This window comes from Urocitellus parryii, chromosome 5 (genome assembly GCF_045843805.1).
Source record: "Urocitellus parryii isolate mUroPar1 chromosome 5, mUroPar1.hap1, whole genome shotgun sequence".
Classification (NCBI taxonomy): Eukaryota; Metazoa; Chordata; class Mammalia; order Rodentia; family Sciuridae; genus Urocitellus; species Urocitellus parryii.
Window position 1 is genome coordinate 179,242,412 of NC_135535.1, and position 72,089 is coordinate 179,314,500.

The 72,089-nt window shown below is 35.4% G+C and overlaps 2 protein-coding genes across 4 annotated transcripts in view; one reads left to right on the forward strand and one right to left on the reverse strand.

The window, feature by feature from the left end:
- Positions 1-12,301: 12,301 nt before the first annotated feature.
- LOC144254908 (cytochrome P450 2C18-like) lies at positions 12,302-46,532 on the reverse strand. Of its 3 annotated transcripts, XM_077798762.1 has the most exons (10): positions 46,359-46,526; positions 39,138-39,300; positions 38,822-38,971; positions 35,433-35,593; positions 33,395-33,571; positions 31,253-31,330; positions 26,297-26,438; positions 23,339-23,526; positions 16,200-16,341; positions 12,302-14,349 (listed from the first exon to the last, which is right to left on the reverse strand). In XM_077798762.1, the coding sequence occupies exons 1-10, from the start codon at positions 46,524-46,526 to the stop codon at positions 14,168-14,170; spliced, it is 1,551 nt and encodes a 516-aa protein (XP_077654888.1). In that variant the 3' UTR covers positions 12,302-14,167. The 3 variants fall into 3 exon arrangements, with proteins under 3 accessions (XP_077654888.1, XP_077654890.1, XP_077654889.1); XM_077798764.1 differs by lacking the exon at positions 31,253-31,330 and having other exon boundaries at positions 46,359-46,532; XM_077798763.1 differs by lacking the exons at positions 31,253-31,330; positions 33,395-33,571.
- Positions 46,533-58,407: 11,875 nt separating this feature from the next.
- Positions 58,408-72,089, forward strand: part of LOC144254909 (cytochrome P450 2C19-like) — a 26,480-nt gene continuing 12,798 nt past the window's right edge. The window contains exons 1-5 of the mRNA XM_077798770.1: positions 58,408-58,486; positions 58,653-58,802; positions 62,037-62,197; positions 64,067-64,243; positions 71,208-71,349. Of these exons, the coding sequence (XP_077654896.1) occupies positions 58,688-58,802; positions 62,037-62,197; positions 64,067-64,243; positions 71,208-71,349 (595 nt within the window). The 5' untranslated portion in view covers positions 58,408-58,486; positions 58,653-58,687. The remainder of the gene's footprint in view (positions 58,487-58,652; positions 58,803-62,036; positions 62,198-64,066; positions 64,244-71,207; positions 71,350-72,089) is intronic.

A 72,089-nucleotide genomic window follows, 5' to 3' on the forward strand; every position in this document is an offset into this window, starting at 1 on the left:
AGAACAAGGATTGTCAATATGATTCAGCTCTTGAACTGTAAAAGTATTAAGAACACCATTAAAAATACAGATATATAAGGAATGTACAATCTATAAGAGACAGATTTATATCAAATACAGTTACATTAAATGTTAAAAAATGGATAATTCAGGCAGGGGATGTGGCTCAAGTGGCAGTGTGCTCACCTGGCATGCGTGGGGCACTGGGTTCGATCCTCAACATCACATAAAAATAAAAAAATAAAAACTAAGAAATAACTATTAAAACTAAACACCGAAAACTAAAAAATAACTATTAAAAAATACAGATTTCTCTCTCGCTCTCTCTCGCTCTCTCTCTCCTCTCTTAAAAAAGTGGATAATTTCCCACGCAATTAGTAACCAAATATGGGGATGGTATACTGATATCACACAATAGATATCAATAAAAATTTTCTTAGGGGATGGGGTTGTGGCTCAGCAGTAGAGTGTTCACCTAGCACATGCAAGGCCCTGGGTTCGATTCTCTGCACCACAAAAAAATAAATGAAATAAAGCTATTGTGTCCAACTACAACCAAAAATTAAATATAAAAAATTTTGCTGAAAGGCTGAATGTTCTTTCTGATATGAAGGTGCTAACATACATAAGATGAGAGGGGCAGGGAATAGAAGTTCATAGGATTAGGGAGAAGAGAATAAATGGAAGAGAGGTGGAATGGGAATAGGAAAAACAGTGCAATGAATCAGACATAACTTTCCTGTGTTTGTATATGAATACATGACCAGTGTAACTCCACATCATATACAACCACAAGCTTGGGATCCTAATTAGAATAAGTTTTATTCCATGAATATAGAATGTCAAAATACACTCTACTGTCATCTATATCTAAAAAGAACAAAGTTTGAAATGAAATTAGATTTTTATATTAGAAATGAGAGTATTTTATATTAGAAAAGAGGTGAATTTATGTACAACATACATTATAAGTGTATATGTAACAATCAAGAGATCCTAAAATTGTAAAAAGCAAGCGTTGATAATTGAAGAGACAAATAGTTGTAAGATAGAAGCGGGGCATTCCAACACTCAACTTTCAATAAGAAATTGAGCATCCGGACAAACACCAAAGAGAAAATGGAAGATTTAAGGAGCATCAGATATCAACTATAGCTAACAAACATATAACAGGACAATTTTCTTAACAATTATAGAATCCACATTCTACTCAGATACACAAAGAATGTTCTCCAGGATAAACCATGTGTAGATCATGCATAATTCTCAATTGATTTTAAAATATTAAAGTCATACCTACCAAGTATCTTCTCTGATCACAATGGAATGAAAATACAAATCAACAACAGCAGGAAATGTGGATGTTAAAGGACATACTCTTGGACAACCAATAGGTTAAAAAAGAAATCACTAGAAAAATTAGAAAATATTCAGAGATAAATGAAAATAAAACACAACATAAGAGAATAATATTATGTAGGAAAACCCAGTTCACAGAAGAACATTGAGAGCAGTCACTCTATATTAAAAAGGAAGAGAATGTGCAAATTATATCTCTAAGTATTTGAAAAACCTAGAAATTGGAAATGCTCTCTACAAAGATGATGTTACAGTTTTTAAAGGAACATAGCAATAAGAGTGTATACTTACACTTTCTCATCTTGCTAGGAAATTGAAGGTTTTTCAAGAATACGGCCATTCAAGGAATTGAGGCTTGAAGAAATCCTCATACTTGAGTCTATAAAAAATATAAGTAAATTTTTTTAAAAAAATAAAAAAAATAAAGAAAATTAGCTGAATTTTTAGTGACATCAGCTCTGTGAGACAATATTGCAATTTGTTGGTCAAGAGCAATGCACTTCATAGAGCTTCCTTGATCTTCTGTACAGCAAGTGCTGCTGTCAGACTACACCCTGGTTAGGATGGCCTTGCAGGTAATGCAGTGTCCTGGACCAGGCATTACATGGTTTAAGACATATTTGGCTTCACTGTTAATTTGTTATGTGACATGGAGCAAATAAATTCTCTTTCGTGTGTGTGCTTCCCTCTCCTCTATTATAAAACAAGGAGATTAGGTGAGGGATGGCTAATTATTTTTAAGTTCCATGACTCCTTTATAAACTAGTTCATCTGTTTCTCCTTCTATCAGGTAACAGACACAATGACATTCAAGACTTCTGTCCTGCATGATGATAGAGAGTTTCCCAGCCTAGAGAAGTTTGACCCTGATCACTTTCTGGATGAAAGTGACAACTTTAAGAAGAGTGACTACTTCATGGCTTTCTCAGAAGGCAAGCAAGCTCCATTTTCATCTGTGCATCTGGGGACAAGTGAGATGAGGATGGACTTTGTGTGGAGGCTACTCTGGGCTGAACATAGTGCCATTGCACTACTCCCAATGTTCAGGGTGTAAGGTGTTTTTCTTACTGGTTTGGAAGATCTACCCACCAATTCTGCTTCCTGACCCTGAAAAGATTCTCAGGAGCAACTAGAAGTCCAGTTCTACCAAGAATTTTCTCAATTCTCTGAAAAGCCAGTTCAATCAATGGCATTACTGAGCACCTTATGTGTAGCAATCCCACACTGAGATCCAGGGATACAAATGTGAATAAGAAACAGATCTGTCTCCTAAGAGAGAGGAAGAAGAATTCACAGGCAATAAAACTGCAGTGTGACCAATGCTATGATAGAGGCTGCTGTGCAAGCCCAATGAGAGGAGCTCCTGCCTGGTCTTACTGGGGTAGAAGAAGAGCAGTTAGAGGGTAAAGGAAAAAAATTTAAGGAAGTAACCTTTAAGTGTTTTCTCTTAATTTGTAAGGGTCTTTGAAAAAAACAGGTGGCACACACTCAAACATGTTAATTGAATATTTTAATGAGGAGGCTGTTTTTCAGAAGTGTACACAGGACAAGGGAAGTGGCAAAGTGTAGTAAAGGATTAGGGATTAGCATCAACAAGAAGATGTTACCATCCCAGGTTGAAAGGTGCAAGGGACAGTGGGTGTCATTAGAAACCAAATAGATATTTAGCCAAGATACAGTGGATGCCTAAAATGCAAAGATGTGTATTGGTATATGAATACAGTCACTGCTGCACTGCTGAAACTGTGGCCCAAGAGGTGGGACTGAAAGAATAATAAACTTTTTAATACCCAATTCTCTGAATTCAAAGGATCTGGTTCCTTGCTTAATGTAGTCCCTAGAAGTCAGTTTCCAGGAAAAAGGTAGACATTAGGAAGGAAGGAAACTAGATTCTATACATGAATACAATTCTATACATGAATGGTTAATCAGCCATTTATTAATATATTCATCAATTCCACCTTTCTTTAATCCTTCCCATGTGATAACTTGAAATAGAATTAAATGTATAATCAATTCATCTGTCATTTTTGTAAACAGAGATTGTGCGGGAGAGGACTAGTCCTGCATGGAGTTGTATTTAATCCTGATCAACAATTTACAGTATTTTACCTCGAAATCTCTGGTTGATCCAAAAGACACTGACATCACCCCACCTGCAGTTGGGCTAGGCTCTATACCACCCTTCTATGAGCTCTGTTTCATGCCAGTCTGAAGAAAGATTATCAGATTTCTGAAGGAGACCCTGCAGTCATCTGAACAAGTGCTTTTTGTTGTTGTTATCATCATTGTTGCTGGATTTTTCTTCTGACTAGTATGTCAATCATTCTGCACCCCTTAATGGCAAGAATTCCATCCATGAGCTCTTTGTCTATTAATTTTGCCCACAGTTTGAGACCCAGTTCAAATTTGTCTGCATGGAAGAAATCTTACTATTGTATATCGAATAAAATTCTTCTTGTAACATAGTCCTAAGGTCATAAACCACATATAACTTGCAGTGCCTACCAAACAGAAAGCATCTTATAAATTTAATATTTTGTTTTAGTCAAAATTAACAATCAGAGATTATTCTATGATTTTACAATTATTTAAAAAAAATATGAAATTTGCCCAACTTGAAGCAGGCCAGACAAGGCCAGACATGGAAGAAGAGCAGGAAGCAGATTTATTGTCCACACCCAGATTCAAAAGGGGGGCATTTTTGCCTCTATCAAATCATCCCTCTTAACCCCAAGTTCAGAGAGGTTCAGAACTTTATACCCAGTGTGTTGGGGGAGGAACTCAGAGACTCTCAATAGGTAGAAGTCTGCACAAAAGCAACTTTTTTTCAGAACAGTGGAACCCAGTCCTAGATATAAAATCAAGGACATTTCTCTGTTAGCTCCTCAGAATCTGATTATTTTTCTTTGAAATGAAAATGCCTCTGTGAAAGCCTTGGGTTACTTTCTTATAGCAATCTGGTGCTACAAGCATAAGCATACCCTCCCTCCTTCTGCCTGAAAACTCTGTTGCAGAAATTCTTGCTGATAGTCTAAGAACATTTATGGTGAGGTTCTCTAGAGAAGATTAATTAATATTTTCTGTGGAGGAGGGTATGCCACTACAAACTCATATGTAATTTTCCTGGGAAATAATCACTTGAGAGTCATATGTACTTTTTGTCTTTTCCAATGGTTATTAGAATATAATTGTGAATGTGACATGCATTTATGTATTTATATGTAAATGTGTGTATATGTGTATGCATACAGAGAAAAACATGGAAATATCATTCCAGCTAGAGGGAATAGCATGAGGTACAATCTGAATTTCCAATTTGTCCAAATATACCCTTTCTTTATACCTCTACTGGTTAGACTGCCCCAACCCCCCACATAGAGACAAATAAATCTAAGACAAGTCAGAAAAGAGGAGAAAATATACATATGGTGATATTTGAACACAGACAAACAGGAATAAATACATATGTGTGTATACAAAACATCTGTAGTTTGAAAATGACATTTGTATAATTACATGTCATAGATATTTTTACAAGTAGTATAAATTAATGTAATATATAATGCCCCATTGTTTGGCTATTTCATAATTGCCAAAAATACTTTCTTTTTTAATATAGGTATACCTCTTTGATGATATTTAGATTATTTTTGAATTGTTAATATAAAAAGATTATGTGCAGGGCTGGGGTTGTGGCTCAGGGGTAGTATACTCACCTAGCATGTATGAGGCCCTGGGTTTGATCTTCAGCACCACATATAAATAAATAAAATAAAGGTATTGTGTCCAACTACAACGAAAAAAAAAGAAAACTGATATATATATATATATATATATAAAAAAAAGAAAACTGATATATATATATATATATATTTTACTTATGGACTTCTTCAGATGTTTTTCTAGATATAGAATGGGTGCACTATAGTGTATATGTGCTTTTATTTTCAGAGACAATGAAACATAGCACATTAAATACTACATAAATGTTTACTTTTTAACTGTCAGTATAACTAAGGACAGTTTGTCCAAGCCTTTGTAAATACTGAGGATTAAAATTCATGGGTTGACTTTCATGGATTTCTCAAGTAAAAAATCTTATTATCTGCAAAGAGTATTTCATTACAATGATCACAAAATTTTTGAAAAAAAGGTGTTTAATCTATGTTACTGATTGTGTACTTCCATGTCTTGCTCTTTCAGTGACTCTCTCTCTCTTCTCTCTCTCTCTCTCTCTCTCTCTCTCTCTCTCTCTCTCTCTCACACACACACACACACACACACACACACACACACAAATGAATATTTATTTATGATCATGAAACAATGTCAAATGTGGGAATAAGAAAACAGAGTGATTGGGAAATTCACATTGGAAAGCCTGATATTTTATGAGATTTGAAATGATTGTGGATTTGAAATCAGGAGGTAAGAGGCTGAAAGACTGACCATTTCATTTAGGAGATTTAGAATTGAAAAAGCATTTTTGTCAGATTCTGAGCAATACAATAAAAATATGGAGTTGAGAGCCTATCAAATAGGAAAAAAACAAACTAAATACCTTGGTCTCAGTTGATGCCTAAAGGTCACCATGAAAGTCTATATCCAAAGATAAAGATAGGTATGAAGTTGAAGACAAGCCTTAAGGCCAGAGTCCTGGATTGAATAATTATATTCACTAATTACATTGATCTACCCTTAAACGTGCTTCCTGAACACGTACTTCTGGCTGGAGAAAGGTAAAGTCATCCTGAACCTCAGATTACCATTACACTAATTTAAAGTAAAATGTGTAGCAATAATTGAAGAACATCTGACAAACATGTGACCACCTCAATAAATGTCAAAAATACCCTTTAGGTAATGTTCAAAACCTAGTTAAATTAAAAACTCTCAATAAACTAAGAAAAAGAGGGATCTCCATATTCTAAAAGAGGATAATTTCAAAATCTTACAAAATATATTTTTATTAACTATGAAATATTTTTTTTATTGTTGGTTGTTCGAAACATTACATAGTTCTTGATATATCATATTTCACACTTTGATTCAAGCAGGTTATGAACTCCCATTTTACCCCGTATATAGCTTGCAGAATCCCATCAGTTACACTTCCATTGATTTACATATTGACATACTCATGTCTGTTGTATTCTGCTGCCTTTCCTATCCTCCACTATCCCCCCTCCCCTCCCCTCCCCTCCCCTCTTCTCTCTCTACCCCCACTACTGTAATTCATTCCTCCCCCTTGTATTATTTTTCCCTTTCCCCTCACTTCCTCTTGTATGTAACCTTGTATAACCCTGAGGGTCTCCTTCCATCTCCATGCAATTTCCCTTCTCTCTCCCCTTCCCTCCCAGCTCTCATCCTTGTTTAATGTTGGTCTTCTTCTCGTGCTCTTCTTCCCTAGTCTGTTCTTAGTTACTCTCCTTATATCAAAGAAGACATTTGGCATTTGTTTTTTAGGGCTTGGCTAGCTTCACTTAGCATAATCTGCTCTAATGCCATCCATTTCCCACCAAATTCTATGATTTTGTCATTTTTTAATGCAGAGTAATACTCCATTGTGTATAAATGCCACATTTTTTTTATCCATTCGTCTATTGAAGGGCATCTAGGTTGATTCCACAGTCTTGCTATTGTGAATTGTGCTGCTATGAACATCGATGTAGCAGTGTCCCTGTAGCATGCTCTTTTTAGGTCTTTAGGGAATAGACCAAGAAGGGGAATAGCTGGGTCAAATGGTGGTTCCATTCCCAGCTTTCCAAGAAATCTCCATACTGCTTTCCAAATTGGCTGCACCAATTTGCAGTCCCACCAGCAATGAACAAGTGTACCCTTTTCCCCACATCCTCGCCAACACTTATTGTTGTTTGACTTCATAATGGCTGCCAATCTTACTGGAGTGAGATGGTATCTTAGGGTGGTTTTGATTTGCATTTCTCTGACTGCTAGCGATGGTGAGCATTTTTTCATGTACTTGTTGATTGTTTGTATGTCCTCCTCTGAGAAGTGTCTGTTCAAGTCCTTGGCCCATTTGTTGATTGGGTTATTTGTTATCTTATTGTCTAATTTTATGAGTTCTTTATATACTCTGGATATTAGGGCTCTATCTGAAGTGTGAGGAGTAAAGATTTGTTCCCATGATGTAGGCTCCCTATTTACCTCTCTTATTGTTTCTTTTGATGAGAAAAAAACTTTTTAGTTTGAGTAAGTCCCATTTGTTGATTCTAGATGTTAACTCTTGTGCTATGGGTGTCCTATTGAGGAATTTGGAGCCCGACCCCACAGCATGTAGGTCCTAGAAAAAGAAGAGCAAAACAACAGCAAAAGAAGTAGAAGGCAAGAAATAATTAAAATCAGAGCTGAAATTAATGAAATCGAAACAAAAGAAACAATTGAAAAAATTGACAAAACTAAAAGTTGGTTCTTTGAAAAAATAAATAAAATTGACAGACCCTTAGCCATGCTAGCAAAGAGAAGAAGAGAGAGAACTCAAATTACTAGCATACGGGATGAAAAAGGCAAGATCACAACAGACACTTCAGAAATACAGAAGATAATCAGAAATTATTTTGAATCCTTATACTCCAATAAAATAGAAGATAGTGAAGGCATCGATAAATTTCTTAAGTCATATAATCTGCCCAGATTGAGTCAGGAGGATACAGACAACCTAAACAGAAGAATATCAATTGAGGAAATAGAAGAAACCATCAAAAGATTACCATCTAAGAAAAGCCCAGGACCGGATGGGTATACAGCAGAGTTTTACAAAACCTTTAAAGAGGAACTAATACCAATACTTTTCAAGCTATTTCAGGAAATAGAAAAAGAGGGAGAACTTCCAAATTCATTCTACGAGGCCAACATCACCCTGATTCCGAAACCAGATAACTGTGAAATATTGAACTCTTTCCCCATAAAATTGAGATAAATAAGGTTATCCACTCTATTACTTCTATGTAATAGTATACTGGAGGATGTCAGTAAAAAAATGATAAAGACTCCTGAAAATTCCCTTCAACATGAAACAATGAGAGCACAATAAATTGAACTTTCTTTCAGACTTCTGGAAATTAGCCAAAGTTTTCAGAAATATTTCAAGAGTTTATTTAACAAAAGTGCATATATCTTAGTGAGAATAGTGATATTGTCTTGTTCTCTTGTTGTCTTGTTCCCTCTCTACATCTCCACATGTAGTGGAGCACTGAAAAGAGATAGCCCATGGTGAAAGCAGAGGTCTGACACTGGAGGCAGCAGCATGGAGTTGGAGCTCCCTCAAAGCTCTGTTCCAGAAACTTGTCATAATTTGACTCATCTTGTGGATCTCTGGAAATCCCACATGTAGAGCTATTTGTATATTGCCAGGACTTTGAGCTTTCCTACTACCAAAGCCATATGTGGAAGACAATTGGAGGCAATTTTTGAGCATTGTGCATGACTGAAATCATGAATAACAGTTGAAGAAATTAATAGGTTAACTAAGAAGCTTAAAAGAAAAAGATGATGAATGAACTTGTTTTAGTCAGCATTTTCACTTCTGTGACTCAAAGAACAGAAAAGAGTAAAGTTAAAGGTGGAAAATTTTATTTGAAGGCTCATTATTTCAATGGTATCAGTCAATAGACAGCCAGTCCATTCCTTGAGTCTCAATGAAAAGTTGAACATCATGGCAGAAGAGTACGGTGGAGGGAAGAAGCTCACATGATTATCAGGAAGCAAAGAGAAATATCTACTTGCCAGATGCAAATATATACCCCAAAGGCAAACCCCAATGCCCTACTTCCTCCAGCCATAGCTACCTGCCTTCAGTTACAACTAAGTCAATCCATCAGGTGATTAATTCACTAGTTACAACTATTATAACTTAAACATTTTTACCTTTAAACCAACTTGCAGTGACCCACACATGAGCTATTGGGGGACACCTCACATACAAACCATAACAGAGCTGTTCATAAATGACATCAAGTATGTCTGACATACTCCTGGGGCATTAGAACACCATGAATGTTCACGATAGATCTAAGAAGGTCCTAAGTTTTCACCTTAGTCCAACTTCAGGTTTCTGTATAACGTGGATCAAAAATAAAAAATTAAGCAGAACTTACCAAATGATCTAGAACTCCATTTAAGGGTATTTGCCTAAAACAATTGAAAGCATGCACTGGAATAGATAGATATTTGTACATCCATGTTTACCCAAAATAGCTGAAGGTAAGAAAACTCCAAAATATGCATCAATGGAAGAATGGTTACACAAAATGTGGCCAATACAGTCAATAGAATATTTCCCAGCCTTAAGTTATAATGACACATTTTACCAAATGGTTGAAGCTTGAACACAACCAAACCAATAAGATCCTATTTTTGTGAGATACCTGGGGTAGTCAAATTCATGGACTGAAAGTAAAATGGTAGTTTTCGGGGGAAAATGAAATAGGAGATGTTGTTTAATTGGTATAGACTTTTAGTTTAGGAGAATAAAAAAAAATCTCTGGAGATGATTCTTGGTGCTAGTTGCACAATAATGCAAAAATACATGTCATTCAATTTACATGTTATACATATTTACTACAGCAAATAATATATGGTTTGTACATGTGTGTGTGTGTGTGTATGTGTATGAGAGAGAGACAGAGAGAGAGAGAGAGAGAGAGAGAGACTCTCCTGAATATGAACAAAATATACAAAATATACACCCTAAAGCCTCACCCTCAGGGCCCACCTCCTCCAGTCACACCCTACCTACCTACAGTTATCACCCAGTTGATCCTTATCATGGTATTAATTGGCTGATTGGGTTAAGACTTTCATTACCCAATCTTTACACCTCTAAAACCTCTTGCAATGTGTCACACACCTGGGGGCACATCTATTATCTAAATCCTAAGAGAGGGATTTAACTAAAATTCAATATTGGTCAGAGTGTCTTAGAGACTTATGAGTTTAGGTGCATAGAACTTCAAATTACAAAGAGTACTTTGGAGCTGAGTCACATTATACTGCCGCAGCAGAAGTCATCACAAAGGAGAGGGGTTACAGAAAGAGAATCACAGTGTGAATTGGCATGGAAAATCCTGGGGATCAGAAAAGTTGACTAAACTTTGTTGCTCCAGAATCTTCACAGCGAACAGGTGTTTGAAAAGCCGTCTGTATTTCTTAACTGGCCATAGAAAGCTGAGGCTGGGAGTCGCCCTGAAGAGGGCACACTGCAGCCCCCTGCTGCAGGAGCCTGGATGATCATGGCAAACATTGCCATACCGCTTCCACAAGTGCCTGGGTGTGGGCTACAGTGTACCTAGCAGAGCATGAGTGAAACAATCATAAGGATTTGCCCAAGGGGATTTAAGTCAGAAAAATAAAGGCAGATCTAACTCATATTCCCTTTGAATCTGGCAACTCACATGACCAGCTGGAGAGAGATGGGACACTGAACAGGAGGGTGCATTCACTCAGGGACTAAGCCTGACAAGTTCGCATTTGTGGGTAGCAGAGTGTGTGGACTGGCTCCTCTGCTGTCTGAGTAGAATTCTTGGGAGATCCCTGACATCCAGACTCTCAGTAGAACTCAGCATTTGCCAGGTCCTCAGGTGTGTTGGTCGAATCTCTCTCTCCAGAGCAGATACCATCCAACAAGACCCCTGAGGCCTTATTAGACTTAAGCCCCCACTGCTGGATTCCTCCTCATAAAACTCTGCAGCAGCTCCCCCCTGGAATGCCTCAATCTTGTCTGCCCAGACAAAACTTCAGTCTACAGTACTTCCCATTCCATCCTACCTTGTACTGGTGAGAAGGGAAGCTGAGAGCTACCTCAACCAGCTTCAGTTTTAGGCCACTCCAACTGACAGATCAGTGAGCAACACAAAAAGAGGAAGGGGTTAGCAACTTCCAGTCTTTTAACACTCTCTCTCTCTCTCTCTCTCTCTCTCTCTCTCTCTCTCTCTCTCTCTCTCTTTCTCTTATTGTTCTGGAACCCTAGAGCCCATCTCTTCTCTTAGGACTAACTTTTAAAACATCCTCTGAGATTTTCCCTTTGACCATCTTCTTGGACCTTCTGTTTTTGCATCCATCTTGTCTTTTGTTTTCTTTTGCTCTCATCTGGAAGAATATCCCTCCCCCTCACAAAAAGTGCATGAGAAATACAATGGTTAATTTTAGATATCCACTTGACTAGATTAAGTGATATTCCATAGCATAATTTTGGGGTGTTTTCAAGAGCATGACTCTGTCAATTCTCATGCCCTTAGACTCGTTCTCCAGGCTGCTGTCATCTATTTATCATCAATCTATCTATAAGTCTCATTTGATTCTCTCTCTTTCTCTGAAGACCTCTAATACAGGAATTCAATTTACTGATATATCTTTATTAATTAGTTGAAAATTGGCTGAACTTAGGTTTCTAGATTTTAAATAGTTTCTCTTAGAATCTTCAAGGCAGCGGGTGTACTGCTCCATGCCTGTAATCCCAACAACCTCCAATACCTTAAAAAAAAATCACCAAGGCCTATCTCTAAAAAATTCTAGTATACTGTGATGTTTTTGAGAAATTGCAATCCTTCCTGAATCTTGATCCTTGGTGTGAAATTGGGTTTTGTTTTGTTTTCTTTGAAATCTGAAAACTTCTTTGCACTTTTTATTTATTTTTATTTTTGAGAGAGAGAGAGAGAGAGAGAGAGAGAATTTTTTAATATTTATTTTTTAGTTTTTGGCAGACACACAACATCATTATTTTTTTTTAATGTGGTGCTGAGGATTGAACCCAGCACCCCGAGCATGCCAGGTGAGCATGTTACCGCTTGAGCCACATCCCCAGGCCCTGCACTTTTTATTTTTAAAATACCTTTCCATTAAATATTAACAATTATTAACTGTATATCAATTACCTACCAATAAAGACATAAAACTAAAAGATGCTGAGTCCAATAAGAATTAAAATCAACTGATTAGAAAATATTATTTTAAAGCCAGATTGTCCTGGGGTTCACCTCCTTGTTCTGATGTGTGAACCAGAACAAGATACTTAAGAAAGCCTTGTCTGAATTATCTTCATAGTTGTAGGATATAATATGATATCTTAGGCTTTGTTATAACCTCACACCCCCAAAATATCTACATCTTAATCCTTGAAACCTGTGAACCCATAAATTTCTTACTTTACATGATAAAAGGGACATTGTAGGTGTGATTATGTCAAGGGTCATGACATGGATAGATTCTACTGTATTATGTAGGTGTGTCCAATGCAATCATCAAGGTTTTTGTTTGTTTGCAGGGGGTTAGTTACCAGAGATTGAACTCAAATGTGCTTAACCACTGAACCACATCCCCAGCACTTTTTATGTATTATTTGATACAGGATCTCTCTAAGATGCTTGGGTACTCTCTAAATTTCTGAGGCTGGCTGTGAACTTGCAATCATTCCACATCAGACTCCCAAGCCAATAGGACCACAGGAGTGTACCACCACAACTAGGTTCAGCAAGATTTGTATAAAAGAAAAATGAGAGGATATAAGGAGAGAGCAGATGTGTTGACTGATGTTCAATTGATGTGACAAAGGACTCAGAAGCCAAGGGATGCTGGCAGAATGTACAGGAGGAAAACAAATAGGGTAATGGATCTCCCCTAGCGCCTTCAAAAGGAACCATCTCAGCTGACAGAATCATTTAGCCCAGAGGAGATGGCATTGGATCTTTGAACTTCAGAACTGTAAGATAGTTAATGCATGTTTCTCACTCATTATATTTGTGGTAATTTATTCAGGCAGTAATAGTGCATAACACAAATACTATTTATCTCATATGTTTATGAGAAAGAGTAATTTTAAAAAAGAGCAAATGGCAAAAGCAGGGTAGGGGAAATAGAAGTTCAATGATGGGGAAGGTGGTGGTGAAGGAAAAATTATAAGTTTTGGTAAGATACTAAGAGTAGCATCATTGAGAATTATCAGATATAAGGCTACCTCTTGTTCCTTCTGTCAATACCTGATTGATATATTTTCTTTTGCCAATCAAGAATGTTAAAAATGGATACAATGTAGTTTTCGATTGCACTTTTTATTTTTAACCTATTTCGATATGTTTTTTTGTTGACATGTACTGATCACATGCATTATGGAGGTATATTGTGAAACTGTGATACATGCATACCTGGTATCATGATTAAATCAGGATTATTAACACAATCATCATCTCAACTATTTTTCCTTTATTTATGGGCTGGATATTTAATATCTCCCCTTTAGGAATTTTGAAGTATGCAACTTTATTGTGAACATAGTCACCATGTTCTGCACTAGATTATTAGAACCCATTCCTCCTCTCTGCCTAAAACATTGCACCTTTAACTAACTTCTCCTCTTTACCCATCCATTCACACTGTCACCCCTTCCCAAGTGGTAACCATTACTTATCACTACTCTAAGAGTCTGACTTCTTTATATTACACACAAAAGTGAAACCATGTGCCTTTATCTTCCTATGCCTGACTTATTTTACTTTACATAATTTCCCAAAGGTTTTCCTTGGTTTAATAGTGATATACCACAGTAATAATACACAAGAGTATTGAAATACAGAGTGGCTCATTTAAGTCTTATAATAAATAAGTGAATAGGAAGCATGCCCTTGTGACAACTGAGGAAACTCTCTCCAATGGGGGTTGGATGATCACTGGATTTCAAAGAAATAGAATGGTGAGAAGCAGGTCAGAGAAGACATGCCTGAGAGAGAAGGAGATGGAGCATGCCCCAAAGAGAAGATTCCAGATGAGAGCACAGCAGCAGACAGATTGTTCTTCATCAGACAGGAATGAAGCAGATTTGGTATGCAGGTGGAACAGAAACAAATCCATTGAAAACTGGGGTGGTATCAATATCTTTTGGGTCAACCACAGATTTCAGGTGAAAGTTCTGTAAAATGGTGGTCAGGATTAAGAACAGTTCCATGCGGGCCAGACCTTCTCCTACACAAATCCGTTTTCCTGAAAATAACCAAGATAGAAAGAGTTAATACTCCTTGAACAGCATATTTTTGACTGGCACAAGAAAAATGCAGATTCGTTATTGGATGGATGGATGGATGTAAGAAGAGTAAATATGGGGCTGGGATTGTAGTGGAGTGGACGAGCATTTGCCTAGCACATGTGAAGCACAGTTTGATCCTCAGCACCACATAAAAATATATTAATAAAATAAAGTTATTGTGTCCATTTACAAATAAAAATTTAAAAAGACTAAATATAAAGAATGGCTGATTAGAAGAATGAACACATCTGTTATCCACCAAATAATTTATCAGCACTCTTCATTCAATCAGTATTCATTGAGCATCAGCTCTATGGCAAGAAATTTATTAACCATGTGGACATTAAAACTGTTCTTTTGACAGTTCATGCTTCGGTCAATCTTTTCCCAGAAACACAAGCTCAGTATGTTCCCTGTTTCACTCTGATGTTCCATGGTCTTTCCTCCCTTTAATCAGATCTGAATATTCTTATCAGCCTTAAACATACAATGCAATTTCATGCTATATCTCATGCTGTTTCTTTTTGACTAGGATGCACTTCATACATCTCTCAGATCCTAGATCAACTGCTCTTTTTCTTTTGCACTTTTTGTGATTCCTCCAGGTTGTAGATTCTCATCTTCTTTGGCTTTACTCAGCAATGAAGCCTAGATTATTTGAATCATTACTTTCTATTTTTCTAGTGTTCTGAAATAAGAGTTCCATTAAGGCAGGGCTCAATCTTTGTCATATTCGTATCTACATTGCCAGACCTAAAAGCAAGATGAAGAGCCAAAGAATGAATTTAGGCAATGATATGCCAGAAACTCAGTATTACACTCATAAGGTGTGAAAGGCACCATATCCAAAGGAGGAACTAGATGCAGGGAGATCAAGTGGCACTGGTGTCCTTAAAGAATAATCAGCACATGACCAGGAATGAAACTCGCACTGTTCATGCACTGTGTAAAATCAGGCTACAGCATCATTACTGGGTTGGACTAGGGGATTTGGGAAAATTGACGTAGTTCATAGAATAATAATCCCAAGGTTTGCTGACCTTCATTTTCCAGTCACAAAATTCTGGCATCCTTCTTCAAGAGCAAATATCCTAGTACTATGATTCATTGTCTCCCTTAAAGTGCTGTGTCTCTCTTCAGTCTATTTTCTTTGCCTCTTACAAGGCAGCTCTAATGTCCTTTCTTTTATGTGAATGTCACTCAATCTATTTTATGCCCCACTGTGTGCTATGAGTAAACAGGAAAGAGGCATTTTCTCCCTCTGCCATCATGAACAACCAATCCTTTTTTGCTCTCTCCCACGGGATTAGTCATATTGTATTACAATAATCTATTTATTCATATGCTTGGCTAACTGGAGTGTGGTTCCCTTTTGGTGGCCCATGGCATGCTGTGGATACTTATCATACCTAGAGCTCAGGGGGAAAATGAGAGGCACCACATGAAATATACTTACCAAAGTTGTGAAGTTAGGTTCTTTTTACAGGGAAGATGAGGATAGTGGAGGTGAATTTAATCTTCTAAGAAGAGTTCTGGGAGTGCAGTGTTGTATTTTGAGGCATGATTAAATCTACCCTCATTGTAGCTTTCTTACTTTGGAAGATCTAGTCAATTTTCCCAAAGCCCCAGTAGTCCAACCCAGTAGTGATGTTGTAGCTTGATCTTGCACAGTGCATGGCACTAGGAGTTTTTTTCCTGATCAAAGAACATTTCTACCAGCCCTCAAAATAAGCATTGTGTGAGTTTAACTGATCCCATGAAGGTGTTTTTTCCCCCTGAAGCACCAATGCAAATACATTTCTATTACCTGTTAAGAAAGGTATGAAGTAATCACTCTTCTTGAATTTGCTTCTCTCATCCAGGAAATGACCAGGGTCAAACTTCTCTGGGTTGGGGAATTCTTTGTTGTCATGCAGCACAGATGTCAGTGATGTTATTATGGTTGTACCCTGCAATAAACAGTCACGGATAAACCAAGTTTTAAAGAAGTCATGGAGCTAGAGGAAATGTTGGACTTTACTTAGTCCAAATGTTATGATAAGAAACCCTTGTCCAAAGAAGACCACTGATATTTCTTAGTTAGGCATCAAGTAATAAAATGCATGAGTTTAAGGACAGTGCCTATGACCTTGCTAAATTGTCCCCAATGGCATTTGAAGTACTTGAGCACCAAACCTTTTGTTCTCCTTAACATCAAACTTGGATGCTGGTGTCTGCTCCTACTCAATACTCTATTTTATCACTTTAGTTTTCACACATATTGAGTAGGATTATGCTTTAAAATAGGTCACTTTTGGCTCTTAAAATATCCAGGATATTGTTTATAAGATGATTCTGAGATAATAAAAAGTATGGCAAAAAACAACTCAATGTTTGACATGGTCACAATGTTTGGTTCTCCTTAGAAATGTGGGGGTGTCCTTTTTTCACATAAATCCTAGGTTTACACCCCCCAATGCAAAAGCAATACTAAATTTAAAGTAAGCATCATTTTCAACAATTTGGTGAAGATTATCAATTAAGGCTAAAATTTTTTAAGTATTCCATTTTTGTTTTAGTTAGTATGTGAGGATGTTTATTTTTCCCCATTTTTTGGTACATTACAATTATACATACAGTGGGATTTTTTATTTTACATTTAGACTTGCACATGATTTAACAGTATAATTTGGTCAGTATCCTTTCCTAGTACTTCTCCTTTTCCCCCCCTCTAAACTCCCCCTCGGTTCCCTTTGTCTTCTCCACTGATTTTCATCAATTGTAATGAGATCTCCTATAGATTTTTTTCCTATTCGTTTTTTTTCTAACTTCTACAGATAGCAGGAGACAATGTCCCTTGACTTTCTGAGTTTCATATTTTGCTTAACATAATGCTTTCAGCTTCTGTGTGTTTTCCTGAAAATGACATAATTACATTTTTTATGGATAAATAAAACTCTACTGTGCATATGTATCACATATTCTTTATTCATTCATCTGTTGATGGATATTCAACCTGGATCTTATGTTGACTATTGTGGATAATGCTGCTACATAAATGGTGCATGTTTCACTTTAGTATGCTGACTTTAAGTCTTTAGAAAAAATGCCGAGGAGGGGTGTACCAGATCATGTGGTGGTTCCTGAAGATACAAATGTTTCCTGAGGATATAAAGACAGATATGTCTTCAAAAAGTTGTGTTAGAAGAACTGGGCACTTTTCCTAGAGAAACTGATAGGCTGGGCATGGTGGCATGTGCTTGTAGCCCCAGCTGTTATGAAGGCTAAGGAATTAAGATTGCTTGAACCCAGGAGTTTGGAGCCAGACTGGGAAACATAGAGAAATCTTCTCTCAAGAAAATGAGAAGAAAACAAAGGAACATGTTTCATAAGCATTATTTGATATTACCAATAATTAACCTAAAATAAATCAACAACTTAATTGCAGGAGCTAGGATTATCAAAATTAATAAAAGAAGAATAAATTGTGCAATCCTGTGCCAGGAAATACCCTTTTTAATGTATGAAATAAAGCACAAGTTATAAAAGAAAAAAATGATTCTATCAGTTTAGCATAAAGTTAAAAATTATGCAATAATCTCAGTCTTAGGTATTTACTCAATAGAAAAGGAAATATATTCCACCTCAACATTTTTACACAAATGTTCATATTGATTATATTTAAAAAACAAAGCTAGAAACAACCAAAATTTTCCATCTCCTTATGTGTGAAAAAAAAAACATTCATGGTATTCATTGTAATGGAACAGAGATCAGTAATAAAATAGAATGAACTATTAATACATGAAAATGAAAATGAATCTAAAACAGGTTCCATTACATTAAAAAAACACAGAGATACATGAAAATATTTGAGAGACCAGCAGTGTATAAGGAAGGGATCGGGGTAGGAGGAGGGGAGGGCACAGGAAGGTACTGGGGAGTGAAATTGATGTTATTGTTATGTGCATGCATGAATCAGCCACAATGAAATACTCTATTCTGTAAAATTATCATACGTCAATAAAAAAATTTTAAAAGAAGCTTGGTTCTATATAAGAAGAGTACTGGAGAAAGAATAAATGAAGGCAAAACTGCCAGAGATAAAAAAAAATTTGATTCTGTATTGTTCTGTCATATTCTATCATATGACTTTTGTGATAAATCCAACCATAGGTACAGAAAGCAGATCTGTGATCACCAGGGCCTGGAAGTGAGGAAGTATGATTGATTGTAGTAGGAGGATGAAGAAACTTTATGTGGTAATGGACATATTACATAGACACAGTGTCTCACTATGCTGTCTAGGCTGATTTCAAACTTGTGGGCACAAGCAATCTTCTTGCCACAGCCTCCTGAGTAGCAGACGTTATAGTTATACACCATCATGCCCAGCAATATATTATAACTTAATTGTTGTGGGGTTACATCACCGCATGTATTTGTCATAACTCAGTGGACTGTACCCATAGGAGAGTCAGTTATAGACTGGGGATATAGCTCAATAGCAGAATGCTTGCTTAGCATGCCCAAGGTCCTGGGTTTGATCACCAGCACCAACAAAACTAAAAGAGAGAGGGAATTTTATATTACATCACATTACTTAGATCTCCATTAAAAATAAAATAGACTGAGTAATATTCCATTGTGTGTATATATATCACATTTTCTTTATCCACTCTTGTGTTGTTGGGCACCCAAAATACAACCTACTGTCATGTATAACTAAAAAACACAAATAAAGAAATAAAAATAGAATAAGGCATTGTATCAAAATGAATATATAGTGAAAAATAAGTCTCCCTCTCACTTTACCACAGAACATAATTTGGACTTTTCAGAAACAACTGTTGCCACCAATTAGTAATATATTTCTTCATAATTAATCTATGCATGTAAAGCAAGTAGATCTCTATGTAACAGGATTATGCAACTTCTTACTTTGCTATTTTTCATCCAACTAGCAGATATTCCACTGTATTTTCATTTTGTAGTCAATAAAAATTTTTAGATATGTTGATATATACATCCACAGTATATATCCTGAATAACACAAATGTACTAGTACACTGCTGATAAGCATTAGGCAATTTGTAAGATTTCTTTGTGACAAGCAACTATGTAATGAGAACATATTGGATATTCCTATTTGTACATGGAGTATATGCCAAAATTTGGACTTTCCACATCATAGTATATACATTTTATATTTGCTTTGCATTTTTAAATATGTACCAGAGATGTAAATGAGGGGTGCTTAACAACTGAGCTACATTCCCAGCTCCAGTTATTTTTATTTGTTTATCATTTGAGATAGAGTTTTGTTTTGAAATTGCAATCCTCCTGTCTCAACTTCCTGAATTGCTATGATTATAGGTAAATACCACTGTGCCTGATTTACACATTTTTTATTTTAATAGATACTGCCAAATTATTCTTCAAAATGGGTGTATCTGGCTCAATTCTTACAGCATTATAATGAAGCAAATAATGCATTATCAACAGTGTGCCAATGAGAAAGCCAAGACTCAAAGGGATTGGACATGTACCCAAGAGTAACAGTAAGAGTTGCAGAGCTAGAGTTCATACTGAAGTAAGTTTTCCCTATTCTTAGGTAAGATAAATCATTAGATTAAGGTAACTTGCATTTCTAAGTAGCTGCCTCACGTTTTATTTTATTGGATGCAGTTGACAGAAGGTGGTACCCGATTCTTTTAGAAGAGACTAAAAGGAAATATTATATGCATGTGATATGTGGGGGGAGACAGGGCAGTTTTTTTGTCTTCAACCTTTCTGATTCAGTTATTAAGTATGAACATCTGTCTTAGAGGTGAAATTGCTCCATTGTTAGACTATTTAACATTTTAGAAAGGTATTATGATGTATGCACTATAGATATTTATGATATTCCCAATGGGGTAATGCAGGATAATATTATATAAGAGAATAAAATACATGAATATTTTTAGCAAAATAAATGATTATTTCAAAGAAAGTGGAATAAAAAAAGAATATAATTGATTCACTCAAACTCTGTTCCACATTGGCAACTCTGTGAGACAGCAGTAAAATGCATTTTTTTTTGCAGGCCTTTCAGTGGTGAACAATTTTTTTAATGTACTCATTACGGTGTGATGTATACATGCATAATGATCAAATCAGGGCAAGTAGCATTTTCATCACCTTTTGTTTCTTTGGTAACATTTGAACTCGTCTCTTCTGGCCATTTATAAGATACATAATAGATTATTGTAAACTAAAATTATCCTAATGTGCTGTAGAACACTAAGATTTATTGCCACTATTTATTTGTTGCCCCTCATCCACAGATGATGAAAGATACTGAACTCTACTTGGAAGAAGCCTAAGATATGTGCTGTCCAACACAATAATCTCATGCCACATATTTAAATTTAAATTAGATAAAATTAAACTAAAATATACATAAATTTAAAATGAGTTCACATAAGTTAAAATGAATTCATTTCATTTCCTTACTTGCACTAATCATATCATAAGCACTGAAAAGGTGTATATGGCTAGTAACTACTGTATTGGGTAACAGAGATATAGAACATTTCTATCATTCAGAAAGTTCTATGAGCAGAGCTCAGACCAGTAATTTGTAAATCACAATCCATCCAAATCCAGTCTGTCATCTGTTCACATACTGCCTTTTATCTAGTAACTTTTTAAATTGAAAAATATGCATCTTTTCTGACATGGAAATTACAAGAATCACTGTTCATAACTATTGGAACACATGTTTTTCACTCATTTACATATCATCTATGAGGGTTTTTGTGTAGCTATGGCAGAGGAAAAAAAGTGACAGGAGAGACCCCATCATGTAAAAGACTAAAATATTTACTATCTGGACCATTAGAGAAGAAGTTTGCTAAGTTACCTTAGATAATTATGTTTGCCTTGCAGAGTGTTCAATCCCATGACAGCAGAACTTTTTTTTTTTTTATAATTCATAAGGGGTCATTAGAATAAGGTATGCAGTGAGCAAACTCCTTTCACTGAATTCTACCATGCAGAAAGGAAAAGCTCATTTCCTTGGTTTCTGGACCCTCTTTACTCAAAAAACGCCAGGCATAAAAGATATCCTGCTTGTATTATTTGCTGAAAAATAAGAATAAATTGAAAAAAATCTAACTCTTGTATGAAATCTGTCATCACCAGCTCAAGGCCCATCACCTCTCAGGAAAGTCTTCCCCAGAAGATGAAAAGAGTGTTTCTAACCTTACTATAATTGTAATTTTTTCTCCACCATGAAAACACAAATTTTAGTTCTATCAGTGGTAACCTGCATTAGTAATATGTTCTGGCTTTAAGTGAAATAGAGTAGCTTGGAATATATTGACCAGAAAGTCTAAATAAAAATAGAAAGTGTATGTTAGACTCATTGGAAAGCTGTTATCAGGTAATGTTTATCTTTTTTCCAGAAAGTTTTCTCTCCTCCCCTACCTGGTAGTCAGAATGCTACAACACCTCCTGACCTGACTCAGAGTTGTTGACTAACACAGCTGAAAACTGACCACAGCTATAAGCCAACCTCTGAGGTTCCCCCTGCAATCGTGCAAATGTGCTTAGGCAAATATTACCAGGCAATCCAAAGATACAACTAAGAGGCCACAAAAAGAAAGTAGGAGTACAGAAAGGCAATGAAAATAGTCTCAAAGTAGGAAATATGATCTCCCTCATTTTATGAGGCCAGCATTACTTTGACAGAGATATGACAATGTCATTTCAATAAGAAAAATTGGAGACTAATCTGTCAAAAATATGAATACAAAAGACTGGGGAGTGATATTGGCTGTATTGTGTGCATGCACAAATATGTAACAGTAAATTCCATCAATATGTACAAAAATAATGCACTGATAAAAAATATGGGAAGAGAAAAAGTCTTTATCAAATTGTGGATCAAATTCTGCTGTGTGCCAGTACTTATAATATGCATATTTAGAGGAGAAAGGACCAACATATATGATCATAAACACATGATCAATGGATGCAGGGAGTCTATTTGATAAAATTATACATTAGTGTTAAACAAATGATACAGTATAAGAAAAGGAAGCCTTCCCTCATCTGATCAAGAATATCTGCCCAAATGTATATATAACATCACACTGAATAGTATATTGTTAAACCTTAACCTTCTGCTAGAATAAAAAAATAATGATTAAAAGCATGTTCAACATACCATTTCTGTTCAACACTGTGTTGGAAATGCAAGCAAGAACAATAATGTAAGAAACAGAAATTAAGGTCACTAGAAATGGAAAATAACAGATACAACTAACAAGATGGAAGGATAATATACATAAGAATTTCCAAAAGAATCTAAAGACAAATTATTATTAATGATTTAAAAAGTTAACAAGAATTCTAGATATAAAGTCATTAAATAAAACTGTAACAATATGTCCATGTGCCAAGAACAACAAATTCGAAAAGGCATTATTTAAATTGGACAATTTCTAGTAGCTTTCAAAATATTAATTACCTAATTAAAAATTTCTCAAAAAGTATAGAAACCACTCTATTAAAAACAAAACATTATTGGAAAAAAAATTTTAAAAACTGAAAGAAAATGAGAACATACACAATGTTCTTTAACGGAAATATTCAACATGTCAAGATGCCAATTCTTTCCAAACTGATTTACCGATTTAATAGCATGCTGAAAAATATCCCTGGAGAGTGTTTTAGAAAATTCACAAACTGTTTCTAAAATTGGTTTGGAAATACACACAGTTGAGAGTAGACAAAACAAACTTGAAGGAGCAAAAGAAATCAGGAGAGTTCACCTTGCTGGATGTCAGGAACAATTATGGAGCCTCATGACCTAGTCTGGCTGCATGGGTGAGTTTTGTACTTCTCTTATCCTGTGTTGGCAAGGATTGGGGCCACACTGCAAAGATGGGGACTTCCATGTGAGAAAAAGAATCTTACCTTGGGAATGAAGTAGTTTCTGAAATTAATATCACAGGTCACTGCATGGGGTGTATTGGTTGGAACAAGGTCAATGTATCTCTGGATCTCATGCAGGACAGCTTCTGTGTAGGGCATACTGCTCCTGTCCTGCATGCAGGGACTGCGGTGTCTGCCAATCACATGGTCAATCTCTTCCTTGACTTTAGCTGGTAAGAAACAAATAAGAACAAATGGAAAAGAGAAAAATAATATATTTCTTAAAATAATTCAGGGTTATGTGAGGCATTGTGTGTGTATCCAAAAGTTATTATAGACATGACTTATATGCAACAAGCACTTCTGTACATGTAAAAAGATCACCATAATACTTTCTCTATTTATCAATACTTATCAACAAGTATTGATACACATATAAAAACACATATATACATACACATAAGTATATAGGAGTCATATACATTCATGAATCTCCTAAAAGCTAGGTATTAAAATATATCTATAAATTCTAGCATCTATGATAGCAAATAGAAATAGAAACTATGAAAAGTTTAAAAAATCAAGTCATCACATAAGTAATTAAATAATTAATATCATCATGGAAAGAAAAACAAGAAACATAATTTTACACCAAAATAATATATGACATTATAGAATTAAATTCTACTAATGGATATGTATGCATGTCTCTGTGCATGTGTATATTTGTGTATGAGTGTGTTTGTGTTTTTCTGTGGGACCCTTTTCAGTCACTCATTCCTTAATTGTAGACTTTTTGAATCATTTAAAAAATATCTTCTGAAATGTTCTTACTTTTGAATAATGATATATTTTCGTTCCTTGATTTATCCAAGTTTAGACAATTTTTAATGAGTTCCTCAAAAGAAACATTAAGATCCAAATCTACTCCATGCAAAATACATACCACAAATAAATATATACACTCACATAGCTGACATATTTTCACTCTCTACTCCTATATATATTGATCACAATTTTTTATTATATAAATATATTTTGTTACAACATTATGACTGCATAATCAATTTTGTCCTGTAAAGTAACAGTATATGTTTCATTCATTGCATATGTTTAACCTATATTTGAACAACATATACCAATTCCTAATTTTGTAGTTGCTTATATTGTATCCATACGCTTAGGTTGATGTTTCAAACTCCTAGTATTAATTTACTAAATGTTTCAAATTTTCTCTTTTATTTTGCTTTCCTTTGATTACACCTGCTTTATCTATTTAATATGGACAATTGGTTGTTTCCTAGGCCTAGTTCCCAGGACCTTCCCTTAAACTCCCCTCCTTATACATATGGTCTCTTGATTCCAGGAACCTGTGACTACCTCTGCCTTGATTTTGAATATTTGGATGGAGCATATACTCTAATATCTTTCTGTGAAAGGGAGAAAAGGGGATACATTTTGTAACAAAGATGGATGTAAAAACATTTTTCCTTTCTTTTTGTTGATGTTTTGGTTTTGCTGTTGTTTGGGGATTGTTTTTTGGTAGTTTGGTTGGTTTTGGTAGTGGTTTTTGTTTTTGTGTTTTGTGTTGTTTTATTTGTCCTGGGGACTGACCCAGATCCTCTTTCTTTGAGCCACACCCCCAGACCTTTTGTTTTATTTTGAAAGATGCTGGCCTACTCTAGCCTTGAATTTGCCTCAACTTCCTGCTTCAACCTCCTAATAGGTGGGATTCTAAGCTTGTGCCACCACATATGGTCTTGCATTTTCTATTAACACACAAAATAACAGTTGCTCTTTAGAACTCTAATATCCTTCTAATTCATAATATTATGAAAATAATATATGGCTTACTTTTGATGTTTATATAATTTTTAACATGACTTTGATGTTCTAAAATTGATACAGGACCTGCTAGCATCAGTTTCTCTAGAGTGTAAATCTCTCTTCTTATGAGAGAAAACATTTAACTCATAAAAGAGGTTGTAGAGGAGGGCACTGGAGCATAGAGGGACTCCTATGTTTTTGCCTCAATTTCCCCTAATTTGTTTGACATGTGGTGTTTCTAAATGCTGAACTTTATGGATATTTTTAGGTACACAGATTGGCATTTCTACACTAATACAACTTTTTCTTCTGACATAGAAGATGTAGCTTGATACTCTCTGCTAAGTTACGTCCCTTCCTTCTGTTCTCTGTGTTTCAGAAATTTGTTGAAGTCTGTTGGCTGTTTTCTCTTTTCCTCTTTTCCCATGTTAAAAGGAGTAACTCTCATTTGTGATTACTTTATAATGGGGTCCTGCAACAGGAAAAGATGGTGTTTGCTTGTAATCTGCTATGCATTACTCGAACTCTTTAAAGGTACATGTCTAAGTAGCGTTGCTCAAAAAGGATAAAATTAATGGAAACACACTTCTGGAATAATGAAATCCTTTAGGCACACCTTCTAAGTAGCAACAATTAAAAAAATAAAGTTTAGTGTTCTAAACTTTTAGAAAACTTCTCAGACTATAGTAATATCCCTGCCACCTCATTAACTTTCTAAAGCTTCTATTTATACTCCAATAAAGAATTATGATTTTCCTGATCTAGAACTAGAGCATGAAGTTTTCAGAATAAGAAAAGAATTCCACAGAAATCTTGCAAGAACCCTCAGAATAATCCAAGTGGCTTCTCCTTAGGAAGTCCAACATGCAGTCTTAGGCCAACTCATGCTGGCTGTTGCATGCTGCAATCACATCCCAGAGGCATGCAGACATGACCAGAGCTCCACTGCCTTGCTACTGCCCATGCTGTCCTTCACTTCTCTCAGTCACTGTCCCGTATTGTGCAATGTTCTCTTATTTTTTATCCCTTCATTAACTTTGGATTAATCATAACAAGTGGCACAGAAATTTCACTAAAGAAAGTTTTCAAGAGAAATAAGACAGAGGATATTAGCAGTGGTTTTTTTCAAATTTCTGCAGTGAAATGCACCCTGGTCACCATCTGCAGTCATACCTGTGACCTCTGTGTGCTTCAACAGGAGCAGGAGTCCACATCTCAGAGTAGTGCTTGTTGTCTCTGTTCCAGCTCCAAACAGATCATTCAAAAGGCTTACTAAGGCTTCAGTGGTAAATTCAGTCTGTGGCTTGTTCTTTTCCTAGAAATAATTTAATGCACTTATTTCACAAATAATTTAGTACATAATTATAATAACTTCAAAAGAAATCAGATGGTTATAAAGTTAAGTCAACATAGACACAAAATAATACAATGTTATTAAAGTGCTATAAAATACTATAAAAAGGTACTGTGTGATATGGTAAATTACAGATTAATTGACCAAATCTCCATTTCTTACCCTCTTGAACCTTGTTACCTAAATATTCTGTTCACCATCCATTTTGTAACTAGGAAGGACATGCAATGTATTTCTTATCAATAAAATACAAGCAAGTGTCTGTTGGTGCCACTTCTCTTTTCTTGTTTCTACTCAAAATGTAGACACAGTATAGGTAAGACAAAAATTATTTTGAGAATTCAAGATTTAATCGCGAACATAAAAGCTAGTATAAGTACAATATTTTACTTCTTTTGTTGTTGTTATTGCTATATCATACTACATGAAACTGGGTGATTTATAAAAAATAGAGGTTTATTTTTTGCCAGCACCTCTCAACACTGCTACATTCAACATATGTTTCGGAGGGAACAAGTCACATGAAATCTATAACACATAGTGAAGGAAAATGGAAGACACATGAGTCTCTGATGAAGGCATGGTATTTGAAGACATGAAGAACAATGATTCAGAATTAAAGACACAGTGACAAATTCACATAGACACAGTCATCTGGTACTTGAAAAAGCTGCCAAAAACATGTTGCAGAAAAGAGATTATTTTAATAAGTAATGATGAGAAACTGGATATCCATATGTAGACGAATGAAAACTGATTACTATAATTCACCTTCCACAAAAGTAAACTCAAAGTGGATAATTGATACAGGAATTAGACCAGAAACTCTGAGATGGCTCACAGAAAATCTAATGTTAGGTTAGGATTCTAACACATTGACACAAAAAACCAACTTCCTGAATAATATATCTAAAGCTCAAGGAGAAAAACCAAGAATCAATAAACAGCATGGCATTAAATTAAAAAAAAAAAAAACTTCTTCACAGCAAAAAAAAACAAAAAAACAGGAGCATGAAGAGCCAACAGAAGTGGAGAAATTTTTTTTCAGGTACTTTTCTGAAAAAGGATTAATATTTAGAATATATAAATAACTAAAAAAATTCTTAATATCAAACAACCAGATGACCCAATTAGTCCATGGGCAAACAAACTAAACAGACATTTCTCAAAAGAAGAAATGCAAATGGCCAATGTGTGTGTGTGTGTTTAAATATCTCTTATGATCAGGGAACTGACAAAGTTAAACTGAAATTTAATTACACTTCACTTAGAATGTTAACTATTAAGAATACAAATAAAATTAATTGCTTTGGAGGATATCAGGGGATAGGTACACTCATATGTTTTTAGCAAGACTGAAAATTGGTATTATCACTTTGCAAAGCAGTGTACAGATCTGCATAAAACAGGAATGGAAACTTCATATGATTCAGCTCTTCTACTCTTTGGTATTTACACAAAAGAACTAAAGTAAGTATTCTATAGTGATACATGCATACTTGTGTTGATAGTGGTGAAATTCACAATGACCAAGTTATGGAAATATCCTAGATGCCCCTCAATTGACAGTCTAATAAAGAGTTATGATTTTTATTTTTAATTAAGATAAAGAAAATGTGATAAATATACACAATATTCATTCTGCCATAAAGAAAAATGGAATTGTAACATTTTTTGATCAATGGATGAAACTAGAGAATATCACACTAAAAAATAGCCAGACTCAGAAAGTCAAAAGTTCAATATTTTTGCTTATTGGAAGAGGGTAGAGAGAGAGAAGAAATAGAAGGTAAACCAATAAAGTAGAGCAAAGGTAGAAAAGAGAGGAGGGCTTGGGGGAATTACTGGAGCACAGAATATAACAAATTATAATATCACATATTACAATGAATAATATTACATTGGGTATATATATATATATATGTATTATATATATACATATATAATACATATATATGTATATATATAATAGATAGATAGATTGATTGATTTAGAATGGGAGAATTCCCCAGCATCCCCCAGTAGACAGAGTTAAGTAGGAAAACCATGAAAGCTTTCAAAAAATAATGTTTGAACTTCTTAAGTGTTAAACTACAAATCCCTGAAATTTAACCTTTGGCTTTCATATTGCACTATTTTTTTTTCATGTTCCCCCTTTCTTCACTTTAGATTTTTTTACTGGGTCTTGATACACTTGCTTATAGATTACCCAAGACCAATTAGCCAATTATGCTGTACTATTTAGTCAGTTGGTGAGTTCCCATTTTGTGACTCAGTCTGGCCATAAAGGGGACACTAAACCAGAATGGGGGAAAACATTCTTCCTCCTAGGAGATTCTGCAACTGAAACTCTGGAGGTGAACGCCTCCATTTCAAAAAACTGAGCAAGGAAAATAAATTTTCAAAAAGACAGAAGTTGCACCAACTACTTGATACTCTGTCCTAGTGTCTGCCCAAATTTTGTGTTTTGCCAGAATTATTTTATGTATTTTGTCAATTAATTGGATTCTCTCTTAATATACCATTTCTTCTCTCTGATATCCTTTACTTTCTCATATCCTTCATCCTTTATATTCACCTCATTTTAACTTGTGTCTCCATTTCCTCCAACACCCTCTTTTTTCCCTTTTTATTCTAATGTCTTTATTTTTAATTTATCAGTTTTTCCGGACAAAATTTAATATACTACTATTAACACTTGATCTTCTCAGCCTATTATAAACCAATACTCTTTAGTCAATAGAGTTGTAGTGATCAGTAATAATGACTTCTGTAAACATTAGATTGCTCTTAAATTACCATTGTAGGAGTGATGATTCTCTCCTTTCAAAGGGGTCCAATGATACCAATGATTGAATTAATGTTTTTAAATTATAATAATTAGATGTGGGGAAGCTAAGTCATGGGCTTATTATCACTACTTAGAAAGACCCTCACATAAAACAGCAAGAGGAAACCCTCTTAACAGATGAACAAAATAGGACCCCAGATAACATGAGCAAAAAGGACAATAGGATACCCACAAAAATATGTAACTTACCAATAACTGAATTCACAAATTTAGATGACTAAAATTGTCAATGAATTCAAAGTATGCCTAAGGAATTAAAGAGGAGAGAAAATGTAAGAAGTGAAAGAGCATCTCAAGAACAAGAGAATCTAAATAAAGAATATACAGAAATTCTGAAAATAAAAAATTAAGCAAATCAAATCAATATTCCGCTAAAAATCTCACCAATGAATTATACCACGTGAAAGGAAGAATTTTAGATATTTAAGACAAGGTGTATGAACTTTAAAACTCAATCAGCAATAATGCAATAAAGAAAAGAAAAGAAAAGAAACCCAGTTCACAATATAAAGAAATCCAGGAAATCTTTGGAATTAAAGAAGGAACTGGGATAAAAGTTAAGGACATGCGTAACATTTTCAGTGAAATTTTCACATCTTTGGAGTGAGAGAGGTTCCAAATAGAGGACATTAATAATGCCAAATAAAAAAGATAAAATAAGGACGTCTACCGGACTCATCAAACTTAAATACCTAAGAAACATAAAAAAACAATTTTTAGAAGCCTCAAGAGATAATATCATGTCACATTAGAGGTAATCAAGGCAGAATTACTTCTGATTTCTTAGCTGAGAAAGTAAAAGATAGGAGGAAATGGAATTCCCAGCCTTGGAAAAAAAATGATTGCCAATCAAAATTACTATATCAGGCAAAACTATCCTTCAGAATTAAAAATCAATAAAAATCTTTCCAGATGAGCAGAAATTATAGATAGCTGTAAGAGGGTTCATTAGGGTGTGGCTTTGGGTTTATATTTTGTCCTTGGTGCGTAAAACTCTCTGCTTTCTGATAGCCAGGTCCTGAACTGCTTCATGTTCGTGTTATGTTCCAGAAAAGAAATTGTCTACATTTTGCCCAGGTCCTTAGCCTTTCTGTGAGGATGAATGTAATAGTGCTAAACTAGTTATCAGGCAGAAGAAATTTTAAGGCTTTACAGCATTCAGACCGGGTCATGGATATTGCTAGTGACTTTCAGTCAAGTGTACTGTGATAATCAGAAGAAGAAATAAAAGCAGAAAGGTTTGAAAAATTGTAGGTTAGCAGAAAAGTCCACGTAAAACTGGGGCTACAGAATTTGTGGTTGTTAAAAAGATTATAGCCAGTAAATGGATGCTAAGTAGTTTTAAAAAGGACAATAGGAAAGATGGCTTGAGTGCCTCTCAGGAATTGGGAAGACCACACCCATCTCAGTCTTAAGGTGTCAATGTGAAAATTCCTTTGAGAAGAAACCTTGGGAATACCCTACTTGTACAAGGAGCTAAGAAGATATTTCAATGTGCAGGATGATGCAGATAGGGAGACCTTCATAGCCACGGTCTCTGGAGGCTTGGTTGTTGATCCAGATGGTGACAAATCTTGGTGTCAAACATGTAGTGCTGGTATTGCATTCATGCAAGCTGACGGAATTAGGGGGTCATGAAGGATTCCTCCAAGATTTCAAAGGATGATCTGGGAGACCAGCAAGTTGGAGCAGGGTCAGATTTCTGTGCAGAGAGCCCCTGAAAGGGCAATGCATGATGTGAGCAGGAAGCTGAAACTACAGTGGAAAGCCCTGAGTTTAAGAAGTATTAATAACATTAAATATCTGCCAAATAAATCCATAGGAGTTGAGCAGAGACAAACCAAGAGAAAGTCCATGTGGACTGCAATCTGCAAGGCCAGAGGGGTGAAGTTATGCTACCTAATGTGTATTAGGTCATTAGTACCTTAAAGTGGCCACTTGGACAAGCATCCACTTCTTTTCCTGCCTCTGCATCTTGTCTCTGTGTCTCCTTTTTATTTTTCTTAAACACAAGAAAGGATATAAATAAGAATGTGAAGACAACATACAGAATGGGAGAAAAAAAATTGCAAGCTACTCTTCCTGCAGAGGATTAATATCCATAATGTAGGGGCTCGGTATGTGGCTCAAGCAGTAATGCGCTGGCCTGGCATGCGCGGGGCACTGGGTTCGATCCTCACCACCACATAAAAAATAAAATAAAATAAAGATGTTGTGCCCACCAAAAACTGAAAAATAAATATTAAAAAATTCTCTTTCTCTCTTTCTTCTCTCTCTCTTTAAAAAATCCACAATACATAAATAACTCAAAAAACTTAACACCAAAATACACAAGTAACCCTAACATTTAATAAGTGCACAAATGAACTAAAGACACACTTCTCAAACAAAGAAATACAAATGGTCAAGTATACGAAAAAATAGCATTTTAGCAATTAAGGAAATTCAAATTTTCAGACCCTGATATTTAACCTCACCCCATTTAGAATGGCAATCCTCAAGAACACAAAAAATAATAAATGCCACAGATGACACAGATGGGAAAAAAATACTTTTACACTGTTGCTGGGATTGTAAATTCGCACAGCCACTATGGAAATCTTTATGAAGGTTCCTCAAATACTAGGACTGGAAGCACAATATGACCCAGCTATACCACTCCTCCATAATTATCCTAAGGAATTAAATAAGGAAAAACAGTTGGGGAAAACCTCATGAAAATCAATGGAAAATTAGTAGAAGAAAGGGTTCAGGGGAAGTGAGGAGGTAACAGAAAGGGGAAATACTGAAAAATGATTTTGGCTGAATGACATTGCTATATTGGGTGCATGTATAAATATGTAACAACAAATCCTATCACAATTCACAACTGTAATCCAGCAACAAAAATAAATGGAAAAAAAGAAACAAAAAGAAATGTTTGAAAATGCACCTATGAATCCACCAACAGATGGAAGGGTAAAGATCATGTGGTATGTATACACAATGAAGTTCCACTCAATCTTAGAGAATAAAATGTCATTTTCAAAGAAACAGATGGAACTGGAGAACATAATGCTCAGTGTGATAAACCAGACTCAAAAGTCAAGGGTCATATGTTTTCTCTCATATGTGGTAGCTAGAGAGAAAAGGACATTGTCAAAATGGAAAAAAGACAAAGACAGTAGGTAAAGGGAATGAGGCAGGGAGAAAAGAAAGGAAATGGGAAGTATATGGGAAAGAAACTGATAAATTTGTGCCATGTCCATGTATGACTATATCACAATACACCCCACCCTTATAGATAATTCTAATGTGTAAAAAAAAACCTTTAAAAAACATGACCGTACAGAAGTAATGACTCAAAGATGGTAGAATAGGACGGTCCAGGTATCAGTCCTTCCAGAGGAACAACTACTGACTTAGTATGAACTGTCTAAAGCAACTGTTTTGAAACTCTGGAACCGAGCTGAAAACTATGTTATCAAGGGAAATATTTGATTAAGAAAATTTCTTATAAATCTCAGTGTCTCATGAACCAGCTACTCTTCCCCATAGAGCAGTACCCACTGCAGGTAGCTGTGAGGATACTGGATTACATTCCCTGCTGCATCTAGTTGACCTTAGTTAGAATGGGCAACAGGGATCCTGTCCTACAAAAACCACCTTTGTATCTTTTGGTCACTTGATCTGGATCACTAAGGGGCCATTACACAGGCTGGTCATTGTACAGTTTTCCATTCTCCCCAAAACTGAGTAAGGAACAATTATTTCAATTCACATTTTGTGGTGCCAATTTTATATTTTTTAGCTTGTCTATAATTATTTTCTTTTCACCTGAGGTGTGGATTTTGTCTTTCATCAGGTAGATTATTAGTATCTATAGAACATGATTCATGTATTCTAGCTATTTAACAATTCATTTTTAATTCTTCTATGATGCATATCTATAAAAACAAGATATGCTTAAAGTGATTGTCAAGAATGTCTTGCCTGACCACTGAACTAGCCCCAGTAACCATAGATTAATCAATGAACCACAAAATGTAGAAGCAATCAGATAACTGAGCTGTTGTTCACATTTTACCTCTTCCATTTTAACCAGGAAATAGTCAATGAAGTCCCGAGGATTGTTGATATCTAGAGATTCTTGGTGTTCTTTAATTTTCTCCAAAAAATACTGTTTTGTGTCAGCAGCATTCTTAAGGAATGTTTTATGGCTCCCTGGGAAATAATCAATGAGAAAAGGAAAAGTGTTGCAGACCTACAAAATAATTTTTTTTTATTAGAAACAGATAAGAAAAAGATGAATATTATGATTATGACTAGTCCATCTTAGAAACTATAACTTTAACAATTAAAAATTGGTTTCCACCTTAAGGGAGAAGTTTTCACTGTACATACACACTAATACCCAAGCTTAAAGAAAGATTTAAGGGGCACAACTATGACCAGGGGATCAGAAATGATAACCTTTTCTATATTCATACATCATCTTTAGATATAAAAATAAGTTTATATAAATTCTCTCTACTTTGAGTCTAATCTTTCTGTACAATCTGGAAATATAGCTTGATGTGAATTACCATGTTTGATGCTTTGTAGATGAGAAGAGAGTTTCAGGGAGTTTCGGTATTCAGGGAAAGAGTACAATCCTTGGAGATTATGAATTATGCTCAGTAGAGAGAAGCCAACAGGGGGAGGCTCAGGGGAAGTAGTGGGGACTGAATTAGAACACATTTTTCCATCATTCTATAATTACATCAAAGGGAATCTTTTTGTTATATATAACTAAAAAGAAAAAGAAATCCTAAAAAATGAAAAAGAGAGCACAATGCCGCTCGCTGCTTTTCCTTATATAAAGCAGCCTCAGAAATGGAGTAAATACCAGAGAATGCAGAAGGTTTTGAAAATACTGTGAAACACTGCTGGGAATACTATGGATGAAGTAACCACGCACAAGAGTAGTTAGTAGAATTCCGAAGATTTCACAATTAACTTTTATGAAGAATACAGAAACTGCCAGCTAAGCATAAGGTAAAAATGTTTGTTGAGGGCTATACACATGGAAATGCCATCATTTCATTAACTTAACCCTATTACCATTCTGGCTGAAGTAAGATGAAATATCAGTGTAGTTTTAATTTGCATTTCATAATTGCTAGAGATGTTAAACATGTTTTCATATATTTTTTGAACATTCATTTTTCTTCCTTGGAATAGTGTCTGTTTAGTTCCTTTGCACACTTATTTATTGGGTTATTTGATAATTTGGTGTTAAGTTTTTTGAGTTCTTTCTATATCCTAGCATTAATGCTCTGATATGCAGGTAGCAAAGATTTTCTCCCATTCTGTAGGGACTCCCTCCACATTCTTGATTGTTTCCTTTACTGTGAAGAAGTTTTTAGTTTGATACCATCCCATTTATTGATTCTAGATTTTATATATTATGCTTTAGGAGTTTTGCTGAAGACATTATGCTTATCTCACAAGCCAACATGATAGAGCTGGGCCTACTTCTTTTTTCTAGTAGGTACAGGGGTCTGGTTTAACATCTAGGTCCTTGATCTACTTTGAGTTGAGATTTTTGCTGGGTGAGAGATAGGAGTTCAATTTAATTCTATCACATATGGATTTCCAGTTTCCCCAGCACCATTTGTTAAAAAGGTATCTTTTCTCCAACATATGTTTTGGATCCTTTGTCAAGAATCAAATAACTGTATTTGTGCCAAGGAACGTGATGACATTTCCAAGTGGTTTTTGGAGTGCAGACCTTGTGAATGATAAGTTCTCCACAGAGGTCTGGGTGTCCACTGAGTGCCATGACCTTCCTTAATTGTTGTCACCAAAGTACTTTACAAATATATGGCTTTATGGGGTATTAGGAAAAGCACTGGCCTGAAGCCAATAAGTTTGCATGTCATCTCTACATGTGGATATTCATTTTCCTGTTCATAAAGTGAAGGACTCAGTTATATTTTCCTGATGCTCACTACATGACACCAAACTCTGGGTTAGACTGTGGTGTTTAGACTCACTTCACTGCTTGGAGCACTAGAAGTTTTGACTTGCCAAAGTAAGAACATAAATGTTTTCTCAAGAAGAAGGGGTAGGATTTTTCTCACCTGGATCCATGGGGAGCTCAGAATAGCCACATTTTCATTTAATTTCCACAATAAGTTCAGAAAATGCTGATCTTTATAATCAAAACGATTATGGAACATAATGGAGAAGATCACATTGCAGGGAGCACAGCTCAGGAAAAAAGTGGGATCACAGGGTGAGGCTAAAGAAGTGGAAACATTGAAAATTCACATGAAAAATACATTAAAGTATATTTCTCTTAGAGATAACAGGGGAAGGTAATTGTAGAAACTCTAAGCAATATCTATCTAGAAATTCCCTTGACATGAATATATTCAGCATGCTAAAAATCATTATCCATTTTGCTATAATCTTGAATTGAATTTTACCTTCTAGACAATTTGATAATGATCTTCCTAATGCTCCATTCAAATCGACTGTGTTTTAAGCTATTCTAATCCAAAGAAGCATGTATTTTGGAAAACATTTTAGAAGATCACTTTAAAAACCTCTGTTACTTCAATTTCAGTGCAGAATCATATTTGCCATTAAACCTGTAGATAATTAGGAATTATGTAGAAAGGAAAAGAATTAGGGAAATTCTAATTGGTGTGTGTGTGTGTGTGTGTGTGTGTGTGTGTGTATGTGTGTGTATACACCATGGAAAGATTTATGTGTAAAACCAGCAGAGGTAAAGACTAAACAGAGAGTAACTATGTACAATTTTGTATATTTTTGGAACAAATGAATACAAGCAGAAAATATATAAGTTTTACAAGGAAAAAAGGAAAATATACATAAACAATGAAAATACAAGTGAGAAATTCTTATATATTAAAGTAAATTCAAGGTAACACAGAAGTTAAGTTCATCAAGTGGAATGTATTTCTTTCTTAATTTGAGAGACAGAGAAGGAAAAACAGGCAAATAGAACAATGAAAGAATGGAGATCCATAGGGGGAAAAACAGGTATCTACAATCAACTAATTTTCCACAAAGTTACCAAAACTTATACTGGACAAAGGAAAGCCTTTCCAATAAATGTAGCATGCACAAGATTGCCACTTGATCCTTCTCACTCACCTGTACAAAATTCAACTCAAAATGGCTCAGAGACTCTACTGTAGGACCTGAAACCCTAAACAAACTGGAAGAAAACATAACATAGTGGAAACACCTCAACATGGATACAAGTTATGATTATTTTGTATATGATCCTAAAAGCAAAAATAGGCAAGTAGAATACATCAGAATGAAAAGTTCCTACACAACAGTCAATAGACTGAGGAGACATCCTACAGAATAGGAGACAGTATTTGTCGATTATTCATCTCACAAAGGATTAAAATTGACAATACATAAGAAAACAAACAAAGCCCAAGTAATACAATTAAAAATGGGCAAATAGGGCTGGGGCTGGGGCTGGGGCTCAGCAGTAGCACCCTTGCCTGGCATGCATGAGGCCCTGGGCTCAACTATTAGCACCACATATAAATAAATGAAATAAAGGTCTATCAACAACTAAAAAGAATATTTAAAGAAAAATGGATAAATAATCTTAGTAGGAACTTTCAACAGAAGAACTACAACTGAATAATGAATACATTTTTAAAATGCTCAATAACATTTAGCCACCAGGCAAATGCAAATCAAAACTACCAAGAGATATCATTTTACCCTGGTTAGAATGGCAATCATCAAAACATGAAAATGAAAATAAGAAATACAAATTACCACCACTACCACCACAACAACCAATAATAAACACTGAAGAGGTGTGCAGAAAAAGAACACATTATACCTGTTGGTGGGAATGTACATTAGGATAGCCATTATAAAAACACAGTATGGAGTTTCCTCCTACTTTTTTTCCTGCTTCTGGTACATAGATGAAAGAAATGAAATCAAGACACAACATACATTGCTGCATGTTCAGGATAACTATAACACTATTCATAATAATTTAGATATCACACTAAATTAAGTGCTTATCAACAGAATAGTGACTAAAGATGCTCTGTTACATACACAATGTATTTGTATTCAGTCATAAAGAAGAAATAAATCTTGTCATATACAGCAAAGAAGAGAGAACTGGGGGACTTTATGTTAAGTAAGAGGTCAGAAACAGAAAGTCAAGTATTTCTGGTCTCTCTCATGTGTGAAAGCTAAAATAAAAATGACCCTGAAAGTAGAAGAGTGATCACTGGAGATGGGAAAAAGTGTGTGCTGGTGGTGAGTAGGGCAGAGTGATGGAGAGGATGGAATTTAAACAGTATATGTTCACACATATGTGGCTTTCATTAATATGGACTGATTATATGTTCATAATAAATACAATAGAATAATTTGAGATAAACAAAAAATAATAATGCAAAGAAAGCATAGAGCATTGGGTAAGAGCAAAGCTTTCAGGTTATCTACTCCTCCATCAGGCTCTGTAAATGTTCCAGGGTTCAAAGCTTTCAGAACAAAGGTTTCTTTCAGTTATAGAGTTGGAGGGTAATTAGGGAAAACTGGGAATTTCTTTTGTATGTTATTCACTGGTAAAGTCTGACCTTTGGTCAGTCTGTCTTTCTTTCTTTCTTTCTTTTTCTTTTTCTTTCTTTCTTTTTTCTTTGTTAATTTGAAAGACAAATTTAAAAACAGAACAATCTGAATCCAAGCTGAAAATCAGAGACACTGTGAAAAACACTTTGGGTCAGTAAAAAAGACAGGAGAGGTAAGTATTTAGTATAATCATGATTATTGACACTTTCTGTAGGGATCCTGGCTGTGGAAATGTACAGAGAAGCATTTCCCTGGTGAGCAAACACCCAGAGGGTAACAGGCACTCTTTTCCCACCCTTAGAATGCCCTGCAGTTTCTCCTAGGAACTAGTAAAATAACTGTATACATATGCAATGTCTAGCTGCTATAGCAATGCCCTACTTGAAAGGGCTCTGTGCTAGAGTCTTATCAGCCTCAACCTTGATCTTTGGCACATAGCTTCTGGGAATATAGGAATCTGCTTGCTAGAAAACGACTATGTTTTACCAAGCTAAGGTGCTCCTGGATTGGCCTGCCTAACAGTAACTTCAGAATATGGATTTTCTTGAGAGTTTCACAAATCTTCTGACATTACATATTATAACTGTAGAATGTAACTGCAGTATAATCAACCTTACTGATACACTAAACAATAAGTAGTTGTGGTACTACTGACCTAATGTAACCTATTGGTATAAATAAACGTGGTTGGTTGGACAAACAGCCATTTTTTCCTGCCTCTATATCTTGTCTCTGTGTCTTATTATTTTCCTTACAACTCTCCAGGAGATATGCCAATAAATGTAAAACCAGAGATTAGTATAATTACTAGGTACTGGCCTTGGAAGAAACCATGAGTGAAGTCAGAAAGCAAAAGAGACTAATATAACGAATCACTCACACTTGGTTTTCCTCAACTCCTCCACAAGGCAACGGGCTTCCTCTTGAACAAGGTTCTCAGTACTCCTCTTCCCCATCCCAAAATTCCGCAGAGTCATGACTGAGAAGTGCCTCATCACTTTCCATCTGTTTCCAGAAGTTAAAAGGATTCCTAAATGAAAGAGAGCAGAATCTAGGAGGATACCCCAGGTAAGGTAGAGGAAGTTGATAGATAAGCGGCACCCACAGAAATGGTCAAGCTCAACCTGGCTTTCTCTTCTATATTTTCCTCCTCCCCATGACCATTGCTCAGCCACCTCACATGCATGCCCACTTACCAAGTCCTTTAGTAACTCTCTCAACCACAGGGAAACTGCCTCTTCCAGAAAATACTTCCCCATGATCAATCAGGGCTTCCTTCACAGCTTCATAGCCATGCAACACCACAGTGGGTCTCAAACCCAAATACACAGTGAACACAGGGCCATAGGCTTTTGACAACTGGAAAGGAGAAAGAAAGTGCAGATATTAGCTGAAGAAGATCAGCATTTGATCTTCATGTTCAGAATGATTCAGACTGTTATTTGGTTTACTCTCAGTATTATCTGTTTTATTTTATTGTGTCCGATGAATCTTCAAATATTTTTGAATTGTGTTCCTAAATGTGATGGAAATCATAGCTGTCACTTATCGATGGTCTACGATTTGCCACCATATCGAATCCTCACATTAATGCATCTAGAGGACTTATTTGTTCTGTTTTACATGCAAAGGAAATGCAGTAAGAGAGTCACAAATTTATTTGTGGTGGGCCATGTATAATAAACAGAAGAACCAAATCTGACCATTTTATTTTTCAACTTCTGAAGTATACCAATTTATCAGTCCCCAGTTCTTACCCATCTTTGCACTAACACCCAGCTGATTAGCAGGGCTTGTGGCATTGAGATTTTGATTGAGTAAGCTCATGATGAGAACTGGAAGTCTATATTTTTAAAAGTGACTCCAGATGATCTTAAGACTCATAGGTTGAAATCACAGCTATCACTAACACAGCAAGAGAGTGAATACCAGGGAGGCAGCACCAGGCCATGCAGCATCTCATGGAAGAACAATTTCTCTCACCTGGCAGCTATTCATGGGGTACAGACTTAAGCTTTGTGCAGAACCCACAAGGATTCTGTTAACACCCAGTGGACCCTGAATGGTTAATTCTTTCTTTCCTTCACTGTCTTATGCTAGTTCTCAACCCATAGTATTTTTTTTTCCATTAATGGCTTCATTGAGGTTACATTGAAAATTAAAAAGTGTACACATTTAGAGTGTAAAATGATATTTAGATTTATGTAGACATTGCAAATTGATTATATCTATAATATATACATCATATAAATGTCTCACCTCTGTGTTAACAATTTCATGTGTGTGGGGTGAAAACATGTCAGTTAAATTCAGGTGTAACATGCATTATTATTTACGGCAGTTAGTATGCTTTGTCTTAGGTCTCCAATGCTTATTCACCTTGTAACTGAATATTGTACCCTTGGACCAACATCTCATCTTTTTTCTCACCTCCCAGCCCCCAATTAACCACCATTCTAGTCTCTATCACTATAGTTTGAGGCTTTCTGCTTTGTTTTGTAAGATTCCACATATAAGTGAGATCATATAGTGACGGATTTTCTGTGTGGCTCCTTCCCTCACCATAAAGGCCTCTAGGCTCATTTCATGTTGGGATAATTAACAGGCAATTCTTTTATAAGACTTAATAAGATTCCATTTTATATATAAAATACATTTGATTCATGCATTCAGCCACAAGTGGATGCTTAGGTTGGTGTCATTTTTAACCATTGCAGATAATGCTGTAATAAATATGGAGCGTGAATGCCTTTTAACATACTGATTTCATCTCTTTGCATATATATTAAGAAGTGGGCTATTGGATCAAATGGTAGCTCTATTTTTCAATATTTTGAGGAAGCTGAAAACACAATCATTTCTGTAATGGCTGTATCAATTTACATTCCCACCACTGCTGCACAAGATTTTCCTCTTTTCTACATCTTTGCTAACCCTTGCTATGTATTGATCAATATTTGAAGATTTATCTGATAAATATAATGAGAATAAACTGAAAAACAGTCTGAATCATTCTGAACATGTAGATCAAATGCTGAGGTGTGAAGTGATATCTCCAAATATATTTTATTCACCTTGTTCACTGATATGATTGAAAGGACCCAACCATAAAAACTATAGAGGAGAAACAGTTTATTTGAGAGCTCCCTGGTATTTGAGAGCTGCCTCCCTGGTATTCACTCTCTTGCTGTGTTAGTGATAGCTGTGATTTCAACCTATGAGTCTTAACATCATCTGGAGTCACTTTTAAAAATATAGACTTCCGGCTCTCAAATAAACTCACAATTTCAGAGGTCTTAGTTCATAAAAGGCCCACACATTCCTTAGGGCCTAAGGTGAAGCAGAGCAGCATGGTGGAAGTGTGTCACTGAGGGAAACAGCTCACATGGTAATCAGGACAGAGAGAGAGAGAGAGAGAGAGAGAGAGAGAGAGAGAGAGAGAGAATATCTCCACTTGCCAAATACAAATATATACCCTGTATTCATGCCCCCAATGTACCACTTCCTCCAGCCACACCCCACCAGCCTTCAGCTACCACTCAGTTTTTCCCACCAGGGAGTAATTAACTGATTAGTTTAAGGCTATAACCCAATTATTTCTTTTCCAAACCTTCTTATATTGTCTCACACAAAGCTTGTGGGGGATGTTTCACATCCAAACCATAACATTGTGGTTTTGAATTGCATTTTCCTGATGATAAGTGATGTGGTCATCTTTTCATATCCTCTTGAGAATTTGCATGATTTTTGGAAAAATATCTATTCATATTGTTTTTAGTCCTTGAAACTCTAGCAAGAGCAATTAGACAAAAGAAATTAAAGGGATTCAAATAGGAAAAGAAGAACTCAAGTTACCACTATTTGCCAATGACATGATTCTATACTTAGAGGGTCCAAAAAATTCCACCAGAAAACTTGTAGATTTAATAAATGAGTTTGGCAACGTAGTAGGATATAAAATCAATACCCATAAATATAGTGCATTTCTATATATCACTGATAAAGCCTCTGAAAGAGAAATTAGAAAAACCATACCATTCACACTAGCCTCAAAAAATAAGAAAATACTGGGAATCAGTTTAAGAAAAGAGCTGAAAGATCTCTACAAGGAAAACTACAGAACACTAAGAAATCAAAGAAAACCTTAGAAAACAGAAAGATCTCTCATGCTCTTGAATATGCAGAATTAATGTTGCCAAATTGCCATACTACCAAAAGTGCTGTACAGATTAATGCAGTACCAATTAAAATCCCAGTGTACCACATAAAGTAGAAAAATCAATCATGAAATTCATTTGGAAAAATAAGAGTCTCAGAATAGCCAAAGCAATCTTTAGCAAGAAGAGTGAAGCAGAACACATCACAATACCAGACATTAAACTATACTACAGAGCCATAGTAACAAAAACAGCATGTTATTGGAGCCAAAACAGACATGTAGACCAAGGGTGCACAATAGAAGACACAGAGACAAACCCATATAAATACAGTTATCTCATACTAGACAAACGAACCCAAAACACACATTGGAGAAAAGATAGCCTCTTCAACAAATGGTGCTGGGAAAAACTGGAAATCCTTATGTAGCAAAATAAAATTAAACCAAACCTTTCATGGTCTCACAAGTGAGCTTGTAGGGAATGCTTCACTTCTAAACCATAACATTATGGTTTTGAATTGCATTTTCCTGATGACAAGTGATGTGAACATCTTTTCACACCCTATTGGCAATTGGAATGCTTTTTGGAAAAATATATATTCATATTCTTTGTCCATTTTCTATTAGTAGATTTTAGTTATAAACATTACTGTGGCTCCTTTATAAAATTTAAGTACTAGTGCTCATTTTGATATAATTCTGCAAGCATGGAATACAATATTGTTTCTCCTTTTCCTCCCTTGTCCTTAACCCCTAAACCTTTCCTCTACTAATATTTCTTCTATCATTTTTTAGTGCTTTTTTTCAAATTAGAGCCTTGTGAATACAGACAAAAGTAGATTCATTGTAGTATATTCATATGTGTAGTATATTCATATGTGAATTTTGTCATTTTGCCATCCCTTCTCTCTCCCTTCAATTCCGGTTTTCTATTCCACTAATTTCTATTTTTGTGGAATCTACCCTTTTAATTTTTACCCATTATTTTTGTTTAGCTTTTGCATATCAGAGAAAACATTTGATCCTTCACTCTCTGGATCTGGCCTATTTCATTTAGCATGTGGCCTCCAGTTTAACTTGTTTTCCATCTTGCCCATTTTTAATAAGGTTATTTGTGAAGTTTTTTTTAGTTTAATTTTGTTTTGATTTTGATTTTTTAGTTTCTTATACATTTGGATACTATATTCTCCCTTCTATAGGGTCTTTTCTTTTTGTAGATTGCTTCATTTGGTATGCAGAAATGTTTTCAGAATGATTTAGTTTTACTTTTGTATTTATATTTTTGCATGTGCTTTTGGTGTAAAATAAAAAAATAAAATAAGGTAAAATAAAACCATATTAAAATAACACTTTAAAAAAGATAAAACAAGAATGCCAGATACTGTGGGGTTTAGGCCCAAGAGGGAGGGATGGGGCAAATTTGATGCATGGGTACTCAGATTTAGATTGGAAAAATAAGTCCTGGGACTTTGTTGTGCAATAGGGTGATGATAGATAATGTACTGCTCATTTTGAAACAGCTAGAAGAAAGAACTTCAAGTATTTTTATCACTAATAAATGATAAATACTTCAGGCAATAGGTACTTTTATGTTAATTTGAACATTACACAAGGTACACAGATATCAAAACATGAAATGGTGGCTCATAAATATGCATGATTCTTATGTGTAAATTAAAAAGGGACTGTAAACAAAGCATTGGTAGATCAAGATTATGGAACATCTTTTCCATGTTTTCTTCTAGTGATTTTATAGTTTCAGGTCTTCCATTTTTCTTGAATCTATTTTGAATTGATTTTTGTGTATATGTTAGAAATGAGTCTAGTTTGTTTTTTGCATGTGTATGTAGTTTTCCAAATGTCATTCAGCAAAGAGACTATCCTTCCCCCATGTGTATTCCTGGCCCTTTTGTGAATAATTAATAGGTGTATTTCCTAGATTCTTCATGGAATCCATGGGTGTATGCATCTTCTTTATGCCTACACTGCCATGTTTTGTTTACTGTAACTATGTACATATATTGAAGCCCAGATTTCTTACATAAGATACCATTTGTTATTCAGAATCTTTTGAGGTTCTATGCAAATTTTAAGACTTGATAAAATTTTGTGAAATATACTGTTGGATTTTCATAGGGATTGCATTGAATCTGTATATCACCTCAAGTAATTACAATAATAATTCATCCAATATGTGAACAAGGATTATTTTTTTCATGGATCTCTGTCTTCTACAAATTCTTTCATTGATATTTTATATATTTTTTATTTTTCACCTTGTTTAAATTTATTACTAAATATTTTATTCTTTCTCATGGTGTTGCAAATGAAATACTTCTTTGAATCTTTATCATTTTGTTGTTTAAAATGCTGCTGAATTTTGTATGTTATTTGTATATCCTGCTTATTTAGAATTCATTTATTGTTCTAGTTGTTTTCAGATAAAGTTTGGAGTATTCCACAACAGAGACTAATTTGCTTCTTTCTTTGTGATTTCTTGCTTATTTTTTCCCTTTCTTGCTTATTTTTTCTTGTTGGATTTCAGTTCTCTGCTGAGTAAATATGGGCATTCCTGTCTTTTCCCTAATTTTGGAGGATTACCTTTCAACTTTCACTATGGAGCATGGTTTTAGATATTGGCTAGTCACACGTGGCCATTAGTGTTCCGTAAAATATTCCTTCTGTACCATGCGTTTTTTAAAGTATCATCATCAAAGAATATGGAATATGTAAAAGGATTTTTTTGCACCTATTGAAATAGGCCTGTGATATTTGCCCTTCATTCTGTTGAAATGATGTATCACATTTATTAATTCATGCATGTTGAATCATCCTTGGATGTCAGGGATGAATCCTCCTTGATCACAGTGGATAGATCTCTTTTAACATGCTGGAGCACAGAAAACTGTTGATAAAATGGCAGTGTTCTTCCTAGCATTGGAGAAGTTATTTTTGAGCTTTTATACCATGGCATTGCTGTGATGGACTCCTAAGTCTTCTGGAACTTTTTTCATTTCTAGTTATTTCTCTTATTGTTATTCTTGAGCAAAAGGAAATGAAGAATATTGTACTTCACTATCTTACTGACAGTCTATCTCATAGATATTTCTTAACATGAGGTAGTTTTCTTCTTCAGAGAAACTTAATTTTGATAAATAAAAAATACCTACAAGCCATGCATCAGGTCACTTTTTTAATGAACTGGAGGTGGCAATAAGTGTTACAGATGTCAAAATAGATACTGAACATTTGCCCTAAGGCTGTACATCTGTCAATAACAATAGTGCTATTTCTTGCTCAGTGCTTCCCCTGAGGAGATTTGCAAAGTAAGTGGGTCACTTCAGGTTCACCTAGTAGACATTTTGCTCCCAAACAATAATTGCAACTCAGCCCAGTAACAACGAATTTCACCCCACACATGTTCTAATCAAACCTTAGCCTAAACATTACTTCAATAAATAGAAATGAGGAGAAAAAATAAACCCAAATCAACAACTAGGCCTCAAAGAGGACAACCAGAGGGAGACCTCAGGTCACAACCCTGAAACTACTCATGTATCATAAACAGAGAGAAGTCCCAAAACAACAACAACAAAAAAAATATAACGATACACAAAAGGACATAGATATAATATAGAAATAAGAATCCATCTCAACTGAAGAAAAAGTCCAATACCTCTGAAAACTTAATGAAATAGACAAAAAAAAATCTTCCCCCTTAAATCACAATCCCTCAGCAAGGAATCCCACTGATATAAAAGCAGGTGAAATTAATAGATAAATGATTATTAAGATGTTCAATAAATTAAAGGAAGCCCTGAGGAATGAATTAGAGAAAACTCAGGGTTGAAAGAGAATTTCAGTAAAGAAATAGAGATATTAAAAAGAAACTAGTCAGAACTGTAAAGATAAGGAAATAAAAATTCACTCAAAATCATCATGAACAAATTAGATCGTACAGAAAATAGAAAATCAGAGTAATTGATTATGAAACAATGAAGGGAAGGGGTACTACAATTTTCCCATTTTAATATTTCCATCAAAATATTAAATGTGATTTTTTTGTCCCAGATGCATTCTTTACATTACCTCTAACAATGAAAAACTATAAAAAGCAATGGAAATATCAAAATCCACAGAGAATATTTGTGGTGCAATATGCTCTTTTAATAATTTGCCAGTGCATATATTTAATTGAAAATGGAGGATTAATTTATTTACAATTCACAACCCACTGGATAAACATCAACATACTTACATTAGTTAAGGATTTGCTGATGTTTTTAGCATCTATCTGCAGGATATTCCCAAGAATTGGGAGAGGCATGGGTCCTGGTGGGAGTCTCCCTCTCCCAGATCTCTGTCTCCATAGTGAGAGGAAAAGAATACAGGAGAGACTGATCACCAAGGCCACAACTGGATCCATTGAAACCTTCTTCTTTTACTGAGACAGCAGTGAACTTGCAATCAATGTAAAACTTTTATAGTGGTCCCTGTTAATCAGAATGTGTCCTACTTATAAACTGCTGAGCCAATCAACTAGAAAAGTTGCAATCATTCTGAGTGTACATAGGTCACATGATAAGGATTAAAACAAACTATTATTTACTCGTGCTCTTTCCAAACCTCTAACCATGAAAATCTAATTCAGCCACTCTGAGTTCCCAGGAATAGGCATTTTAAAACAAACACACAAGCACGCAGTACCTCTGGTGGTAACCACGTGCAGCTAGGATTTTATCCCAAACATGCTAGATTCTCAGACTAATGACTGGTTGGAAATTCATGACGTGGGGGAAATCAGTGTATCTCTAAATTTTATATAAAATTATTGAACTTGTGATATTTCATCAAACAACAAGATAGTTTGTCTTTGAAAATCAAATCTCTTAAATATTTTACAATGTGACCTAACATCACAAGTGACTAAGCATAAACTAGGGAGTACAATATAAACATTTTGAAATACCAAACACACATCATGACATAACTAAATGAAAGTACATAACATTTGCTATTTAGCACTCCATTCCCACCCCCAACCCCCAAATTCTGGGGAACAGTGGGCAGAGTTTCTTATTTTTTATTTGTCAAATAGGGAAACAGAGATTCTGTGAGCATGGGAGACTTTCATTCACACAGCTCACAGAGATCTGAACTGGAATTTGAATGAGCTCCAATGACCATAATAGTGTGCTATGGTTTACATCAGAGCTGCCTCCAAAGCCACCTTAGAAGAGTAAAGCAAACACCACACTGACTCTGTTCTTAGACCAACAAGCTTCCCATCAAATCAATACCCATTATTTACTCCAAGGTTAAGTGGGTCATAGATTCCACAAAAGAAAGAGGCACAGAAGAGCTTCTCCTGCTCCACCAGTACAGAGGTAAAACTTACTCAGCAGAACTGAGGAAGAGACAATCTAAGAGATATGAAGGGAGAGGCTTGAGAAACCATGGCTCTGGCAATCTCTCACTCTTCCAGATGGGACTGCTTCTGTTGCTGATTTGTATGTGTTTATATGTTATGGAATGAAAAATATCAGACCATAAACAATAATACTGGAGACAGAAAAAGAGGCAGGTGTTTTAGAGGTAGATAGGAGGCAGACAGTATACTGAACAGACTCCCAGCATCCAAGAAACAATATGCAAGCTGGTATATGAGACTACCCCCGGGCTGATTACGGGACTTCAGACTGGGAAGGAAGCTTTACAGTTCTATCCCCCACAAGGGAAACAAAACAATAGAGTGCCGGGGTTCTCAATAGTCACCCTCCACACCCAACAAACGGCAGGCCCAGAGTACAGTTTGAACTGTTGAGAACCATCACTCAGGGGAAACCTGGTCTAGCAGGAGAAACCAAGACTAGCAGGAGAAACCAGGGGACTAGAGGCAAGGCCCTCGAGACTGGGAGGCTGGAAACTACAGGCCCACCGTGGACAGTTCACCCACTGCCCGCGTAACTGGGCGGTAGGAGAACGCCCGCTCACTGGCGACCGAACACCCGCCCGCGGCCTGTGATACTGGGTGGCTGGAGACCGCCCACCTGCTGCGACCTGGAGCTGAAACTAAACAGAGACAGTCCAGTCACACCCCCCCCCCATTAGGACACCCCAGCAAGGAGCCTGGGGCCCGTCATAACAGAGTAGTGTAGTCACTTGAGCTCGGACGTTGGAATTCCTTCCCAGCGGAATCCACGTTAGCAGGCATAGTTTAACAACACAAGGGAGAGACATCAGAGTAATACAGAACCAAAACAAATCTATAGAAGAGAGCAGAAACACGACAATCAAATAGAGCTGGAAAGTAACGTGGACAACATGAAAAAACAAGGGAAAAAAGGAGTACAAACAATGCAAGACAACTTAATTCTACAGGAGGACATAGAAACATCAGAAGCAGGGATAGGGAAAGAACTCAAGGCATACGTAACTCGAATGGAAAGGAATATTAGAGAAGACATGAGACAGCAAGTCCAAGCAATAAAAGTATATTTTGAAAATGAACTAAACAAACAAATTCAAATGGCAAAGAACAAGCTCTACCAGGAGATAGAGATCTTAAAAAAATCAAACAATAATACTAGAATTTCAGGCAACTATAAACCAAATTAAAAACTCAAACGAGAATATTACAAATAGACTTGATGAAGTAGAAGTCAGAACATCAGATAATGAAGACAAGGTTTATCAACTTGAAAAGAGTATATTCAACACAGAAACGATTCTTAAATCCCATGAGCAATCTATTCAAGAGATATGGGATGTCATAAAAAAAACAAATTTGAGAGTCATCGGGATAGAAGAAGGCACAGAGATTCAAACCAAAGGTATGGACAGCATATTAAATGAAATAATTGTAGAAAACTTCCCAGAGATGAAAGATGGAATGGATTGCCAAATCCTGGAAGCCTACAGGACCCCAAACATTCAAAACCATAATAGACCAACTCCAAGACACATAATTATGAAGATAGCCAACGTACAGAACAAGGAGAGAATATTAAAAGCTACAAGAGAAAAGAGGCAGATTACATTCAGGGGTAAACCAATTAGGTTAACGACTGACTTCTCATCACAGACTTCGAAAGCGAGAAGATCCTGGAACAATGTATTTCAAACGTTGAAAAATAATGGATTCCAACCAAGAATACTGTACCCAGCAAAATTGAGCTTCAGATTTGACAATGAAATTAAAATCTTTCATGATAAACAAAAGCTAAAAGAATTCGCAGCGAGAAAACCAGCACTGCAAAGCATTTTGAGCAAAATACTACTAGAAGAGGAATTGAAAAATAGTGCCCAAAACTATCAGCAGGAGATATCTCAGTAAAGGGGGAGGAAAATAACCAAAAAGTAAAACTAGCCAAACTAAAATAAATAAATAAAAAAGCATGACTGGAAGTACAAATCATATCTCAATTGTAACCTTAAATGTTAATGGCCTAAACTCACCAATCAAGAGACATAGGCTAGTAACCTGGATCAAAAAAACAAATCCAACAATATGCTACCTTCAGGAGACTCATATGATAGGAAAAGACATGCACAGGGTGAAGGTAAAAGGTTGGGAAAAATCATACCACTCACATGGCCCTCGGAAGCAAGCAGGAGTGGCCATACTCATATCGAATAAAATCAACTTCAAACCTAACTTAATCAAGAAGGATAAAGAAGGACACTATATACTGTTAAAAGGAACCATCCACCAACAAGACATAACAATTATCAATTTGTATGCACCAAACAATGGAGCTGCAACGTTCATAAAACAAACTCTCCTCAAGTTCAAGAGTCAAATAGACCACAACACAATAATTATGGGTGACTTAAACACACCGCTCTCACCATTAGACAGATCCTCTAGACAAAAACTGAATAAAGAAACTAGAGAACTCAACAGCACAATCAATAACCTAGACTTAACCGACATATATAGAATATATCAACCATCATCAAGTGGATACACATTCTTCTCAGCAGCACATGGATCCTACTCAAAGATAGACCATATATTATGCCATAAGTCAACTCTTAGCAAATATAAAGGCGTGGAGATAATAATATGCACCATATCTGATCATAATGGAATGAAATTGGAAATCAATGATAAAAGAAGGAAGGAAAAATCCTACATCACATTGAAAATGAACAATATGTTATTGCATGATCAATGGGTTACAGAAGACATAAAGGAGGAGATGAAAAAATTCTTAGAGTCAAATGATAACACAGACACAACATACCGAAATCTATGGGACATAATGAAAGCAGTTTTAAGAGGGAAATTCATTTCTTGGAGCTCTTTCCTCAAAAAAAGAAAAAACCAACAAATAAATGAACTCACACTACACCTCAAAAACCTAGAAAAGGAAGAGCAAAACAACAGCAAATATAGTAGAAGACAAGAAATAATTAAAATTAGAGCAGAAATCAACGAAATTGAAACAAAAGAAATCATTGAAAAAATTGATAAAACTAAAAGTTGGTTCTTTGAAAAAATAAATAAGATAGACAAGCCCTTAGCCATGCTAACGAAAAGAAGAAGAGAGAGAACTCAAATTACTAACATACGGGATGAAAAAGGCAATATCACAACAGACACTACGGAAATACAGAAAATAATTAGAAAGTATTTTGAAACCCTATATTCCAATAAAATAGAAGATAGTGAAGATATCGATAAATTTCTTAAGGCATATGATTTGCCCAGATTGAGACAGGAAGACACACACAATTTAAACAGACCAATAACAAAGGAAGAAATAGAAGAAGCCATCAAAAGACTACCAACCAAGAAAAGCCCTGGACCGGATGGGTATACAGCGGAGTTCTACAAAACCTTCAAAGAAGAATTAATACCAATACTTTTCAAGCTATTTCAAGAAATAGAAAAGGAAGGAGCTCTTCCAAATTCATTCTATGAGGCCAACATCACTCTGATCCCAAAACCAGACAAAGACACCTCAAAGAAAGAAAACTACAGATCAATATCTCTAATCAACTTGGATGCAAAAATTCTCAATAAAATTCTGGCAAATCGAATACAAAAACATATCAGAAAACTTGTGAACCATGATCAAGTAGGATTCATTCCTGGGATGCAAGGCTGGTTCAATATACGGAAATCAATAAATGCTATTCACCACATCAATAGACTTAAAGACAAGAACCATATGATCATCTCGATAGATGCAGAAAAAGCATTTGACAAGGTACAGCATCCCTTTATGTTCAAAACACTAGAAAAACTAGGGATAACAGGAACCTACCTCAACTTTGTAAAAGCTATATATGCTAAACCTCAGGCTAGCATCATCCTAAATGGAGAAAAACTGAAGGCATTCCCTCTAACATCTGGAACAAGATAGGGATGCCCTCTATCACCACTTCTATTCAATTTATTTCTTGAAGTACTAGCCAGAGCAATTAGACAGACAAAAGAAATTAAAGGCATAAAAATAGGAAAAGAAGAAATTAAATTATCGCTATTTGCGGATGACATGATAATATACTTAACAGACCCAAAAGGGTCTACAAAGAAGCTGCTAGAGTTAATAAATGAATTCAGCAAAGTGGCAGGTTATAAAAACAACACGCATAAATCAAAGGCATTCCTGTATGTCAGCAACAAAACCTCTGAAATGGAAATAAGGAAAACCACTCTATTCACAATATCCTCAAAGAAAATAAGATACTTGGGAATCAACCTAACAAAAGAGGTGAAAGATTTATACAATGAAAACTACAGAACCCTAAAGAGAGAGATAGAAGAAGATCTCAGAAGATGGAAAAATGTACCCTGTTCATGGATAGGCAGAACTAACATCATCAAAATGGCGATATTACCCAAAGTTCTCTACAGGTTTAATGCGATGCCAATCAAAATCCCAATGGTATTTCTTGTAGAAATAGATAAAGCAATCATGAAATTCATATGGAAAAACAAAAGACCCAGAATAGCAAAAGCAATTCTAAGCAGGAAGTGTGAATCTGGAGGTATAGCGATACCTGAGTTCAAACTGTACTACAAAGCAATAGTAACAAAAACAGCATGGTACTGGTACCAAAACAGGCAGGTGGACCAATAGTACAGAATAGAGGACACAGAGACTAATTCACAAAGTTACAACTATCTTATATTTGATAAAGGGGCTAAAAACATGCAATGGATGAAGGATAGCATCTTCAACAAATGGTGCTGGGAAAATTGGAAATCCATATGCATCAAAATGAAATTGAGTCCCTTTCTCTCGCCAGCCACAAAAGTTAACTCAAAATGGATCAAGGAGCTAGATATCAAATCAGAGACACTGGGTCTGATAGAAGAAAAAGCTGGCTACGATCTACATATTGTGGGGTCGGGCTCCAAATTCCTTAATAGGACACCCATAGCACAAGAGTTAATAACAAGAATCAACAAATGGGACTTACTTAAACTAAAAAGTTTTTTCTCAGCAAGAGAAACAATAAAAGAGGTAAATAGAGAGCTTATATCCTGGGAACAAATTTTTATCCCTCACACCTCAGATAGAGCCCTAATATCCAGAATGTACAAAGAACTTAAAAAATTAAACAATAAGATAACAAATAACCCAATCAACAAATGGGCCAAGGACCTGAACAGACACTTCTCAGAGGAGGACATACAAGCAATCAACAAGTACATGAAAAAATGCTCACCATCTCTAGCAATCAGAGAAATGCAAATCAAAACCACCCTAAGATACCATCTAACTCCAGTAAGATTGGCAGCCATTATGAAGTCAAACAACAATAAGTGTTGGCAAGGATGTGGGGAAAAGGGTACTCTTGTACATTGCTGGTGGGACTGCAAAATGGTGAGGCCAATTTGGAAAGCAGTATGGAGATTCCTGGGAAAGCTGGGAATGGATCCACCATTTGACCCAGCTATTGCAATTCTCGGACTATTCCCTGAAGACCTTAAAAGAGCGCACTATAGGGATACGGCCACATCAATGATTATAGCAGCACAATTCACAATAGCTAGACTGTGGAACCAACCTAGATGCCCTTCAATAGATGAATGGATAAAAAAAATGTGGCATCTATACACAATGGAGTATTATGCAGCACTAAGAAATGACAAAATCATAGAATTTGCAGGGAAATGAATGGCATTAGAGCAGATTATGCTAAGTGAAGCTAGCCAAGCCCTAAAAAACAAATGCCAAATGTCCTCTTTGATATAAAGAGAGCCACTAAGAACAGAACAGGAAGGAAGAGGATGAGGGAAAGACTAACAGTAAACAAAGACGAATGGGGGGAGAGAAAGGGGGAGAGAAGGGAAAGCATATGGAAATGGTAGGAGACCTTCAATGACACACAAAATTATAAGAGGTTATGAGGGGCAACGGGGAGGGGGAAAAAAGGGAGAGAATTGAACAACAGCAGAGGAGGTAGAGAGGGAAGATGGGAGGGGAGGGGAGGGGAGGGGGGATAGTAGGGGATAGGAAAGGTACCAGAATACAACAGTCACTAATATGCCATTATGTAAAAATGTGAGTATGTAACAGATGTGATTCTGCAATCTGTATTTGGGGTAAAAAAGGGAGTTCAAAACCCAATTGAGTCAAATGTATGAAAGATGATATATCATGAGCTCTGTAATGTTTTGAACAATCAATAAAAAAAATAAAGGCACTGTGTACAACTAAAAAAAAAAAAAGATGTTCCATAATCTTGATCTACCAATGCTTTGTTTACAGTCCCTTTTTAATTTACACATAAGAATCATGCATATTTATGAGCCACCATTTCATGTTTTGATATCTGTGTATCTTGTGTAATGTTCAAATTAACATAAAAGTATTTATTGCCTGAAGTATTTATCATTTATTAGTGATAAAAATACTTGAAGTTCTTTCTTTTAGCTGTTTCAAAATGAGCAGTACATTATCTATCATCACCCTATTGCACAACAAAGTCCCAGGACTTATTTTTCCAATCTAAATCTGAGTACCCATGCATCAAATTTGCCCCATCCCTCCCTCTTGGGCCTAAACCCCACAGTATCTGGCATTCTTGTTTTTATCTTTTTTAAAAGTGTTATTTTAATATGGTTTTATTTTACCTTATTTTTTTATTTTACACCAAAAGCACATGCAAAAATATAAATACAAAAGTAAAACTAAATCATTCTGAAAACATTTCTGCATACCAAATGAAGCAATCTACAAAAAGAAAAGACCCTATAGAAGGGAGAATATAGTATCCAAATGTATAAGAAACTAAAAAATCAAAATCAAAACAAAATTAAACTAAAAAAAACTTCACAAATAACCTTATTAAAAATGGGCAAGATGGAAAACAAGTTAAACTGGAGGCCACATGCTAAATGAAATAGGCCAGATCCAGAGAGTGAAGGATCAAATGTTTTCTCTGATATGCAAAAGCTAAACAAAAATAATGGGTAAAAATTAAAAGAGTAGATTCCACAAAAATAGAAATTAGTGGAATAGAAAACCGGAATTGAAGGGAGAGAGAAGGGATGGCAAAATGACAAAATTCACATATGAATATACTACACATATGAATATACTACAATGAATCTACTTTTGTCTGTATTCACAAGGCTCTAATTTGAAAAAAAGCACTAAAAAATGATAGAAGAAATATTAGTAGAGGAAAGGTTTAGGGGTTAAGGACAAGGGAGGAAAAGGAGAAACAATATTGTATTCCATGCTTGCAGAATTATATCAAAATGAGCACTAGTACTTAAATTTTATAAAGGAGCCACAGTAATGTTTATAACTAAAATCTACTAATAGAAAATGGACAAAGAATATGAATATATATTTTTCCAAAAAGCATTCCAATTGCCAATAGGGTGTGAAAAGATGTTCACATCACTTGTCATCAGGAAAATGCAATTCAAAACCATAATGTTATGGTTTAGAAGTGAAGCATTCCCTACAAGCTCACTTGTGAGACCATGCAAGGTTTGGTTTAATTTTATTTTGCTACATAAGGATTTCCAGTTTTTCCCAGCACCATTTGTTGAAGAGGCTATCTTTTCTCCAATGTGTGTTTTGGGTTCGTTTGTCTAGTATGAGATAACTGTATTTATATGGGTTTGTCTCTGTGTCTTCTATTGTGCACCCTTGGTCTACATGTCTGTTTTGGCTCCAATAACATGCTGTTTTTGTTACTATGGCTCTGTAGTATAGTTTAATGTCTGGTATTGTGATGTGTTCTGCTTCACTCTTCTTGCTAAAGATTGCTTTGGCTATTCTGAGACTCTTATTTTTCCAAATGAATTTCATGATTGATTTTTCTACTTTATGTGGTACACTGGGATTTTAATTGGTACTGCATTAATCTGTACAGCACTTTTGGTAGTATGGCAATTTGGCAACATTAATTCTGCATATTCAAGAGCATGAGAGATCTTTCTGTTTTCTAAGGTTTTCTTTGATTTCTTAGTGTTCTGTAGTTTTCCTTGTAGAGATCTTTCAGCTCTTTTCTTAAACTGATTCCCAGTATTTTCTTATTTTTTGAGGCTAGTGTGAATGGTATGGTTTTTCTAATTTCTCTTTCAGAGGCTTTATCAGTGATATATAGAAATGCACTATATTTATGGGTATTGATTTTATATCCTACTACGTTGCCAAACTCATTTATTAAATCTACAAGTTTTCTGGTGGAATTTTTTGGACCCTCTAAGTATAGAATCATGTCATTGGCAAATAGTGGTAACTTGAGTTCTTCTTTTCCTATTTGAATCCCTTTAATTTCTTTTGTCTAATTGCTCTTGCTAGAGTTTCAAGGACTAAAAACAATATGAATAGATATTTTTCCAAAAATCATGCAAATTCTCAAGAGGATATGAAAAGATGACCACATCACTTATCATCAGGAAAATGCAATTCAAAACCACAATGTTATGGTTTGGATGTGAAACATCCCCCACAAGCTTTGTGTGAGACAATATAAGAAGGTTTGGAAAAGAAATAATTGGGTTATAGCCTTAAACTAATCAGTTAATTACTCCCTGGTGGGAAAAACTGAGTGGTAGCTGAAGGCTGGTGGGGTGTGGCTGGAGGAAGTGGTACATTGGGGGCATGAATACAGGGTATATATTTGTATTTGGCAAGTGGAGATATTCTCTCTCTCTCTCTCTCTCTCTCTCTCTCTCTCTCTCTCTCTCTCTCTCTCTGTCCTGATTACCATGTGAGCTGTTTCCCTCAGTGACACACTTCCACCATGCTGCTCTGCTTCACCTTAGGCCCTAAGGAATGTGTGGGCCTTTTATGAACTAAGACCTCTGAAATTGTGAGTTTATTTGAGAGCCGGAAGTCTATATTTTTAAAAGTGACTCCAGATGATGTTAAGACTCATAGGTTGAAATCACAGCTATCACTAACACAGCAAGAGAGTGAATACCAGGGAGGCAGCTCTCAAATACCAGGGAGCTCTCAAATAAACTGTTTCTCCTCTATAGTTTTTATGGTTGGGTCCTTTTAATCATATCAGTGAACAAGGTGAATAAAATATATTTGGAGATATCACTTCACACCTCAGCATTTGATCTACATGTTCAGAATGATTCAGACTGTTTTTCAGTTTATTCTCATTATATTTATCAGATAAATCTTCAAATATTGATCAATACATAGCAAGGGTTAGCAAAGATGTAGAAAAGAGGAAAATCTTGTGCAGCAGTGGTGGGAATGTAAATTGATACAGCCATTACAGAAATGATTGTGTTTTCAGCTTCCTCAAAATATTGAAAAATAGAGCTACCATTTGATCCAATAGCCCACTTCTTAATATATATGCAAAGAGATGAAATCAGTATGTTAAAAGGCATTCACGCTCCATATTTATTACAGCATTATCTGCAATGGTTAAAAATGACACCAACCTAAGCATCCACTTGTGGCTGAATGCATGAATCAAATGTATTTTATATATAAAATGGAATCTTATTAAGTCTTATAAAAGAATTGCCTGTTAATTATCCCAACATGAAATGAGCCTAGAGGCCTTTATGGTGAGGGAAGGAGCCACACAGAAAATCCATCACTATATGATCTCACTTATATGTGGAATCTTACAAAACAAAGCAGAAAGCCTCAATCTATAGTGATAGAGACTAGAATGGTGGTTAATTGGGGGCTGGGAGGTGAGAAAAAAGATGAGATGTTGGTCCAAGGGTACAATATTCAGTTACAAGGTGAATAAGCATTGGAGACCTAAGACAAAGCATACTAACTGCCGTAAATAATAATGCATGTTACACCTGAATTTAACTGACATGTTTTCACCCCACACACATGAAATTGTTAACACAGAGGTGAGACATTTATATGATGTATATATTATAGATATAATCAATTTGCAATGTCTACATAAATCTAAATATCATTTTACACTCTAAATGTGTACACTTTTTAATTTTCAATGTAACCTCAATGAAGCCATTAATGGAAAAAAAAAATACTATGGGTTGAGAACTAGCATAAGACAGTGAAGGAAAGAAAGAATTAACCATTCAGGGTCCACTGGGTGTTAACAGAATCCTTGTGGGTTCTGCACAAAGCTTAAGTCTGTACCCCATGAATAGCTGCCAGGTGAGAGAAATTGTTCTTCCATGAGATGCTGCATGGCCTGGTGCTGCCTCCCTGGTATTCACTCTCTTGCTGTGTTAGTGATAGCTGTGATTTCAACCTATGAGTCTTAAGATCATCTGGAGTCACTTTTAAAAATATAGACTTCCAGTTCTCATCATGAGCTTACTCAATCAAAATCTCAATGCCACAAGCCCTGCTAATCAGCTGGGTGTTAGTGCAAAGATGGGTAAGAACTGGGGACTGATAAATTGGTATACTTCAGAAGTTGAAAAATAAAATGGTCAGATTTGGTTCTTCTGTTTATTATACATGGCCCACCACAAATAAATTTGTGACTCTCTTACTGCATTTCCTTTGCATGTAAAACAGAACAAATAAGTCCTCTAGATGCATTAATGTGAGGATTCGATATGGTGGCAAATCGTAGACCATCGATAAGTGACAGCTATGATTTCCATCACATTTAGGAACACAATTCAAAAATATTTGAAGATTCATCGGACACAATAAAATAAAACAGATAATACTGAGAGTAAACCAAATAACAGTCTGAATCATTCTGAACATGAAGATCAAATGCTGATCTTCTTCAGCTAATATCTGCACTTTCTTTCTCCTTTCCAGTTGTCAAAAGCCTATGGCCCTGTGTTCACTGTGTATTTGGGTTTGAGACCCACTGTGGTGTTGCATGGCTATGAAGCTGTGAAGGAAGCCCTGATTGATCATGGGGAAGTATTTTCTGGAAGAGGCAGTTTCCCTGTGGTTGAGAGAGTTACTAAAGGACTTGGTAAGTGGGCATGCATGTGAGGTGGCTGAGCAATGGTCATGGGGAGGAGGAAAATATAGAAGAGAAAGCCAGGTTGAGCTTGACCATTTCTGTGGGTGCCGCTTATCTATCAACTTCCTCTACCTTACCTGGGGTATCCTCCTAGATTCTGCTCTCTTTCATTTAGGAATCCTTTTAACTTCTGGAAACAGATGGAAAGTGATGAGGCACTTCTCAGTCATGACTCTGCGGAATTTTGGGATGGGGAAGAGGAGTACTGAGAACCTTGTTCAAGAGGAAGCCCGTTGCCTTGTGGAGGAGTTGAGGAAAACCAAGTGTGAGTGATTCGTTATATTAGTCTCTTTTGCTTTCTGACTTCACTCATGGTTTCTTCCAAGGCCAGTACCTAGTAATTATACTAATCTCTGGTTTTACATTTATTGGCATATCTCCTGGAGAGTTGTAAGGAAAATAATAAGACACAGAGACAAGATATAGAGGCAGGAAAAAATGGCTGTTTGTCCAACCAACCACGTTTATTTATACCAATAGGTTACATTAGGTCAGTAGTACCACAACTACTTATTGTTTAGTGTATCAGTAAGGTTGATTATACTGCAGTTACATTCTACAGTTATAATATGTAATGTCAGAAGATTTGTGAAACTCTCAAGAAAATCCATATTCTGAAGTTACTGTTAGGCAGGCCAATCCAGGAGCACCTTAGCTTGGTAAAACATAGTCGTTTTCTAGCAAGCAGATTCCTATATTCCCAGAAGCTATGTGCCAAAGATCAAGGTTGAGGCTGATAAGACTCTAGCACAGAGCCCTTTCAAGTAGGGCATTGCTATAGCAGCTAGACATTGCATATGTATACAGTTATTTTACTAGTTCCTAGGAGAAACTGCAGGGCATTCTAAGGGTGGGAAAAGAGTGCCTGTTACCCTCTGGGTGTTTGCTCACCAGGGAAATGCTTCTCTGTACATTTCCACAGCCAGGATCCCTACAGAAAGTGTCAATAATCATGATTATACTAAATACTTACCTCTCCTGTCTTTTTTACTGACCCAAAGTGTTTTTCACAGTGTCTCTGATTTTCAGCTTGGATTCAGATTGTTCTGTTTTTAAATTTGTCTTTCAAATTAACAAAGAAAAAAGAAAGAAAGAAAAAGAAAAAGAAAGAAAGAAAGAAAGACAGACTGACCAAAGGTCAGACTTTACCAGTGAATAACATACAAAAGAAATTCCCAGTTTTCCCTAATTACCCTCCAACTCTATAACTGAAAGAAACCTTTGTTCTGAAAGCTTTGAACCCTGGAACATTTACAGAGCCTGATGGAGGAGTAGATAACCTGAAAGCTTTGCTCTTACCCAATGCTCTATGCTTTCTTTGCATTATTATTTTTTGTTTATCTCAAATTATTCTATTGTATTTATTATGAACATATAATCAGTCCATATTAATGAAAGCCACATATGTGTGAACATATACTGTTTAAATTCCATCCTCTCCATCACTCTGCCCTACTCACCACCAGCACACACTTTTTCCCATCTCCAGTGATCACTCTTCTACTTTCAGGGTCATTTTTATTTTAGCTTTCACACATGAGAGAGACCAGAAATACTTGACTTTCTGTTTCTGACCTCTTACTTAACATAAAGTCCCCCAGTTCTCTCTTCTTTGCTGTATATGACAAGATTTATTTCTTCTTTATGACTGAATACAAATACATTGTGTATGTAACAGAGCATCTTTAGTCACTATTCTGTTGATAAGCACTTAATTTAGTGTGATATCTAAATTATTATGAATAGTGTTATAGTTATCCTGAACATGCAGCAATGTATGTTGTGTCTTGATTTCATTTCTTTCATCTATGTACCAGAAGCAGGAAAAAAAGTAGGAGGAAACTCCATACTGTGTTTTTATAATGGCTATCCTAATGTACATTCCCACCAACAGGTATAATGTGTTCTTTTTCTGCACACCTCTTCAGTGTTTATTATTGGTTGTTGTGGTGGTAGTGGTGGTAATTTGTATTTCTTATTTTCATTTTCATGTTTTGATGATTGCCATTCTAACCAGGGTAAAATGATATCTCTTGGTAGTTTTGATTTGCATTTGCCTGGTGGCTAAATGTTATTGAGCATTTTAAAAATGTATTCATTATTCAGTTGTAGTTCTTCTGTTGAAAGTTCCTACTAAGATTATTTATCCATTTTTCTTTAAATATTCTTTTTAGTTGTTGATAGACCTTTATTTCATTTATTTATATGTGGTGCTAATAGTTGAGCCCAGGGCCTCATGCATGCCAGGCAAGGGTGCTACTGCTGAGCCCCAGCCCCAGCCCCAGCCCTATTTGCCCATTTTTAATTGTATTACTTGGGCTTTGTTTGTTTTCTTATGTATTGTCAATTTTAATCCTTTGTGAGATGAATAATCGACAAATACTGTCTCCTATTCTGTAGGATGTCTCCTCAGTCTATTGACTGTTGTGTAGGAACTTTTCATTCTGATGTATTCTACTTGCCTATTTTTGCTTTTAGGATCATATACAAAATAATCATAACTTGTATCCATGTTGAGGTGTTTCCACTATGTTATGTTTTCTTCCAGTTTGTTTAGGGTTTCAGGTCCTACAGTAGAGTCTCTGAGCCATTTTGAGTTGAATTTTGTACAGGTGAGTGAGAAGGATCAAGTGGCAATCTTGTGCATGCTACATTTATTGGAAAGGCTTTCCTTTGTCCAGTATAAGTTTTGGTAACTTTGTGGAAAATTAGTTGATTGTAGATACCTGTTTTTCCCCCTATGGATCTCCATTCTTTCATTGTTCTATTTGCCTGTTTTTCCTTCTCTGTCTCTCAAATTAAGAAAGAAATACATTCCACTTGATGAACTTAACTTCTGTGTTACCTTGAATTTACTTTAATATATAAGAATTTCTCACTTGTATTTTCATTGTTTATGTATATTTTCCTTTTTTCCTTGTAAAACTTATATATTTTCTGCTTGTATTCATTTGTTCCAAAAATATACAAAATTGTACATAGTTACTCTCTGTTTAGTCTTTACCTCTGCTGGTTTTACACATAAATCTTTCCATGGTGTATACACACACATACACACACACACACACACACACACACACACACACACACACCAATTAGAATTTCCCTAATTCTTTTCCTTTCTACATAATTCCTAATTATCTACAGGTTTAATGGCAAATATGATTCTGCACTGAAATTGAAGTAACAGAGGTTTTTAAAGTGATCTTCTAAAATGTTTTCCAAAATACATGCTTCTTTGGATTAGAATAGCTTAAAACACAGTCGATTTGAATGGAGCATTAGGAAGATCATTATCAAATTGTCTAGAAGGTAAAATTCAATTCAAGATTATAGCAAAATGGATAATGATTTTTAGCATGCTGAATATATTCATGTCAAGGGAATTTCTAGATAGATATTGCTTAGAGTTTCTACAATTACCTTCCCCTGTTATCTCTAAGAGAAATATACTTTAATGTATTTTTCATGTGAATTTTCAATGTTTCCACTTCTTTAGCCTCACCCTGTGATCCCACTTTTTTCCTGAGCTGTGCTCCCTGCAATGTGATCTTCTCCATTATGTTCCATAATCGTTTTGATTATAAAGATCAGCATTTTCTGAACTTATTGTGGAAATTAAATGAAAATGTGGCTATTCTGAGCTCCCCATGGATCCAGGTGAGAAAAATCCTACCCCTTCTTCTTGAGAAAACATTTATGTTCTTACTTTGGCAAGTCAAAACTTCTAGTGCTCCAAGCAGTGAAGTGAGTCTAAACACCACAGTCTAACCCAGAGTTTGGTGTCATGTAGTGAGCATCAGGAAAATATAACTGAGTCCTTCACTTTATGAACAGGAAAATGAATATCCACATGTAGAGATGACATGCAAACTTATTGGCTTCAGGCCAGTGCTTTTCCTAATACCCCATAAAGCCATATATTTGTAAAGTACTTTGGTGACAACAATTAAGGAAGGTCATGGCACTCAGTGGACACCCAGACCTCTGTGGAGAACTTATCATTCACAAGGTCTGCACTCCAAAAACCACTTGGAAATGTCATCACGTTCCTTGGCACAAATACAGTTATTTGATTCTTGACAAAGTATCCAAAACATATGTTGGAGAAAAGAGAAAAGATAGCCTTTTTAACAAATGGTGCTGGGGAAACTGGAAATACATATGTCACAGAATTAAATTGAACGCCTATCTCTCACCCAGCAAAAATCTCAACTCAAAGTAGATCAAGGACCTAGATATTAAACCAGACCCCTGCATCTACTAGAAAAAAGAAGTAGGCCCAGCTCTATCATGTTGGCTTATGAGATAAGCATAATGTCTTCAGCAAAACTCCTAAAGCATAATATATAAAATCTAGAATCAATAAATGGGATGGTATCAAACTAAAAACTTCTTCACAGTAAAGGAAACAATCAAGAATGTGGAGGGAGTCCCTACAGAATGGGAGAAAATCTTTGCTACCTGCATATCAGAGCATTAATGCTAGGATATACAAAGAACTCAAAAAAACTTAACACCGAATTATCAAATAACCCAATAAATAAGTGTGCAAAGGAACTAAACAGACACTATTCCAAGGAAGAAAAATGAATGTTCAAAAAATATATGAAAACATGTTTAACATCTCTAGCAATTATGAAATGCAAATTAAAACTACACTGATATTTCATCTTACTTCAGCCAGAATGGTAATAGGGTTAAGTTAATGAAATGATGGCATTTCCATATGTATAGCCCTCAACAAACATTTTTACCTTATGCTTAGCTGGCAGTTTCTGTATTCTTCATAAAAGTTAATTGTGAAATCTTCGGAATTCTACTAACTACTCTTGTGCGTGGTTACTTCATCCATAGTATTCCCAGCAGTGTTTCATAGTATTTTCAAAACCTTCTGCATTCTCTGGTATTTACTCCATTTCTGAGGCTGCTTTATATAAGGAAAAGCAGCGAGCAGCATTGTGCTCTCTTTTTCATTTTTTAGGATTTCTTTTTCTTTTTAGTTATATATAACAAAAAGATTCCCTTTGATGTAATTATAGAATGATGGAAAAATGTGTTCTAATTCAGTCCCCACTACTTCCCCTGAGCCTCCCCCTGTTGGCTTCTCTCTACTGAGCATAATTCATAATCTCCAAGGATTGTACTCTTTCCCTGAATACCGAAACTCCCTGAAACTCTCTTCTCATCTACAAAGCATCAAACATGGTAATTCACATCAAGCTATATTTCCAGATTGTACAGAAAGATTAGACTCAAAGTAGAGAGAATTTATATAAACTTATTTTTATATCTAAAGATGATGTATGAATATAGAAAAGGTTATCATTTCTGATCCCCTGGTCATAGTTGTGCCCCTTAAATCTTTCTTTAAGCTTGGGTATTAGTGTGTATGTACAGTGAAAACTTCTCCCTTAAGGTGGAAACCAATTTTTTAATTGTTAAAGTTATAGTTTCTAAGATGGACTAGTCATAATCATAATATTCATCTTTTTCTTATCTGTTTCTAATAAAAAAATTATTTTGTAGGTCTGCAACACTTTTCCTTTTCTCATTGATTATTTCCCAGGGAGCCATAAAACATTCCTTAAGAATGCTGCTGACACAAAACAGTATTTTTTGGAGAAAATTAAAGAACACCAAGAATCTCTAGATATCAACAATCCTCGGGACTTCATTGACTATTTCCTGATTAAAATGGAAGAGGTAAAATGTGAACAATAGCTCAGTTATCTGATTGCTTCTACATTTTGTGGTTCATTGATTAATCTATGGTTACTGGGGCTAGTTCAGTGGTCAGGCAAGACATTCTTGACAATCACTTTAAGCATATCTTGTTTTTATAGATATGCATCATAGAAGAATTAAAAATGAATTGTTAAATAGCTAGAATACATGAATCCTGTTCTATAGATACTAATAACCTACCTGATGAAAGACAAAATCCACACCTCAGGTGAAAAGAAAATAATTATAGACAAGCTAAAAAATATAAAATTGGCACCACAAAATGTGAATTGAAATAATTGTTCCTTACTCAGTTTTGGGGAGAATGGAAAACTGTACAATGACCAGCCTGTGTAATGGCCCCTTAGTGATCCAGATCAAGTGACCAAAAGATACAAAGGTGGTTTTTGTAGGACAGGATCCCTGTTGCCCATTCTAACTAAGGTCAACTAGATGCAGCAGGGAATGTAATCCAGTATCCTCACAGCTACCTGCAGTGGGTACTGCTCTATGGGGAAGAGTAGCTGGTTCATGAGACACTGAGATTTATAAGAAATTTTCTTAATCAAATATTTCCCTTGATAACATAGTTTTCAGCTCGGTTCCAGAGTTTCAAAACAGTTGCTTTAGACAGTTCATACTAAGTCAGTAGTTGTTCCTCTGGAAGGACTGATACCTGGACCGTCCTATTCTACCATCTTTGAGTCATTACTTCTGTACGGTCATGTTTTTTAAAGGTTTTTTTTACACATTAGAATTATCTATAAGGGTGGGGTGTATTGTGATATAGTCATACATGGACATGGCACAAATTTATCAGTTTCTTTCCCATATACTTCCCATTTCCTTTCTTTTCTCCCTGCCTCATTCCCTTTACCTACTGTCTTTGTCTTTTTTCCATTTTGACAATGTCCTTTTCTCTCTAGCTACCACATATGAGAGAAAACATATGACCCTTGACTTTTGAGTCTGGTTTATCACACTGAGCATTATGTTCTCCAGTTCCATCTGTTTCTTTGAAAATGACATTTTATTCTCTAAGATTGAGTGGAACTTCATTGTGTATACATACCACATGATCTTTATCCTTCCATCTGTTGGTGGATACATAGGTGCATTTTCAAACATTTCTTTTTGTTTCTTTTTTTCCATTTATTTTTATTGCTGGATTACAGTTGTGAATTGTGATAGGATTTGTTGTTACATATTTATACATGCACCCAATATAACAATGTCATTCAGCCAAAATCATTTTTCAGTATTTCCCCTTTCTGTTACCTCCTCACTTCCCCTGAACCCTTTCTTCTACTAATTTTCCATTGATTTTCATGAGGTTTTCCCCAACTGTTTTTCCTTATTTAATTCCTTAGGATAATTATGGAGGAGTGGTATAGCTGGGTCATGTGGTGGTTCCAGTCCTAGTATTTGAGGAACCTTCATAAAGATTTCCATAGTGGCTGTGCGAATTTACAATCCCAGCAACAGTGTAAAAGTATTTTTTTCCCATCTGTGTCATCTGTGGCATTTATTATTTTTTGTGTTCTTGAGGATTGCCATTCTAAATGGGGTGAGGTTAAATATCAGGGTCTGAAAATTTGAATTTCCTTAATTGCTAAAATGCTATTTTTTCGTATACTTGACCATTTGTATTTCTTTGTTTGAGAAGTGTGTCTTTAGTTCATTTGTGCACTTATTAAATGTTAGGGTTACTTGTGTATTTTGGTGTTAAGTTTTTTGAGTTATTTATGTATTGTGGATTTTTTAAAGAGAGAGAGAAGAAAGAGAGAAAGAGAATTTTTTAATATTTATTTTTCAGTTTTTGGTGGGCACAACATCTTTATTTTATTTTATTTTTTATGTGGTGGTGAGGATCGAACCCAGTGCCCCGCGCATGCCAGGCCAGCGCATTTCTGCTTGAGCCACATACCGAGCCCCTACATTATGGATATTAATCCTCTGCAGGAAGAGTAGCTTGCAATTTTTTTTCTCCCATTCTGTATGTTGTCTTCACATTCTTATTTATATCCTTTCTTGTGTTTAAGAAAAATAAAAAGGAGACACAGAGACAAGATGCAGAGGCAGGAAAAGAAGTGGATGCTTGTCCAAGTGGCCACTTTAAGGTACTAATGACCTAATACACATTAGGTAGCATAACTTCACCCCTCTGGCCTTGCAGATTGCAGTCCACATGGACTTTCTCTTGGTTTGTCTCTGCTCAACTCCTATGGATTTCTTTGGCAGATATTTAATGTTATTAATACTTCTTAAACTCAGGGCTTTCCACTGTAGTTTCAGCTTCCTGCTCACATCATGCATTGCCCTTTCAGGGGCTCTCTGCACAGAAATCTGACCCTGCTCCAACTTGCTGGTCTCCCAGATCATCCTTTGAAATCTTGGAGGAATCCTTCATGACCCCCTAATTCCGTCAGCTTGCATGAATGCAATACTAGCACTACATGTTTGACACCAAGATTTGTCACCATCTGGATCAACAACCAAGCCTCCAGAGACCGTGGCTATGAAGGTCTCCCTATCTGCATCATCCTGCACATTGAAATATCTTCTTAGCTCCTTGTACAAGTAGGGTATTCCCAAGGTTTCTTCTCAAAGGAATTTTCACATTGACACCTTAAGACTGAGATGGGTGTGGTCTTCCCAATTCCTGAGAGGCACTCAAGCCATCTTTCCTATTGTCCTTTTTAAAACTACTTAGCATCCATTTACTGGCTATAATCTTTTTAACAACCACAAATTCTGTAGCCCCAGTTTTACGTGGACTTTTCTGCTAACCTACAATTTTTCAAACCTTTCTGCTTTTATTTCTTCTTCTGATTATCACAGTACACTTGACTGAAAGTCACTAGCAATATCCATGACCCGGTCTGAATGCTGTAAAGCCTTAAAATTTCTTCTGCCTGATAACTAGTTTAGCACTATTACATTCATCCTCACAGAAAGGCTAAGGACCTGGGCAAAATGTAGACAATTTCTTTTCTGGAACATAACATGAACATGAAGCAGTTCAGGACCTGGCTATCAGAAAGCAGAGAGTTCTACGCACCAAGGACAAAGTATAAACCCAAAGCCACACCCTAATGAACCCTCTTACAGCTATCTATAATTTCTGCTCATCTGGAAAGATTTTTATTGATTTTTAATTCTGAAGGATAGTTTTGCCTGATATAGTAATTTTGATTGGCAATCATTTTTTTTCCAAGGCTGGGAATTCCATTTCCTCCTATCTTTTACTTTCTCAGCTAAGAAATCAGAAGTAATTCTGCCTTGATTACCTCTAATGTGACATGATATTATCTCTTGAGGCTTCTAAAAATTGTTTTTTTATGTTTCTTAGGTATTTAAGTTTGATGAGTCCGGTAGACGTCCTTATTTTATCTTTTTTATTTGGCATTATTAATGTCCTCTATTTGGAACCTCTCTCACTCCAAAGATGTGAAAATTTCACTGAAAATGTTACGCATGTCCTTAACTTTTATCCCAGTTCCTTCTTTAATTCCAAAGATTTCCTGGATTTCTTTATATTGTGAACTGGGTTTCTTTTCTTTTCTTTTCTTTATTGCATTATTGCTGATTGAGTTTTAAAGTTCATACACCTTGTCTTAAATATATAAAACTCTTCCTTTCACGTGGTATAATTCATTGGTGAGATTTTTAACGGAATATTGATTTGACTTGCTTAATTTTTTATTTTCAGAATTTCTGTATATTCTTTATTTAGATTCTCTTGTTCTTGAGATGCTCTTTCACTTCTTACATTGTCTCTCCTCTTTAATTCCTTAGGCATACTTTGAATTCATTGACAATTTTAATCATCTAAATTTGTGAATTCAGTTATTGGTAATGTTCATATTTTTGTAGATGTCCTGTTGTCCTTTTTTGCTCATGTTATCTGGGGTCCTTTTTTTTTCATCTGTTAAGAGGGTTTCCTCTTGCTGTTTTATGTGAGGGTCTTTCTAAGTAGTGATAATAAGCCCATGACTTAGCTTCCCCACATCTAATTATTATAATTTAAAAATATTAATTCAATCATTGGTATCATTGGACCCCTTTGAAAGGAGAGAATCATCACTCCTACAATGGTAATTTAAGAGCAATCTAATGTTTACAGAAGTCATTATTACTGATCACTACAACTCTATTGACTAAAGAGTATTGGTTTATAATAGGCTGAGAAGATCAAGTGTTAATAGTAGTATATTAAATTTTGTCGGAAAAACTGATAAATTAAAAATAAAGAAATTAGAATAAAAAGGGAAAAAAGAGGGTGTTGGAGGAAATGGAGACACAAGTTAAAATGAGGTGAATATAAAGGATGAAGGACATGAGAAAGTCAAGGATATTAGAGAGAAGAAATGGTATATTAAGAGAGAATCCAATTAATTGACAAAATACATAAAATAATTCTGGCAAAACACAAAATTTGGGCAGACACTAGGACAGAGTATCAAGTAGTTGGTGCAACTTCTGTCTTTTTGAAAATTTATTTTCCTTGCTCAGTTTTTTGAAATGGAGGCGTTCACCTCCAGAGTTTCAGTTGCAGAATCTCCTAGGAGGAAGAATGTTTTCCCCCATTCTGGTTTAGTGTCCCCTTTATGGCCAGACTGAGTCACAAAATGGGAACTCACCAACTGACTAAATAGTACAGCATAATTGGCTAATTGGTCTTGGGTAATCTATAAGCAAGTGTATCAAGACCCAGTAAAAAAATCTAAAGTGAAGAAAGGGGGGAAATGAAAAAAAATAGTGCAATATGAAAGCCAAAGGTTAAATTTCAGGGATTTGTAGTTTAACACTTAAGAAGTTCAAACATTATTTTTTGAAAGCTTTCATGGTTTTCCTACTTAACTCTGTCTAGTGGGGGATGCTGGGGAATTCTCCCATTCTAAATCAATCAATCAATCTATCTATCTATCTATCATATATATATATATATATATATATATATATATATATAATACACATATATATATACCCATTGTAATATTATTCATTGTAATATGTGATATTATAATTTGTTATATTCTGTGCTCCAGTAATTCCCCCAAGCCCTCCTCTCTTTTCTACCTTTGCTCTACTTTATTGGTTTACCTTCTATTTCTTCTCTCTCTCTACCCTCTTCCAATAAGCAAAAATATTGAACTTTTGACTTTCTGAGTCTGGCTATTTTTTAGTGTGATATTCTCTAGTTTCATCCATTGATCAAAAAATGTTACAATTCCATTTTTCTTTATGGCAGAATGAATATTGTGTATATTTATCACATTTTCTTTATCTTAATTAAAAATAAAAATCATAACTCTTTATTAGACTGTCAATTGAGGGGCATCTAGGATATTTCCATAACTTGGTCATTGTGAATTTCACCACTATCAACACAAGTATGCATGTATCACTATAGAATACTTACTTTAGTTCTTTTGTGTAAATACCAAAGAGTAGAAGAGCTGAATCATATGAAGTTTCCATTCCTGTTTTATGCAGATCTGTACACTGCTTTGCAAAGTGGTAATACCAATTTTCAGTCTTGCTAAAAACATATGAGTGTACCTATCCCCTGATATCCTCCAAAGCAATTAATTTTATGTGTATTCTTAATAGTTAACATTCTAAGTGAAGTGTAATTAAATTTCAGTTTAACTTTGTCAGTTCCCTGATCATAAGAGATATTTAAACACACACACACACATTGGCCATTTGCATTTCTTCTTTTGACAAATGTCTGTTTAGTTTGTTTGCCCATGGACTAATTGGGTCATCTGGTTGTTTGATATTAAGAATTTTTTTAGTTATTTATATATTCTAAATATTAATCCTTTTTCAGAAAAGTACCTGAAAAAAAATTTCTCCACTTCTGTTGGCTCTTCATGCTCCTGTTTTTTTGTTTTTTTTTTTTTTTTTTGCTGTGAAGAAGTTTTTTTTTTTTTTAATTTAATGCCATGCTGTTTATTGATTCTTGGTTTTTCTCCTTGAGCTTTAGATATATTATTCAGGAAGTTGGTTTTTTGTGTCAATGTGTTAGAATCCTAACCTAACATTAGATTTTCTGTGAGCCATCTCAGAGTTTCTGGTCTAATTCCTGTATCAATTATCCACTTTGAGTTTACTTTTGTGGAAGGTGAATTATAGTAATCAGTTTTCATTCGTCTACATATGGATATCCAGTTTCTCATCATTACTTATTAAAATAATCTCTTTTCTGCAACATGTTTTTGGCAGCTTTTTCAAGTACCAGATGACTGTGTCTATGTGAATTTGTCACTGTGTCTTTAATTCTGAATCATTGTTCTTCATGTCTTCAAATACCATGCCTTCATCAGAGACTCATGTGTCTTCCATTTTCCTTCACTATGTGTTATAGATTTCATGTGACTTGTTCCCTCCGAAACATATGTTGAATGTAGCAGTGTTGAGAGGTGCTGGCAAAAAATAAACCTCTATTTTTTATAAATCACCCAGTTTCATGTAGTATGATATAGCAATAACAACAACAAAAGAAGTAAAATATTGTACTTATACTAGCTTTTATGTTCGCAATTAAATCTTGAATTCTCAAAATAATTTTTGTCTTACCTATACTGTGTCTACATTTTGAGTAGAAACAAGAAAAGAGAAGTGGCACCAACAGACACTTGCTTGTATTTTATTGATAAGAAATACATTGCATGTCCTTCCTAGTTACAAAATGGATGGTGAACAGAATATTTAGGTAACAAGGTTCAAGAGGGTAAGAAATGGAGATTTGGTCAATTAATCTGTAATTTACCATATCACACAGTACCTTTTTATAGTATTTTATAGCACTTTAATAACATTGTATTATTTTGTGTCTATGTTGACTTAACTTTATAACCATCTGATTTCTTTTGAAGTTATTATAATTATGTACTAAATTATTTGTGAAATAAGTGCATTAAATTATTTCTAGGAAAAGAACAAGCCACAGACTGAATTTACCACTGAAGCCTTAGTAAGCCTTTTGAATGATCTGTTTGGAGCTGGAACAGAGACAACAAGCACTACTCTGAGATATGGACTCCTGCTCCTGTTGAAGCACACAGAGGTCACAGGTATGACTGCAGATGGTGACCAGGGTGCATTTCACTGCAGAAATTTGAAAAAAACCACTGCTAATATCCTCTGTCTTATTTCTCTTGAAAACTTTCTTTAGTGAAATTTCTGTGCCACTTGTTATGATTAATCCAAAGTTAATGAAGGGATAAAAAATAAGAGAACATTGCACAATACGGGACAGTGACTGAGAGAAGTGAAGGACAGCATGGGCAGTAGCAAGGCAGTGGAGCTCTGGTCATGTCTGCATCCCTCTGGGATGTGATTGCAGCATGCAACAGCCAGCATGAGTTGGCCTAAGACTGCATGTTGGACTTCCTAAGGAGAAGCCACTTGGATTATTCTGAGGGTTCTTGCAAGATTTCTGTGGAATTCTTTTCTTATTCTGAAAACTTCATGCTCTAGTTCTAGATCAGGAAAATCATAATTCTTTATTGGAGTATAAATAGAAGCTTTAGAAAGTTAATGAGGTGGCAGGGATATTACTATAGTCTGAGAAGTTTTCTAAAAGTTTAGAACACTAAACTTTATTTTTTTAATTGTTGCTACTTAGAAGGTGTGCCTAAAGGATTTCATTATTCCAGAAGTGTGTTTCCATTAATTTTATCCTTTTTGAGCAACGCTACTTAGAAATGTACCTTTAAAGAGTTCGAGTAATGCATAGCAGATTACAAGCAAACACCATCTTTTCCTGTTGCAGGACCCCATTATAAAGTAATCACAAATGAGAGTTACTCCT

What these genes read in the sequence shown, in the direction of transcription:
- LOC144254908 (XM_077798762.1), bottom strand. Translation starts at nt 46,526, where the DNA reads ATGGATCCAGTTGTGGCCTTGGTGATCAGTCTCTCCTGTATTCTTTTC. An exon ending in TCCTGGTTAAAATGGAAGAG is followed by an intron (nt 31,331 to 33,394) that starts GTAAAATGTGAA and finishes CTTGTGTTTAAG; the next exon opens with AAAAATAAAAAGGAGACACA. An exon ending in GTCCAAGTGGCCACTTTAAG is followed by an intron (nt 26,439 to 31,252) that starts GTACTAATGACC and finishes AATTATTTCTAG; the next exon opens with GAAAAGAACAAGCCACAGAC.